The sequence below is a fragment of the Ischnura elegans genome, chromosome X, assembly GCF_921293095.1.
Source record: "Ischnura elegans chromosome X, ioIscEleg1.1, whole genome shotgun sequence".
Classification (NCBI taxonomy): domain Eukaryota; kingdom Metazoa; phylum Arthropoda; class Insecta; order Odonata; family Coenagrionidae; genus Ischnura; species Ischnura elegans.
The window spans coordinates 66,068,769-66,140,857 of NC_060259.1; the positions used below are offsets into that span (position 1 = coordinate 66,068,769).

Here is a 72,089-nt window from a genome sequence, read left to right on the forward strand (position 1 = left end):
GACAGCACAATCTGAAATTGAATGTGAGGAAAGTATCCTGCTCTGAGAGAAATTTTAAATGCAAGGATCATAGGAATTTTTTTATGCATAAAATTCAATTTTACTGAATGTGAACTTGAATTTAAACTAATTATATTTCCTCTTACAGGGTTGAAAACTTTAAGTAATGCTGGCAATAGCAAAAGCCATGTTCTCCTTCTGTAATTCCAGCAAAAGAATAGAAATTTCCTGACCAGTGATAACTATTAAGGCAAGTGTTTATCTACATTGTATGCTACTACATATATAGCTACAGGTATGTAAGTATTTGTGCATGACTCCTTTGCACTACGTCCCCAGGTTTAAGGGTTGCATTTTAAGAGGAAGGATACTTCGGGAGAACTCTACAATAATGCTCGCTGGCATTGAGTTCTGAAAGCGACCGCTGCAGTTTGAATTCGAGGGGAAGATGTTTCAGTGAAAGGGGGGCATCGCGAGGGAAGAAAAGCATGGTAGGGGAGGAGGACTGGCATTCATTGTGAGCTCCTCCCTCTATGGTGTCAGATTTCGGTCAGCTGGCAGTCGGGATCTCAGATGGCCTTGGGAGGCCTCAAGAGTTTTTTGTGCAACAAAAATGTGCAGCGTTGGGTGGTCAGCCCTTCGGTCGGTATCTTTTGCTTTGGGTATTTCCTGCATTGATTTCCTCTTGCTTTCTTCAGGGTCCCAAGGTCTTTATTCATTCTGCACTTCAGTGAAAGCATCAGTGTATCTTAAATAAAAGACTGCATTATACAATTACTAAATTAGGATGCATGACGAGGCATATTCCATGTCGGTAAGCAATGCTGCACAACATAATAGATCATAACGAGAACGAGGGAAATCGTGTATAACTTTCGTAAATTGTTGTTTCCTTTTTCTCCCGACCGTTTGTTGTACCAGTCCATCTCAAAATCCATGTTTATATTACTTCATCAATAGGTATTATAGCACACTTCATTTCTAAATTTTTCCCTAAGATGGCAACGACCATATAATTTTTATTGCAGCTGAGAGGAATCCTTAATCATCCCTATTTTGAACGCTTCAACTCCAAAGGTTTTCACACGCCTTGCAAACTCCTTGTTATACTAATAAGTAGGAAAAACGTATTTAAAATTCTAAAATTTTTACAATGAGTGAATTTCATAAGAGACATAAACGTGTTTATAATTACATTCATTAAAATTCTTCTATAGTTATTAAAGCTGAACTCCACTGAGATCCTGCCAACTTCATTTTTTTCTTAACTATGAAGCCTGTGGTGCTGTCTTCCGCACTAAAATCTCAGTAAGCTGAAGAGTCATGGTATCCTCAATTTTTTTATCTCACTCATTTGAAGATACTTGGAGAAAATGAAACTCGTGCCTCAGCATTTTAGCTTTTCTGGGAGAAAAAAATTCAAATCAGTTTATAATTGGTAGAGGGTATTTCAAAGTGGTATTAGTACCTTCGTGTACTGCGATCTCATTACCCTGTTGGAGTCCCATCTCTAAGGCCATGTCCGGAAACACTAGACCCGCATGTACTTGCAAAACACAGTGGCTCGTGCGGCTGTTAGCTAATAATTATTTCAATGCATAGCATATTCTAAGAACTTCCTGTTTTTTGCAAAATATTTTATAAATGGCAGCCAAATTTCAGGGCATTACAGACGGAATGTTGAATTCTAGCAGATGGGTGATTTCTTAAGGAAGCAGCTGTGATCATAAAAAAGGTAGCTAAGCTATTCTTGGTAAAATCACACCCCACGCCATTTTTCTACTCTGAGTTGACCCTATACTTTACCACCCATTTGTATTCATTTCCACCTACTGTATCACTTCTGCCTTTATGGTTTCAATTCATCAATGATTATACATTTTAATCTGAATTCTTTACTGTGAAGAACATTACAGATACTTCTGAGGTGAACACATTTAAGCAATGAGTGGGAGAAAATTCACCATACTCATTTAGAATATTGAAAACTAGTATGTGTACCCGTATATCATACTCACAGAGTTTTATTCATTGTTTGTCATTGCAGCAATATCAACCATACAACACGCGAAGGAGTTCAGAAATCAAGGAACAATTGATGACCCTAATTGCACAAATTAATCATGATAAGGCCACAAAGAATATTAAAAAGTTTTCACGAAGAACCATGACAAAAACTGATGAAACTAGCAAAATGGATGAGGGAATTATAACAGCTTTTGGTAAGTTCTGCAAAGATCACAATAATGTACTTGTTCTTAGGGATTTGTTTTGATCTTGAAAGATGAATCATAAAATTCTCTTTTTGACAAGTCATCATGCTAGATCATTTCTGTTACAGTTAGCTATTCTGGGAAAAGCTTTCTTTAAAAGTATGGTTTTTGGGAAGTCAGGATTTTTAGGTAATCACGTATGACGATGGTATACATATCAGCAAACACTCGAACATGTTTTCCTTGTATTGGACACGGGACCGGCTCTAACCTCCCTCTACAACATTGATCATTGTGTGAGTCCGTGAGTGTGTAGGGCGAAAACATTGAGTGATTGCATATTTCAGTTAAATAGTAGGCACCAAGTCAATTAATAGATAATTGTAGAATCCCTGAAGGTTTTTTTTTCATTGCGTCAACGGGTGTGCCTACCCGGCAGGATGACAGTTGGAGATGAACCTACATACAGTTGAGGACCTCAAATCCGGAAAGCCTGGGACCAAAGGTTTTCTGAATTTCCGGTTTTTCTTGATTTCTTGTCTTCAGGGCCTTCCCAAAGGTATTTCCCATTTTTATTAACTCCTCTTTGATTTAAAGTAGGACAGGTGAATTCTCCATTTTTCTAAGTCATATAATCACGGAGAGTGAAGCTGATGACTTGTTTCATCATTCGTATTTTTACATAGCGAAGGGTGTGCATGCAGTCACTTATGACACATATATATACACCCATGTCTCGTATAGTGCAAGGGATGCATTCCTTGGGGTCTTTGCGCTATACGAATTTGCGTTATACGAGAGCGTTTTAACATTGGGAAGATAGGGATGCGTTCCTGGTAGCATAGGTCTTGGGTATTGAATTTCCTCTAAAACATATATATTCCCATAAATAGCCTTAGAAAACATTATTTATATAAATTTTTATAGTTTAAAACATCTTTAAAGATAGTATGCACGCATTTGAAGACTTTTATTCACGTTAACAAAAATTCTTACGTGCTTTTGAAATTCCCTCCTGTTGTGCGGGTGGGCTAACATCTGCTATCTCAGGGGTTCGTAATGCATTGCCGGCTGTTGACGATTTTTCAAACCAGTCTAAAAACAACTATTGTGTCACCCAGGCCCTTTTGTCGCTCATCGAAATGACAGGCAAATGCTACTTTGAATGCCATTTCATAGCTAGCGGAGTTTATGAATGATAAATCATTTTAATTTGAAGTCCTCCGAGTCATTAGGAGCTACGTGAAACAGTTTTTAAATGCCTTGAAACCTGACCCAGGTTTTCCTTCCCTGAAAATGAATGAACGAGAATGCATTCTTTTCCAAAAGAATATCGTCTCGTCAACACTAAAAACTAGTTGAGGGGGAAAGGAGCCACTTTCAATCACAGCTTGGAGTTCATCAGAAAATGTTGTGGTGACTGCGCTATCAACACTTGCAGATTCACCTGATATCGCCGCACTGAAAATACCTGCTTGCCGTTTAAATTCTGGAACCAACCGGAGCTTTCACTAAATGTCACGGAGCGATTACCACTCTCGTTTTTTTGTACTGATTCACTATGAACTTTCCGTATGTGTAGACCGCTTGGTTGAAGTTGGTGCGGCTGAGGTCACTGATGTTTTAACTTCGTCTTTATTCAGAATAAGGCATCGTGCGTTTAAACTTCCGCGCAATATCGCTTTGATGTTCTCCATTTTCAAAGCAATTGACCTATATCAATTTCTCTTCTAGGTTTATGGTTTTTCTTGATAAATTCTTGATTTTTCTACCCACATTCCTATTTTTTGCCTTTTTCTCTTGGTTTTTACTCTGCATGGCTCTATCGAAATCACCTTCTACTGCTGAACTGTATTCTTGAGACGCAGAGGGCCTACTACTGCGGGGAGGGAACGAAGCTATTGTCTTTGAGACTCTATAGCGGACCCTCTTATATGTTGATGCTATTCATGTGCAACTCGGCCACCGCTCCATTTCTCCCCCGTGAATACTGATGACCTTGAAGGCTTTAACGTAGACCCTCTACCTGGAAGTCAATCGCCCGATAACCTATGGCGGCAAAAATTCCAGCTCAACCAGTATTGCTTAAAAAAAACTCATTTCCACTAGCCCCACGCTTAGTTAATGATCTAAATTAACTCATTCTGTTAAGGGGACGAGATAAATTACTTCGGTAGGCCGGCTATCTGGACCCAATGACGAGTAATACTTTTGGCCATTGCACAGCAATGGATTTCTATTAATATATAAACAAAAAAGAAGATTTGAGGCAAGCAATAATATTAATATGCGTAAAATGATAGAAATTTCGTGTGTACTTAGCGCAAGTTCACGTTTTATCACGAGAGCGTTTAAGATTTTTGATTAGGCTACACTGCATTGCAATGTTTCCCCGAGGAACGAATTTGCGCTATATCGAAATTGCGCTATACCAGACATGGGTGTAGATGATTATGTAGCAAAGTAAGCCATGAGCCGTTCCGGATTTCTGATTTTCTGGGTTTCTGGATTCCGGATTTGATGTCCTCAACTGTATGTACATATTCACTTTGCTTGCAACCCATGCAGCCGTATGAAAATGCATATCAGTCAAACAAACAGAAATCCTATTTAGATTTGTAGATACATTGCCGTGAGATCCACTTTGTAATAAGTGGGAGTCCTTTCAGTATGCTGTCATGAGAGTGGGATATTTCACAGTGCAAGTAAGACTTTTTTATGGGGAGCAGCATTCACTTCCCTAAAAGCAGGACTTGGTTACAAACAGGTATGTAATATGCAGACCATAATGTCCACAAAAAGATCATAGACTCTGCACAGAAAAGGATCCAATTCAATTTATATTAAGGAGGTGAACAAAAATTGTATATAATGACTGGTTATTGTACACAGAGCTAACGCTATTAAATGGACCATAGACATCAAATGATGTAGTATCATTAAAGGAACAAGATTAATACCATTATCAGGCATGAAATCAACATTTAAGTAGATAAAAAACTGAGATTAATTCCCAATGAAGACGGGAAGTTTCACAAAGTTTTAATTAAGTGAGTAGATGTGGGCAAAAAGTTTAAGAAATGTTTAAAAAATTATGTTTTTCTACTAATCTTACTGGCTTAAAAAATTAAATAATTTCCCCATTGGAAAATTAGGATTGCTTAATTCTGATTATTCAACAATTTAATCATAATTATCCCTTAATAATTCCCTGCTTTTATTTTTAAATCAACAATGGACTGAACATGAAGAATGATTAAACTACAGAAATATTCAAACGATGTAAACGTTGATATCCCTTTCTGAGGATTTTGAATGCAATTATTAGATTAATCACATTGATCTGATTTATAAGCTGATGATATATTTTTCTTTCATACAATACCCCCAGCATTGTTGCCTAATCAACAACTATTCCTGAATTTCTGCATGGAGATATCTTAGGAAAATAATCAACAGCTGCCCATGAGGACTATACAAGAAATAAAGGAGTAGGAATTAACTTTCACTGGGGTAAGAAAATATCAATATCCTTACCATTTCATCAATTTTTATTTTTTTTACGAAGGTATTAAAGGCCTTGACTGAGACCCGCCTTAGCGAGACCTTTGGGCCACTTTTTGGCAATTGGCCTTGTTCTCCCGACTCATTTACAATCCTCCCCAATGCAAAAATCCATTATGAAGTGGTGATATTGTCAATTGTGTTTGCAAAGAAGCAATTTATTGCATTCTGCAATTGTTTATATTTAGAACTGAATTCTTTTTTTTTCTTATGTGCCTCAGCAATGTTTAAACAAAATTTTAGCATTACTATTAACAGAATTCTGGAGTTAGAATCTTAGTTCTGATTGATAATTAACTTTGATAAAAAAACACTGTAAATTTTGCAATGCTAAAAAATGTTAGTTATTTTTGTAAAATTGTAAATTATTGAAAAATAATAAAATGCAACATTTTGTTTAAAAAACTGGTAAATCAATTAGGTGACTGTCAAATAGTGCCAATACAGGGTTATAGGGTGTGGGGAATAGCCAAGTGGCCGGTTGATTTAGGTTCCAAATCAAAGGGACAAGAATACCTGGACAACTCCTGCCCAAAAAAGAGCTCCGTGTGGAGAAATTCAAAATATTCTTATGCTGCTCGTAGTGCAAAAACTTTTTCCACTTGTAGGTGCCAGCAGGAAAGGGTAAATTTTCTTCCTGCATTCATTGTTTTTTTCGTCTATTCCCTTCAAAGCGATAGATCGATGTTCCACTGTAAATAGAAGAAGGAAATTTATCAGTTAGAAGTGGGACGTGACAGTGCAGAGTAGAATTCTCCCTGACTTCCGAGTTGTAAACATTGCTCTCCATTCCCCAGTGTTGCAAAATGTAATACGTGGAGATCGCACAGCATTAGTTTCTAACGTTTGTTTAAGATTGAGCTTTCTTTACTTTCATTGGCCAGGAATAATGGTCTACCACAAAGATTTCATAAGAAATGAAAGATTTTTATATGTCATAAATCAGTGCTAAGTAAAAGTATATGACTAAATGTCCTAAAAAATAATGTGCAATTGTTTTCCTAAAAAGTATACTCCAACACCATATCTCGATTTCAAAGTCTTTGATACTGCGTGAACATTGTGTAAAATCTAAGTTTTACTGTAATTGGGGTCAACAGCTTTTAGGAGCAACTACGTATTGAGCTTTGTCATGCAGGACTCTCTCTGACTTCTGTTTAATGTATTTTAAAATTTGCTGGGCATTTAGCATAGACTATCATCGGGACTGATACTTTTCCTTCCCACAATCTAAACTTGATATTACCCTGAAACGTGAAATCGAGAGTTGACTGTATTGAAAAAACATTACCAAAGGAATTCTTTCAATTTACCGTACTTGCACGAATCTAAGACGAGGTTTTTTTCCCTCATAACTCCTGCAGAAAAGAGGGTTGGTCTTACAATCGGATGCAAAATTCTCGACATCAATCGAGTTGCATAATTTACGTCTGAAAAATTATGGACATCTGAGTTTGCCACCTGATAGCTATACAACGAAAAATCAACGTCAAAAATAGCTTAACAGTAATTTAGTATATTTAATTTTGCGTTCAAGTAAAAAAAAATTCCATTTTTGGGCAGCAGGCAAAGATTCGGCACGTGCTGATCAGTCGCCGGGTGCACTTCTGCGTGTCTGCGAGAATGCCTGCTTTACCCTGGGTTCGGCTCCATTCAAGTTAAAGCTCGATCAACTCACAAAATGCTCGTGTGATTGGTTTCAATTTACCTAAATTGTAACGTTAATGCCTCAATGCCGTCGCGGAATAAACTGCTACAAAGTCGTTCCATTTTTCTCAGAGCAACGGTAAGAAGGCAACATGATTTGCCTCTGATTAGAGAGATCGATTCAGTTGTGATTCAGTGCCTTTCAGAGTATTACGATGGTAGAGAAAAGAAGTTATTACACTGCCACTTTCAAAAGAAAAGTTATGCAGTGGAACCCCGATCTATATCGTACCCGTATAGATCATTTTCCCGCATTCATCGTTCGCTGTTTCTGGTCCCAAATAAAGTTCCATATAGACAATGTAATTTTTTCCCGCACCTCCAAAGTATTGTTTTCTCGCATTGATAGTTTGAAGATCGTGGTCCTGACGTATAATTTTCCCGCATCCAACTTTTGACGAAAATGAGACGAAATAAATACATTGTGTCATTATGGCTAATAATGACAGGCACATAGATTAAATCTTCCCCATGAAATGAAACTACCATTGGGATAGGCTCAAAGCCGTGGGGTAGTAACATAAGCGCATTTCCCAAGATCCGCTATCCCCCTCCATTCAGCACTCGCCTCCCCCCTCTGACGCTTTCCTCTTCTCCAAAATCAAAATAAGGTCCCAGCTAGCACAGGGATCGAATTACGAAGACCTTAGCTTCGAAAAAAATATCAAGTTACACGAGAACAATATAAACGCGTTTCACGCCCCCCCTTTTCTCACCCACTGACCTTTTTCAGCCTACCTGCTTCAAAGTTCCCAGTTTCTGGAGGTCAACCGCTGCATGAAACACCTATTAGCTCAAAAGGCGTCTAACAATGAATTTCGGTAATTGGTATCATACTTTTATTAGGCTGGAATATTTGCAATGTGCTCGTAATTAAAGAAAGAACGAGACCAAACACGACGTATTTCTAACGTTATTTAAGCAAGGAACTAGTTGGAAAAATACCATGGTGATTTTTGCCGAAACTCGATATCCTCGTAGCTGAGCTTCTCGGCAGTTAATGCCGCATTTTTTTCCGAAAACAGGATATCAGGTTATTATCAGTTATCAATTTACGGGTTATACCATAAGTCTCACTTGTCAGAGTTACTGACGAAGGGATATCTTCTCAGGATATTTTGTTCCTCCATACTAACAATCCGAATTCATCCGCCCATCTGGCGCTACGCTAATTAGAAAAGAATGGGTAAGTTGCCTTATCTTTGGGACAAAAAATTTTATAGCGCAGTCATATGGTCATGCTTCACCCTCTGCAGTATGCTCTGTGTACGCCGAACGCGATAGCATAGCTCGTGCGAGTGGTTCCCTACTTTCCACGGTGGCTTGCCTTCATACCACCGAGTGTTTTCCGTGTGGGTTAATAAAGTCAGGTTTCATTTTCACTAGTTTAATTTTATTCGTCTTCGGACCATGGCCCCTCCGAAGAAATTATTAGTCGAATCAACAATAAGACCTAAGTGTCTCGATAAAGTACCACTAATCCTGTCATTACGCGCCAAAAATCCTGCGTTTCCTGGGACAAAGGAAACCTAGCCAAACATTCCCGCATTGGGCATTCATTCATTATGAGGATAGTGCCACGAAGTTTTTATAAAGTAAGTGTAAATTTGGAAAAATCTCAGAATTTTTCCAATATGATATTTTTCGACTTATATCAATAATTTCAAGGAAAATAAATGATTTCTGCCTTTTTTCCCATTATTATCAGGTAATCCTACACTCATCTGCATGAGAAGGAACATATTTGCAAAGAAGAGAAGATAATACTAATCATGTAATTATTTGCCATTCAAAGGATTTAATGAAAATAAAACAATGAAAATGCGAACTCAGTTGTGAAGGAGAAAGAATACTTGTAAAAACAGGTGAGGATTGCTGATTATAGATTATTTGACAATTTTAACATAATTACTCCTTCATCATTTCCCATTATTATATTTGACCATCAATAATTCATTGAACGTGATGATTACATAACCTACTGAAACATCATAATGATGTTTAGAACGACTTTCCCTTTCTGAATTCTTTGCATTCCTTGGCTAAATTATTCATACTGATCAATCTTTACAACCTGATGTAATTTTTTCTTTTATACAACATTCCTAGGAATCAAGCCAATTCAGCAAGCATTCCTGGATTTATACTTTGGCATATCTAGGCAAAAAACCAACAGCTGCTCAAGAGGGATGTAAGAGTAATAAAGGCGAAAGAAACTCATTTTATTCAGGTAAGAAAAGTGATAATCACTAAGACCACGGTTTCATCAATTTGTTATTTTTTAATGCAATGATTCACGATCAAGATAATTACTGTATAAGGACTAAACAAAAATATTTACAGTTCACCTATTTCCTAATTCGCTAGGGGTGCTTTTTGACAAACGTAGCAACATTGTACAGTAGACGGAAACCTTCTGAATGAGAGGGATATGGGCTCAGCAGCCTTGAAAACACCGTCACAGCAAGTAAGTAAGGGAGCCCTTGACATTGTGTCCAGCCACCTTGGTGCCTGTTCTGTCTTAAGGTTGGTGCGTGGAGTGATTCAATTTTCTTCATACCCGTGGTTTCAAATCAGTTGAAACTCATCAACAACTTGTTCCTTTGTTTTGAGAGGGTGCAGTGAGTGAGTCAATGGTGAGGAGATGGGTTTGTGAATTTAAGGCGGGAGGACAATCACTTGAGGAGGCAAGTGGAAGGGGCCAACCCTCAGTTGTCACAGACGAACATGCAGTGAAAGTCCACATTGTTGGTTGTGAAGATTGTCGTTCCGGTATGGACGATTGCTATGAGTGTTTCCTTGAGATCTTGCGTTCAATATTTCATGCCATTGCCTCAGAAAAACTCTATTTTCAAAACTTTGGGATCGACGGGTTCCGAGAGAGCTGATGCCCAAACACAAGTCACAACAAGTGGTTGCAGCTTGTGAATTTTTGGGCCACAACAGAATGGATGGGGATACTTTTTTCAAGTCCATAGTCACTGGAGATGAAACCTGGGTGTCACACCCCCGAGAACAAAAGGAATCCATGTACTGAAATCACACCACCTCCCTAAGTGCGAAAAAAATTCAAAGTTGTCCATTCCACCAGGAAGATCATGGCCTCTGTTTTCCGGGACCAAAAAGGGAACCTCCCGATTGATTTCTTGCCTCAAGGAGAAACAATTACAGTGGAACCTCGATTTATCGTTTTTCAGGGGGATGGATGAAAAAAACAATGAATGCGGGAAAATGATCAATGCGGGAATGTTGTCCGGGCTGCCTATGTCCCAGGAAACGCTGGATTTTTGCGAATTATGACATTCATTAATGGATTCAAAAAAGATTTTAGCTGATTACAGGAATATTATTACTTTATCGAAACACTTAGGTCATATTGTTGGTTCAGATTATATATCTTTCAAATATCCTAAAGGAACCTTACCTTGCTAAAAAATGTTTCACTCCACTCGGAATTTTCACTGCTATTTCACTGTAAAAATTCTTATCCATCAAATGCCATTTCAAGTACACGTATTTACGAGAGAAATGTGCGTGTTATGCCTCAAACAACTGATTTCGCCGTCGCAGTGAATGGTTATGAGATGGATCAAGAAGGCCAAAAATAGTTTATTATTTGAAATGTTCCTTTCTTGCAATTTAATTTTTAATATGATTGAGGCAATGCGGCGTTAATCGTCAGCGGCACGCCCACCTGATCCTCGGCTTCATCCCACTTCTTGTTTTCACCAGGGATCTCGCTCTACCCCCACCCCTGCCATCATGTACTAGCGGACATACCGAGCCGTGCTGTAATATTCACGCATTTCTAGCCCGGATTCTTTTCTTCGTCTTCAATTATTTTCAGCCCATCTTTTAAAGTTCTCACTTGTGTCTTCGGAAGGGCCATAGTCCAAAGACGAATAATAATAAAACTTATAAAAATGAAACCGGACTCCATTGAACCCACACGGAAAACACTCGCTGGTTTTAAGTCAACCCACCCCGGAAAGTACGGAACCACTCGTACGAGGTGAAGTTCGGCACTAATGCTATCGCGTAAGGCGTAGGCAGAGCTTACAGCAGAGGGTGAAGCATGACCATATGACTGCGCAGTGAAATTTTTTATCCTATAGAGAAGGCAACTTACCCACTCATTTCTAACAGTAAGTAGCGTAGCTCTAGATGAGCAGATGAATTCAGATTGCTAGTAGGGAGAAACAAAATATCCTGAGAAGACATCGCTTCGTTAGCAACTCAGACAAGTGAGAATTGTAGCATAACTCGTAAATTGTAACCAGATTCCCTGTTTTCGAAAAAAAATCCGCATCAACTGCCGTGAAGCATCTAGCGTGACTATCAGCTGTGAGGATATCGATATTCGCCAGAAATCACCATCGTATTATTCCAACTATTTCCTTGCTTAAAATGGTTAAATAATGTTAGATATACGTCGTGTTTGGTATCATTCTTTTTTGAATTACGTGCACATCACTAATATCTCAATCTAATAAAAGTATAATACCAATGGCCGAAATTCATTGCTAGACACCTTTTGGGCTAATAGGTGATCCATGCAGCAGTCGACCTCCAGAAACTGGGAACTTTGAAGCAGTTAGGCTAAAAAAGGTCAGTGGGTGAGAAAAGGGGGGGGCGCAAAACACGTTTCCATTGTTTCGTGTAACTTGATATTTTTTTCGAAGTTAAGGTCTTCGTAATACAATCCCTGCGCGAGCTGAGACCTTTTTTTTTTTTTCGGAGAAGAGGAAAGCTTCAGACGGGGAGAGACGAGTTCTGAATGGAGGGGGATACCGGATCCTGGGAAATGCGCTAATGTAACTATCCCACGGCACTCAGCTTCTCCCTATTGTATTTCAATCTCCTGGGGATGATTCAAACTATGTCTCTGTCGTCATTAGCCATAAATAACACGTTGTAAACACTTCGTCTTATTTTTGTCAAACAATGGATACGGGAAAATTATACGACGGGACCACGATCTTCAAACGATCAATGTGGGAATACGATACTTCGGGGAACGATTGATGCAGGAAAAAATTACATTGTCTTTATGGAACTTAATTTGGGACCAGGAGCGGCGAACGATGAATGCGGGAAAACGATCAATGCGGGAACGATAGATCGGGGTTCCACTGTAATGCCTCCCTGCATTGTGATACCTTGAAATACCTTCGTTGGGCCATCCAAAACAAGAAAAGAGGAATGCTGACCTATGTGTGAGCCTTCTCCACGTCTACGCACTGCTTCATGTGGCTCGATTCACTACAGAACTTGTGGATCACTTCATTTGGGATGTTTGCACCCATCCACCTTACAGTCCCGACTAGGTCTTTTCAGTATTTCATCCGTTCACCAAAATGAAGGTAGGATTAGCTGGAGAATGTTTCACAAATGATGAGGAAGTAAAAGAAGCAGTCACCAACTGACCAAGGTGGTGGTAGGAAGCTTCTTTGAGGTGGGGATTTCAAAGCTTAATGCTCTGAATACGATGCGCACTGAGGTCTCTGGAGATTATGTGGATAAATAATACATATGGTCAAAACCTTTTCCTGCAAGACTTCCTTGGTTTAAAAAAGAAAAATAGAATGGAATTTTCTAGATGACCCTCGTATGAGAATGAAATTAAATATTCTGACCACGAGGTGGTTGAATACACAGGGAAAATAAAGTGAATGTCTGAAACAATAAAACCATGGTTTTCTGAAGATAGTAGAAAACCAGTTCAAAAGAGGTGTCAAGCCAAAAATACTTCTCAGCTAACACTCCAGACAAAATGCAGAACAATATCTTACACAATAGAGAAGTAGACAGTAGGCATTTAGCTCCAGAGAGAGGACATGTTAAAGACCAGAGCGAAAAGCAGAAGAAGACAGAGCTCAAAAAGATATCAAGGAGTTTTTCTCCAGTCAGAATCCTCAAAGGTTAAACATCAATGAGATTTGGAATAAGGGACAATGAAAGTGATACAACCTCTAACAGAAAAGTGTTTCTACATGTATGTGGAAAATAATTTGAAACCCTTCTAAATGCAGATGGAATGGATAACCGAGTGGAAGCGGAGAAACAACAAAACATACAACAGATACCACCAGAAGTGACAGTACCAACCTTGAAAGAAGTGGAAGATGCATTCAAATCCTTCAACAATAACTCAGCCACAGGAAAAGATGGCTGGTCAAATGGAAAAACGTATAAAAAATCGGTCTGATAATACAACTCTTGCCCGACAACACTGTGCAAGGTAGGATCCTATTTGTTGAATGAGCTTATAGTGACGTGACAAAGGAAAAAATGTCCCTTGACTGACACTTATCGTGATGCAAATATGATTATAATCTCAAAATGTAGCCATTCTATTACAAATGTTGAATTCAAGCAGATGGGTGATTTCGTAAGAAAGCAGCTGTGATCATAAAAAAGGTAGCTAAGCTATTCTTGGTAAAATCAAACCTAACGCCATTTTTCTACTCTGAGTTGACCCTATACTATACCACCCATTTGTATTTATTTCCACCTACTGTATCACTTCCGCCTTTATTGTTTCAATTCATCAATGATTATACATTTTAATCTGAATTCTTTACTGTGAAGAACATTACAGATACTTCTGAGGTGAACACATTTAAGCAATGAGTGGGAGAAAATTCACCATATTCATTTAGAATATTGAAAACTAGTATTTGTACCCGTATATCATACTCACAGAGTTTTATTCATTGTCTGTCATTGCAGCAATATCAACCATACAACATGCGAAGGAGTTCAGAAATCAAGGAACAATTAATGACCCTAATTGCACAAATTAATCATGAGAATGCCACAAAGAATATTAAAAAGTTTTCACGAAGAACCATGACAAAAACTGATGAAACTAGCAAAATGGATGAGGGCATTATTACAGCTTTTGGTAAGTTCTGCTAAGTTCACAATAATGTACTTGTTCTTAGGGATTTGTTTTGATCTTGAAAGATGAATCATAAAATTCTCTTTTTAACAAGTCATCATGCTAGATCATTTCTGTTACAGTTAGCTATTCTTGGAAAAGCTTTCTTTTAAAGAATGGTTTTTGGGAATCAGGATTTTTAGGTAATCACGCATGACGATGGTATAGCAAACACTCAAATATGTTTTCGTTGTATTGGACACGGTACCAGCTTAAACCTCCCTCCACAACCTTGATCATTGTGAGTCCTCGCGTGTGTAGGCCAAAAACTTGTGATTGCATATTTCAGCCAACAAGTTAGGCACCTGGACAATTAATAGGCAAGTGTATAATCCTTTGACTTTTTCTTTTATCCAGTCAAGAGGTGTGCCTACCCGGCAGGATGTTTTATCACAGAAGTAGATGTTCAACCCTCATCCATCCATCATCCAGTAATAGTTCATCCTTCCCAAAGAGATATTAAATTAGCCTTCAGGCTTTTCCACAGTTTTTACTGTGGACAGTCAGAGATTAGTGACGGTCAACTTGAAAATATTTATGCATTAGAGGCAGTTGCAAATAAAATATTTGACAAGGGTTTGGCAACAAAGAAAATTCAAAGATGAAGACCATTTACATTTGTTCTCTATTACCAATCCTTTTCCTTCCTTCCCACACTGATCAAATTTTGCTGTATGTGCCATGTGTTCGAATATTTCATTCATACATGCAATTACATGTAATGCAATTTTTTCATCCAAAATGAGATATTTCATAAAAAAAGAAAGTTTTTTACATGTCCCCCATAAATCAGTGCTCAATAAATTTACAGGAAAAGGTTTTCTAAAAAATATAGCGCAATCGTTATCTTAAAAAGTTTACTCCACCTCAATGCCACATCTTGATTTCGCAGACTTTCATTTTACACAGCGCTCATATTTTGGTCCCCCCAACTACTTAAAATCAAATTTTTCTGTACACTGGCTTAAATGCTGAAAGCACTGGGATGGGATTCACTAGGACGGAGAAGAAAAATGAATAGTTTTTGCCTACTCTAATGTTCACATAAGGGGGAAAAGGCATGGGGGGAAACTGTGAAATAAGATTGAAAATCCCAGCTTTATAGATAGGAAACATCACCAATACAAGTTGAAATACCGGCCTTTAAGGACTTAAGTAAAAAAGTTCTCATACCTCAACAGGAAGATTAATGATTGGAATACACTCCGTGTGGAACAGTTTTAACCCTATCCTAGCGACATGAATATTTTCAAGAAGAGCGGTAAAAACTTATCTTGGAAAATTAATCCCATTGCTATTTTAAATTTTTAATTACACTGATCTAGTTTCATTTGCCCAATTTTCATTAAGTAATAAATGTTACAACCTGGCAAATAGCCAACTTGTTACTTGAATAATGCAATAATTAATAATTTAGCATAGACTATCATGAGGACTGATTGTTTTCCTTTGCATAATTGAATTTTCATAATACTCCGAACTGTGAATTCGAGTTTACTGTAATGAATAAACATTATCCAAGGAATTCTTTCAATTAATAATCATGAGGGAATATCACAAAAAAATCAGATCAATGAAAACAACAAAATAACCGCTCATTTGTCTTCCACATCACATCATATTTTACCTATTTATTTAATTAAATACAGCCAGGTGGAATTTTAACAACTTCAAATATAATATTTCACCCTTTCTTAAAGTTTGCTTTGAGTTAACAATTCATTTCATAAAAAAAGATAGCAAAAATTAACAACCTATAGCCTTTTCACATTCAACTTTTTCCCACTTTTAGAAGTAGTAAATATTTTTCAAAAATTATTTTACTCTACACAACATTTTTTTACAATGGTTCATGCAAATGATGATTCAATCTTTGAATTTTTGCTCACCAACAAGAAAATTCAAATGATATTTTAGTAAGAGTTGATTAAATCATTCACGATGCATGCCTTCCGTGATATTCGACTTGCAAGCTAGGTGATGCTCCAGCTAGGTGATAAACCAGCTCATAAAAGATAACGCCAGCAAATAAAGTGTTCTAAGCAAATCTTAAAAGAAATGAGTAAAGGAAAAATTAATATTATTACCAATTATTTTTTTACCTGCTAGGATAACGCAAAGGACTTGAGGAAACCAGAGATAGCCAAAATCAAATGGAAGGCCATTATAACCAACTATGAGTAAGTTTTTGCAAACACAGTTGTGAGTCAATAGTTATTTCATTATGCCATGAAATGAATCGAATGATGAAAAAAAAGTAATGAAAGACAAATATATGATTAATATTCATCGTGCTGAAGAAATGTTCAACAGTTGTAATATGTGATTCACGATGAAAGATTATTTTAATAAAGTTATGACCTATTTATTGTTTTTACAGAGATGGAACATTTGCATACCTTCGGTAAAGATGAATATTCCTTGAGAATCTTGCTATATCGGCAATCATCCATGGATTTCAACAATGACATAACTGGTGGAAACTGTAAACGGTTGACTAACAGAGTTACAGAAGAAATTGAATAGCAGGAATCACATTTGATTCAGGTAAATTATAATGTGATTTTTTACTTACTGCGTTAAAATATTACTTTGCTCTGATACAATTACATGGGACCTTTTCTTTTTTGGCATTGGAGGAAATTCACATTATTTCTCTTAATACACCATATCATAAAAGGTAACGCCATCAACTAAAGTTTTCTAAGCAAATCTCAAAAGAAATGAGTAAAGGAAAAATTAATATTATTACAAATTATGTTTTTTTAACTGCTAGGATTATGCAGACGACTTCAGGAAACCAGAGATAGCCAAAATCAAATCGAATTCGGCAATCAACCATGGATTTCAACAATGACATAACTGGTGGAAACTGTAAACGGTTGACTAACAGAGTTACAGAAGAAATTGAATAGCAGGAATCACATTTGATTCAGGTAAATTATAATGTGATTTTTTACTTATTGCATTAAAATATTACTTTGCTTTGATACAATTACATGGGACGATTTCATTTTGGCATTGGAGGAAATTTACATTATTTCTTTTAATAAACCAGCTCATAAAAGGTAACGCCATCAACTAAAGTTTTCTAAGCGAATCTCTTAAGAAATGAGTAAAGGAAAAATTAATATTATTACCAATTATTTTTTTACCTGCTAGGATAAGGCAAAGGACTTGAGGAAAACAGAGATAGCCAAAATCAAATGGAAGGCCATTATAACCAACTATAAGTAAGTTTTTGCAAACACAGTTGTGAGTTAATAGTTATTTCATTATGCCATGAAATGAATCGAATGATGAAAAAAAAGTAATGAAAGACAAATATATGATTAATATTGATCGTGCTGAAGAAATGTTCAACAGTTGTAATATGTGATTCACGATGAAAGATTATTTTAATAAAGTTATGACCTATTTATTGTTTTTACAGAGATGGACCATTTGCATACCTTCGGTAAAGATGAATATTCCTTGAGAATATTGCTGAATCGGCAATCCTCCCTGGATTTAAAAATGACATACCTAGTGGAAACTGTAGACGGTTGACTAACAGAGTTACAGAAGAAATTGAATAGCAGGAATCGCACTTGATTCAGGTAAATTATTCTGTGATTTTTTACTTACTGCATTAAAATATTACTTTGCTCTGATACAATTACATGGGACGATTTCATTTTGGCATTGGAGGAAATTCACATTATTTCTTTTAATAAACCAGCTCATAAAAGGTAACGCCATCAACTAAAGTTTTCTAAGCGAATCTCTAAAGAAATGAGTAAAGGAAAAATTAATATTATTACCAATTATTTTTTTACCTGCTAGGATTACGCAAACGACTTGAGGAAACCAGAGATAGCCAAAATCAAATGGAAGGCCATTATAACCAACTATAAGTAAGTTTTTGCAAACACAGTTGTGAGTTAATAGTTATTTCATTATGCCATGAAATGAATCGAATGATGAAAAAAAAGTAATGAAAGACAAATATATGATTAATATTCATCGTGCTGAAGAAATGTTCAACAGTAGTAATATGTGATTCAAGATGAAAGATTATTTTATTAAAGTTATGACCTATTTATTGTTTTTACAGTGATGGACCATTTGCATACCTTCGGTAAAGATGAATATTCCTTTAGCATATTGCTGAATTGGCAATCCTCCCTGGATTTAAAAATGACATAACTTGTGGAAACTATAGACGGTGGACAAACAGAGTTACAGAAGAAATTGAATAGCAGGAATCACTATTGATTCAGGTAAATTATAATGTGAATTTTTACTTAATGCGTTAAAATATTACTTTGCTTTGATACAATTACATGGGACGATTTCATTTTGGCATTGGAGGAAATTCTCATTATTTCTCTTAATACACCATCTCATAAAAGGTAACGCCATCAACTAAAGTTTTCTAAGCAAATCTCAAAAGAAATGAGTAAAGGAAAAATTAATATTATTACCAATTATGTTTTTTACCTGCTAGGATTATGCAGACGACTTCAGGAAACCAGAGATAGCCAAAATCAAATCGAAGGCCTTTATAACCAACTATAAGTAAGTTCCTTCTAACACAGTTGTGAGTTAATAGTTAATTCATAATGTCATGTATTGAATCCTATGATGAAAAAAAGTAATGAACTGCAAGAATATATGATTAAAGTTGGTCTACCTGAAGGAATTTTCAACAGTTGTAATATATGATTCATGATGAAAGATTAATTTGATATAGTTATGACCTATTCATGGTTTTTACAGTGAAGGACCATTTGCCTACATTTGGAAAAGATGAATATTGCTTGAAAATCTTGCTTAATCGGCAATCATCCATGGATTTCAACAATGACATAACTGGTGGAAACTGTAAACGGTTGACTAACAGAGTTGCAGAAGAAATTGAATAGCAGGAATCGCACTTGATTCAGGTAAATTATTCTGTGATTTTTTACTTACTGCATTAAAATATTTCTTTGCTTTGATACAATTACATGGGACGATTTCATTTTGGCATTGGAGGAAATTTACATTATTTCTCTTAATACACCATCTCATAAAAGGTAACGCCATCAACTAAACTTTTCTAAGCAACTCTCAAAAGAAATGAGTAAAGGAAAAATAAATATTATTACCAATTATGTTTATCACCTGCTAGGATTCTGCAGACGACTTCAGGAAACCAGAGATAGCCAAAATCAAATGGAAGGCCATTATAACCAAATATAAGTAAGTTTCTTCTAACACAGTTGTGAGTTAATAGTTACTTCATAATGTCATGTATTGAATCCTATGATGAAAAAAAAGTAATGAACTGCAAGAAAATATGATTAAAGTTGGTATACCTGAAGGAATTTTCAACAGTTGTAATATATAATTCATAATGAAAGATTAATTTGATAAAGTTATGACCTATTTAATGGTTTTTACAGTGAAGGACCATTTGCCTACATTTGGAAAAGATGAATATTGCTTGAAAATCTTGCTTAATCGGCAATCACCCATGGATTTCAACAATGACATACCTAGTTGAAACTGTAGACGGTTGACTAACAGAGTTACAGAAGAAATTGAATGGCAGGAATCGCACTTGATTCATGTAAATTATTCTGTGATTTTTTACTTACTGCGTTAAAATATTACTTTGCTTTGATACAATTACATGGGGCGATTTCATTTTGGCATTGGAGGAAATTTACATTATTTCTTTTAATAAACCAGCTCATAAAAGGTAACGCCATCAACTAAAGTTTTCTAAGCGAATCTCTAAAGAAATGAGTAAAGGAAAAATTAATATTACTACCATTTATTTTTTTACCTGCTAGGATAACGCAAAGGACTTGAGGAAAACAGAGATAGCCAAAATCAAATGGAAGGCCATTATAACCAACTATAAGTAAGTTTTTGCAAACACAGTTGTGAGTTAATAGTTATTTCATTATGCCATGAAATGAGTCGAATGATGAAAAAAAAGTAATGAAAGACAAATATATGATTAATATTGATCGTGCTGAAGAAATGTTCAACAGTTGTAATATGTGATTCACGATGAAAGATTATTTTAATAAAGTTATGACCTATTTATTGTTTTTACAGAGATGGACCATTTGCATACCTTCGCTAAAGATGAATATTCCTTGAGAATATTGCTGAATCGGCAATCCTCCCTGGATTTAAAATTACATAACTTGTGGAAACTGTAGACGGTTGACTAACAGAGTTACAGAAGAAATTGAATAGCAGGAATCGCACTTGATTCAGGTAAATTATTCTGTGATTTTTTACTTACTGCGTTAAAATATTACTTTGCTCTGATACAATTACATGGGACGATTTCATTTTGGCATTGGAGGAAATTCACATTATTTCTTTTAATAAACCAGCTCATAAAAGGTAACGCCATCAACTAAAGTTTTCTAAGCGAATCTCTAAAGAAATGAGTAAAGGAAAAATTAATATTATTACCAATTATTTTTTTACCTGCTAGGATTACGCAAACGACTTGAGGAAACCAGAGATAGCCAAAATCAAATGGAAGGCCATTATAACCAACTATAAGTAAGTTTTTGCAAACACAGTTGTGAGTTAATAGTTAATTCATAATGTCATGTATTGAATCCTATGATGAAAAAAAGTAATGAACTGCAAGAATATATGATTAAAGTTGGTCTACCTGAAGGAATTTTCAACAGTTGTAATATATGATTCATGATGAAAGATTAATTTGATATAGTTATGACCTATTTATGGTTTTTACAGTGAAGGACCATTTGCCTACATTTGGAAAAGATGAATATTGCATGAGAATCTTGCTGAATCGGCAATCATCCATGGATTTCAACAATGACATAACTGGTGGAAACTGTAAACGGTTGACTAACAGAGTTGCAGAAGAAATTGAATAGCAGGAATCGCACTTGATTCAGGTAAATTATTCTGTGATTTTTTACTTACTGCATTAAAATATTTCTTTGCTTTGATACAATTACATGGGACGATTTCATTTTGGCATTGGAGGAAATTTACATTATTTCTTTTAATAAACCAGCTCAAAAAAGGTAACGCCATCAACTAAAGTTTTCTAAGCGAATCTCTAAAGAAATGAGTAAAGGAAAAATTAATATTACTACCATTTATTTTTTTACCTGCTAGGATAACGCAAAGGACTTGAGGAAAACAGAGATAGCCAAAATCAAATGGAAGGCCATTATAACCAACTATAAGTAAGTTTTTGCAAACACAGTTGTGAGTTAATAGTTATTTCATTATGCCATGAAATGAGTCGAATGATGAAAAAAAAGTAATGAAAGACAAATATATGATTAATATTGATCGTGCTGAAGAAATGTTCAACAGTTGTAATATGTGATTCACGATGAAAGATTATTTTAATAAAGTTATGACCTATTTATTGTTTTTACAGAGATGGACCATTTGCATACCTTCGGTAAAGATGAATATTCCTTGAGAATATTGCTGAATCGGCAATCCTCCCTGGATTTAAAATTACATAACTTGTGGAAACTGTAGACGGTTGACTAACAGAGTTACAGAAGAAATTGAATAGCAGGAATCGCACTTGATTCAGGTAAATTATTCTGTGATTTTTTACTTACTGCATTAAAATATTACTTTGCTCTGATACAATTACATGGGACGATTTCATTTTGGCATTGGAGGAAATTCACATTATTTCTTTTAATAAACCAGCTCATAAAAGGTAACGCCATCAACTAAAGTTTTCTAAGCGAATCTCTAAAGAAATGAGTAAAGGAAAAATTAATATTATTACCAATTATTTTTTTACCTGCTAGGATTACGCAAACGACTTGAGGAAACCAGAGATAGCCAAAATCAAATGGAAGGCCATTATAACCAACTATAAGTAAGTTTTTGCAAACACAGTTGTGAGTTAATAGTTATTTCATTATGCCATGAAATGAATCGAATGATGAAAAAAAAGTAATGAAAGACAAATATATGATTAATATTGATCGTGCTGAAGAAATGTTCAACAGTTGTAATATGTGATTCACGATGAAAGATTATTTTAATAAAGTTATGACCTATTTATTGTTTTTACAGAGATGGACCATTTGCATACCTTCGGTAAAGATGAATATTCCTTGAGAATATTGCTGAATCGGCAATCCTCCCTGGATTTAAAAATGACATAACTTGTGGAAACTATAGACGGTGGACAAACAGAGTTACAGAAGAAATTGAATAGCAGGATTCACTATTGATTCAGGTAAATTATAATGTGAATTTTTACTTACTGCGTTAAAATATTACTTTGCTTTGATACAATTACATGGGACGATTACATTTTGGCATTGGAGGAAATTCTCATTATTTCTCTTAATACACCATCTCATAAAAGGTAACGCCATCAACTAAAGTTTTCTAAGCAAATCTCAAAAGAAATGAGTAAAGGAGAAATTAATATTATTACCAATTATGTTTTTTACCTGCTAGGATTATGCAGACGACTTCAGGAAACCAGAGATAGGCAAAATCAAATCGAAGGCCTTTATAACCAACTATAAGTAAGTTCCTTCTAACACAGTTGTGAGTTAATAGTTACTTCATAATGTCATGCATTGAATCCTATGATGAAAAAAAAGTAATGAACTGCAAGAATATATGATTAAAGTTGGTCTACCTGAAGGAATTTTCAACAGTTGTAATATATGATTCATGATGAAAGATTAATTTTATATAGTTATGACCTATTTATGGTTTTTACAGTGAAGGACCATTTGCCTACATTTGGAAAAGATGAATATTGCTTGAGAATCTTGCTTAATCGGCAATCATCGATGGATTTCAACAATGACATAACTGGTGGAAACTGTAAACGGTTGACTAACAGAGTTACAGAAGAAATTGAATAGCAGGAATCGCACTTGATTCAGGTAAATTATTCTGTGATTTTTTACTTACTGCATTAAAATATTTCTTTGCTTTGATACAATTACATGGGACGATTTCATTTTGGCATTGGAGGAAATTTGCATTATTTGTTTTAATAAACCAGCTCATAAAAGGTAACGCCATCAACAAAAGTTTTCTAAGCGAATCTCTAAAGAAATGAGTAAAGGAAAAATTAATATTATTACCAATTATTTTTTTACCTGCTAGGATTACGCAAACGACTTGAGGAAACCAGAGATAGCCGAAATCAAATGGAAGGCCATTATAACCAACAATAAGTAAGTTTTTGCAAACACAGTTGTGAGTTAATAGTTATTTCATTTTGCCATGAAATGAGTCGAATGATGAAAAAAAAGTAATGAAAGACAAATATATGATTAATATTGATCGTACTGAGGAAATGTTCAACAGTTGTAATATGTGATTCACGATGAAAGATTATTTTAATAAAGTTATGACCTATTTATTGTTTTTACAGAGAAGGACCATTTGCATACCTTCGGTAAAGATGAATATTCCTTTAGAATATTGCTGAATTGGCAATCCTCCCTGGATTTAAAAATGACATAACTTGTGGAAACTATAGACGGTGGACAAACAGAGTTACAGAAGAAATTGAATAGCAGGAATCACTATTGATTCAGGTAAATTATTCTGTGATTTTTTACTTACTGCATTAAAATATTACTTTGCTCTGATACAATTACATGGGACGATTTCATTTTGGCATTGGAGGAAATTCACATTATTTCTTTTAATAAACCAGCTCATAAAAGGTAACGCCATCAACTAAAGTTTTCTAAGCGAATCTCTAAAGAAATGAGTAAAGGAAAAATTAATATTATTACCAATTATTTTTTTACCTGCTAGGATTACGCAAACGACTTGAGGAAACCAGAGATAGCCAAAATCAAATGGAAGGCCATTATAACCAACTATAAGTAAGTTTTTGCAAACACAGTTGTGAGTTAATAGTTATTTCATTATGCCATGAAATGAATCGAATGATGAAAAAAAAGTAATGAAAGACAAATATATGATTAATATTCATCGTGCTGAAGAAATGTTCAACAGTAGTAATATGTGATTCAAGATGAAAGATTATTTTATTAAAGTTATGACCTATTTATTGTTTTTACAGTGATGGACCATTTGCATACCTTCGGTAAAGATGAATATTCCTTTAGCATATTGCTGAATTGGCAATCCTCCCTGGATTTAAAAATGACATAACTTGTGGAAACTATAGACGGTGGACAAACAGAGTTACAGAAGAAATTGAATAGCAGGAATCACTATTGATTCAGGTAAATTATAATGTGAATTTTTACTTAATGCGTTAAAATATTACTTTGCTTTGATACAATTACATGGGACGATTTCATTTTGGCATTGGAGGAAATTCTCATTATTTCTCTTAATACACCATCTCATAAAAGGTAACGCCATCAACTAAAGTTTTCTAAGCAAATCTCAAAAGAAATGAGTAAAGGAGAAATTAATATTATTACCAATTATGTTTTTTACCTGCTAGGATTATGCAGACGACTTCAGGAAACCAGAGATAGGCAAAATCAAATCGAAGGCCTTTATAACCAACTATAAGTAAGTTCCTTCTAACACAGTTGTGAGTTAATAGTTACTTCATAATGTCATGCATTGAATCCTATGATGAAAAAAAAGTAATGAACTGCAAGAATATATGATTAAAGTTGGTCTACCTGAAGGAATTTTCAACAGTTGTAATATATGATTCATGATGAAAGATTAATTTTATATAGTTATGACCTATTTATGGTTTTTACAGTGAAGGACCATTTGCCTACATTTGGAAAAGATGAATATTGCTTGAGAATCTTGCTTAATCGGCAATCATCGATGGATTTCAACAATGACATACCTAGTTGAAACTGTAGACGGTTGACTAACAGAGTTACAGAAGAAATTGAATGGCAGGAATCGCACTTGATTCATGTAAATTATTCTGTGATTTTTTACTTACTGCGTTAAAATATTACTTTGCTTTGATACAATTACATGGGGCGATTTCATTTTGGCATTGGAGGAAATTTACATTATTTCTTTTAATAAACCAGCTCATAAAAGGTAACGCCATCAACTAAAGTTTTCTAAGCGAATCTCTAAAGAAATGAGTAAAGGAAAAATTAATATTACTACCATTTATTTTTTTACCTGCTAGGATAACGCAAAGGACTTGAGGAAAACAGAGATAGCCAAAATCAAATGGAAGGCCATTATAACCAACTATAAGTAAGTTTTTGCAAACACAGTTGTGAGTTAATAGTTATTTCATTATGCCATGAAATGAGTCGAATGATGAAAAAAAAGTAATGAAAGACAAATATATGATTAATATTGATCGTGCTGAAGAAATGTTCAACAGTTGTAATATGTGATTCACGATGAAAGATTATTTTAATAAAGTTATGACCTATTTATTGTTTTTACAGAGATGGACCATTTGCATACCTTCGCTAAAGATGAATATTCCTTGAGAATATTGCTGAATCGGCAATCCTCCCTGGATTTAAAATTACATAACTTGTGGAAACTGTAGACGGTTGACTAACAGAGTTACAGAAGAAATTGAATAGCAGGAATCGCACTTGATTCAGGTAAATTATTCTGTGATTTTTTACTTACTGCGTTAAAATATTACTTTGCTCTGATACAATTACATGGGACGATTTCATTTTGGCATTGGAGGAAATTCACATTATTTCTTTTAATAAACCAGCTCATAAAAGGTAACGCCATCAACTAAAGTTTTCTAAGCGAATCTCTAAAGAAATGAGTAAAGGAAAAATTAATATTATTACCAATTATTTTTTTACCTGCTAGGATTACGCAAACGACTTGAGGAAACCAGAGATAGCCAAAATCAAATGGAAGGCCATTATAACCAACTATAAGTAAGTTTTTGCAAACACAGTTGTGAGTTAATAGTTAATTCATAATGTCATGTATTGAATCCTATGATGAAAAAAAGTAATGAACTGCAAGAATATATGATTAAAGTTGGTCTACCTGAAGGAATTTTCAACAGTTGTAATATATGATTCATGATGAAAGATTAATTTGATATAGTTATGACCTATTTATGGTTTTTACAGTGAAGGACCATTTGCCTACATTTGGAAAAGATGAATATTGCATGAGAATCTTGCTGAATCGGCAATCATCCATGGATTTCAACAATGACATAACTGGTGGAAACTGTAAACGGTTGACTAACAGAGTTGCAGAAGAAATTGAATAGCAGGAATCGCACTTGATTCAGGTAAATTATTCTGTGATTTTTTACTTACTGCGTTAAAATATTACTTTGCTTTGATACAATTACATGGGGTGATTTCATTTTGGCATTGGAGGAAATTTACATTATTTCTTTTAATAAACCAGCTCATAAAAGGTAACGCCATCAACTAAAGTTTTCTAAGCGAATCTCTAAAGAAATGAGTAAAGGAAAAATTAATATTACTACCATTTATTTTTTTACCTGCTAGGATAACGCAAAGGACTTGAGGAAAACAGAGATAGCCAAAATCAAATGGAAGGCCATTATAACCAACTATAAGTAAGTTTTTGCAAACACAGTTGTGAGTTAATAGTTATTTCATTATGCCATGAAATGAGTCGAATGATGAAAAAAAAGTAATGAAAGACAAATATATGATTAATATTGATCGTGCTGAAGAAATGTTCAACAGTTGTAATATGTGATTCACGATGAAAGATTATTTTAATAAAGTTATGACCTATTTATTGTTTTTACAGAGATGGACCATTTGCATACCTTCGCTAAAGATGAATATTCCTTGAGAATATTGCTGAATCGGCAATCCTCCCTGGATTTAAAATTACATAACTTGTGGAAACTGTAGACGGTTGACTAACAGAGTTACAGAAGAAATTGAATAGCAGGAATCGCACTTGATTCAGGTAAATTATTCTGTGATTTTTTACTTACTGCGTTAAAATATTACTTTGCTCTGATACAATTACATGGGACGATTTCATTTTGGCATTGGAGGAAATTCACATTATTTCTTTTAATAAACCAGCTCATAAAAGGTAACGCCATCAACTAAAGTTTTCTAAGCGAATCTCTAAAGAAATGAGTAAAGGAAAAATTAATATTATTACCAATTATTTTTTTACCTGCTAGGATTACGCAAACGACTTGAGGAAACCAGAGATAGCCAAAATCAAATGGAAGGCCATTATAACCAACTATAAGTAAGTTTTTGCAAACACAGTTGTGAGTTAATAGTTAATTCATAATGTCATGTATTGAATCCTATGATGAAAAAAAGTAATGAACTGCAAGAATATATGATTAAAGTTGGTCTACCTGAAGGAATTTTCAACAGTTGTAATATATGATTCATGATGAAAGATTAATTTGATATAGTTATGACCTATTTATGGTTTTTACAGTGAAGGACCATTTGCCTACATTTGGAAAAGATGAATATTGCATGAGAATCTTGCTGAATCGGCAATCATCCATGGATTTCAACAATGACATAACTGGTGGAAACTGTAAACGGTTGACTAACAGAGTTGCAGAAGAAATTGAATAGCAGGAATCGCACTTGATTCAGGTAAATTATTCTGTGATTTTTTACTTACTGCATTAAAATATTTCTTTGCTTTGATACAATTACATGGGACGATTTCATTTTGGCATTGGAGGAAATTTACATTATTTCTTTTAATAAACCAGCTCAAAAAAGGTAACGCCATCAACTAAAGTTTTCTAAGCGAATCTCTAAAGAAATGAGTAAAGGAAAAATTAATATTACTACCATTTATTTTTTTACCTGCTAGGATAACGCAAAGGACTTGAGGAAAACAGAGATAGCCAAAATCAAATGGAAGGCCATTATAACCAACTATAAGTAAGTTTTTGCAAACACAGTTGTGAGTTAATAGTTATTTCATTATGCCATGAAATGAGTCGAATGATGAAAAAAAAGTAATGAAAGACAAATATATGATTAATATTGATCGTGCTGAAGAAATGTTCAACAGTTGTAATATGTGATTCACGATGAAAGATTATTTTAATAAAGTTATGACCTATTTATTGTTTTTACAGAGATGGACCATTTGCATACCTTCGGTAAAGATGAATATTCCTTGAGAATATTGCTGAATCGGCAATCCTCCCTGGATTTAAAATTACATAACTTGTGGAAACTGTAGACGGTTGACTAACAGAGTTACAGAAGAAATTGAATAGCAGGAATCGCACTTGATTCAGGTAAATTATTCTGTGATTTTTTACTTACTGCATTAAAATATTACTTTGCTCTGATACAATTACATGGGACGATTTCATTTTGGCATTGGAGGAAATTCACATTATTTCTTTTAATAAACCAGCTCATAAAAGGTAACGCCATCAACTAAAGTTTTCTAAGCGAATCTCTAAAGAAATGAGTAAAGGAAAAATTAATATTATTACCAATTATTTTTTTACCTGCTAGGATTACGCAAACGACTTGAGGAAACCAGAGATAGCCAAAATCAAATGGAAGGCCATTATAACCAACTATAAGTAAGTTTTTGCAAACACAGTTGTGAGTTAATAGTTATTTCATTATGCCATGAAATGAATCGAATGATGAAAAAAAAGTAATGAAAGACAAATATATGATTAATATTGATCGTGCTGAAGAAATGTTCAACAGTTGTAATATGTGATTCACGATGAAAGATTATTTTAATAAAGTTATGACCTATTTATTGTTTTTACAGAGATGGACCATTTGCATACCTTCGGTAAAGATGAATATTCCTTGAGAATATTGCTGAATCGGCAATCCTCCCTGGATTTAAAAATGACATAACTTGTGGAAACTATAGACGGTGGACAAACAGAGTTACAGAAGAAATTGAATAGCAGGATTCACTATTGATTCAGGTAAATTATAATGTGAATTTTTACTTACTGCGTTAAAATATTACTTTGCTTTGATACAATTACATGGGACGATTACATTTTGGCATTGGAGGAAATTCTCATTATTTCTCTTAATACACCATCTCATAAAAGGTAACGCCATCAACTAAAGTTTTCTAAGCAAATCTCAAAAGAAATGAGTAAAGGAGAAATTAATATTATTACCAATTATGTTTTTTACCTGCTAGGATTATGCAGACGACTTCAGGAAACCAGAGATAGGCAAAATCAAATCGAAGGCCTTTATAACCAACTATAAGTAAGTTCCTTCTAACACAGTTGTGAGTTAATAGTTACTTCATAATGTCATGCATTGAATCCTATGATGAAAAAAAAGTAATGAACTGCAAGAATATATGATTAAAGTTGGTCTACCTGAAGGAATTTTCAACAGTTGTAATATATGATTCATGATGAAAGATTAATTTTATATAGTTATGACCTATTTATGGTTTTTACAGTGAAGGACCATTTGCCTACATTTGGAAAAGATGAATATTGCTTGAGAATCTTGCTTAATCGGCAATCATCGATGGATTTCAACAATGACATAACTGGTGGAAACTGTAAACGGTTGACTAACAGAGTTACAGAAGAAATTGAATAGCAGGAATCGCACTTGATTCAGGTAAATTATTCTGTGATTTTTTACTTACTGCATTAAAATATTTCTTTGCTTTGATACAATTACATGGGACGATTTCATTTTGGCATTGGAGGAAATTTGCATTATTTGTTTTAATAAACCAGCTCATAAAAGGTAACGCCATCAACAAAAGTTTTCTAAGCGAATCTCTAAAGAAATGAGTAAAGGAAAAATTAATATTATTACCAATTATTTTTTTACCTGCTAGGATTACGCAAACGACTTGAGGAAACCAGAGATAGCCGAAATCAAATGGAAGGCCATTATAACCAACAATAAGTAAGTTTTTGCAAACACAGTTGTGAGTTAATAGTTATTTCATTTTGCCATGAAATGAGTCGAATGATGAAAAAAAAGTAATGAAAGACAAATATATGATTAATATTGATCGTACTGAGGAAATGTTCAACAGTTGTAATATGTGATTCACGATGAAAGATTATTTTAATAAAGTTATGACCTATTTATTGTTTTTACAGAGAAGGACCATTTGCATACCTTCGGTAAAGATGAATATTCCTTTAGAATATTGCTGAATTGGCAATCCTCCCTGGATTTAAAAATGACATAAATTGTGGAAACTGTAGACGGTTGACTAACAGAGTTACAGAAGAAATTGAATGGCAGGAATCACATTTCATTCAGGTAAATTATGCTGTGGTATTTTACTAATGCATTAAAATATTTCTTTGCTTTGATACAATTACATGATACAGTTTGATTTTGGTATTGGAGGAAATTTTCATTATTTCTCCTAATAATCCAGCTCATAAAAGATAATGCACGTAAATAAAGTTTTCTAAGCGAATCTTAAAAGAAATGAGTAAAGGAAAAACTAATATTATTATTATCAATTAATTTTACCTGCTAGGACTATGCAAACGAGTTGAGGAAACCAGAGATTGCCAAAATTTAAAGAGAAGGCCCAAGTTAACAATATTGGTATGTTTGTACTTATATAATTTTGATATAATAATTCCTCCATGTTTTCATGAATTCATATTGTCATAGTTTACTGGAAGCAAAGCTTTTCTCAAATCATAAATTTTACCTTTAATTAGTTACCTTTAGTAATGCATTCTCATCCTAAAAATATTAGATAAAAACATAAATAAAATAAAGGTGCTAGGATATAAAAGGGAATTCTTTGAAATGGTGTTTTAGAGTTTTTTTTTTTTTTTAAGTATAGTGCAGTGTCAAGGAAGAAATTATCAAAATATGTTACAGAACCGTAATTTATTTTTAAGTATTATTGCCCGTAAAATTCTCATCTTTCTTTGCATTTTTTCTTGCGAAATTACCACTTTTAATTAAATTTTTTTATAGTTTTCGTGAATCAGAATAGAGCCAAAATATATATTTATGGGCATACAAATTACCAAATTTTTTAATACCCCCTGTAACCCCTATTACGAGGGCCATATCATGAGCCCCAGCTGAAGGACTCCAATGAGACCCCCGGTCTGCCCCTGGCCATAATTCAACTATAGGTAAGTTTCTGCTTAGAATGTCGAAGAATATTATAGCCCCTATTTAGATCTATAAATTAGAGAAAATGATGGAAAATATACAAATGAACATCTATTTTTTGATTAATGACTGTCAATCTGACATAATTCCATTTAGCTGTAGTAAACAAAGCACGATGAAATAATATAATAATGAGGATAAATTCTATTCATTATTTTACATTCCTGGACCAGTGGCTTCTACATTTGAAAAATTTACATATTTAGCATCATAAACCGACTGACATGCCAAGTCTACATGGATTTCTGCAAGGTGAATACTCACAGAAATCATCTACCCCAATTATCTCCAACACAGTTACAGAAGAAATTGAAGAGAATCAGCTGCGGACCACCGGAATATGGCCATTTCAGCAAAGTTAACAAAATCGGTACTTATCACCGCAGAAACGCGGTTTCAAAGACATACTTGATTGCTTGATTGGCGGAAGTGCGATGCAAACACACATTTTTTGATGATCGGATTGATTGATTAATTTTCAAATTGCAGGGTCGAAGAGACAGGCCAGCGAGGGTGAGCTTGCCGAGGAAAGGGTTCTGGATTGGCGACCCTTCGGAGGGTGTACCAACCCCATGCTGGGAGTTACTGCTCCATGGCCACACGAAATACATTTTAACAGGTGAAAGTGCTGAGCCCATGGCAGGGAGGAAGTAAAGGTACGTCCACAGCAGCCTGCTTATTGAACGTACCAGGTACGTTCACAGCAGTGAAAGGGTTGAATTTAGAGTGTTTCCGTGCCAGATTGTCCTCCACAATCTTGATGAGCAAAAAAAAAACTTTGGCAACAATGACTGATGACAATGACGTTGGGCAACCAAACCTTGGAAAATAACAACTGTGCATTTGTTGATAAACAATTTTCATTATTGACCATGAAACAAATGTTGTCACAGTGTGATTTCCAATCGGCATATTTATATTTGAAATTATGTTTTTCCTATCCATTCTGCTCTACATTGCTTACATTAGTTAAAGTCTGAAATTTAAGGAAAGCAAATTTGATGCCTGTGAATAGGGTAGTTTCCTTCATCAAAGAAAACGAAAGGCATTGATTGTGATTCGTTATCCACCATTAGTGTACTCATAATATAAAAATTATTTGGTTTTAGAAATACCAGATTAGACGAATGGCAATGGTCAATTTTTATCCTCATTTGAAGAAGGCCAGATTGGTGCCCATGCGATGCCACTCCACGTGACGTCAAAGGGACCTAGTTTCTATACGAGTAGATAGGAGTTTTACATCGTCTGAGATTACCAATGCATGCATGAGGCACAGAGCTCAGGGAAACATTAATTAATAACCACTTATTAAATCTGGCTAAGGTCGGAAAGTTTTCTTCTTTTGGTAAGGTATTAATAATCCTTCTTTAAGCCAAGCACTACCAGCTAGCAGGGTACTCTGCTACCTGCTAGCATCCTGAGTCGTATCAGCGCTCAAAGCCTCGCCCCAAGGTCACCTCACTTGCGGCAGCGGGAACCAGAACGACGTCACACGGAGTTTTCCCATCATTCATACTTAGCCGTCGCGTTTTCGCGCGCTTGAAAATTTTCACTTTTCGTTTAATCGCGAAAAATAGATATCGTCATTTAAAAATCTAAAAGGGTGAAATACGTACTCCAGGAATAATAATCTTTCGATTTAGGCAATAAAAAAATAATAGGAAACCACCCTATTACGAATTTGGCTTATTTAATATTGATAAAAATCCAGGAGAATTCACTTAATTCGTAGTAATGCACACATTAGCAGAAAATAACTGATTACGAAATGATGAAGATAATTTTACATTTCCCAAATAACATGTTTCAGCATCATGATTTACCATGATGATGATATTTTCTGAAATAATTTAATCATTGAAGGTTATTTGTTCATCTGAGGGGAATACATACAAACAATATATTTGATCATCTGTCTTCTTTAGTACTGTTTAAGCATTTGTGGTGGAGAGAATATGAAGATCAATCTGAGAGTAGAGATGCTAAATATTTGTTAACTTAATCAATCCAACATGGCTCGAAAACAACCATATTGTCTTAAATTTCACAGAGTGGTTTCATCATAAGTGCAATCATCTAACATTCAAAACTTATTCACACCAAAACATGACCTTTATGCTCCTTAAATTAGCAATTTTCCTGGAAGTAATGTCTTTTACTCAGATCCAAAGGACAAGTCTACCATGACACAGTAATGTCTAACCATACATACAAGAGTATCACCATTTTGAATTACATTAACTGCATTTAAATTATTGATATCCTTTGGAATTTGTTCTGATCATTCTAATTTCTCATAATTATTTAGATAAGTGCTCAAAATGTTCACATATGCAAAGAAGAATGCAGTTACTCATAGAAATGAAATGTAGATGATAATTACATGTTATCGGAAATCAAATTAGAAAATTATTCCACATTTTTCTAATGGAACCATGATTTGATACTTGACCTTAATGGAAGACTAGTGTACCATAATTTCTATTTCTCACTACATACTTACTATCTGGTGTCCGACAAGAGATGGTAGGGTCCTTCAAGGAGCCACAGCTCCTTTATGTGTCATAACGTCCTCCTGGTGCAGATGCTTTTCACATAGACTGTGGCCATCCTGGAAACACAAGATTAGACGTGAAAAGGGAGAAAAATGGAAATACAAGAATTTGCTCTCTTACATGAAACTTCAAATATGTATGAACCATCAGTGTTTAAGTCAAGTAATATGACCATGGACCGAGTATTCATGAATTTTAATCCTTTGAGTGCCGATGGCATAGCATTGATGCCTAGCGCAGGTCTGGCTGACAGGCGGGTGGCATCACATTGATGCCACACCAGTCTGTCTTTCAATCGCTCCCCACGCTCCTCTGCTCTGTTCTGTTTACTCTAATGGTGGTTTCCTGCACACACACTGGATTACGCTACCTTGACATGCCTTCCGTTTTCGAATTATTGTTTAAATTTTTAGAGTACTTTGATTTCATTTATTTATATTTATAAATATAAACTTTTTGATTTGTTAGATGGTTGGTCGTTTCAAAACAATTAAAATGTGATTTCTTCTTTACTCTTCTATATATTTCTACTAACTGTAATGACATTTGAAAGAAATATCCGTTTTAATCCTATTGATATTTTTGCAATCAACATTTAGTCATAATCTTCCTTCCATTTCATCGAAGAAAAAAATATTCGTGTTACAAAATACGGTCACTACATATATACACGCTAAACACAGTTGAATAATCTCTGTCTTTTTTTATCAATTTTAAACTAAGTATTTACAATACACCGTTATACCTCAGAACATTCTTCCAGAATATGTTTGCAACTTATTTTCTAAACGATCCTTTCCACAGGGGATTGAGTACATTGGTTACAGAAATGGAAATAATTTTTTTCTCATTTTTCTCATTTATTCTGTACGTATTTGTTAATGATACTAGGTTGGAATAATTACGACCACCATTACGTTATTCATGGACAAAAGTGGTGGAGTTTCTCAGGAAACCTTTCAATTTTTCATTTGAATGAGAAAGTGGAATTGGGAAAATCCTTGGCAGAAATTACTACCGGATTTCGAGGCTGTAATTTCTGTGACTTCATTAGTCTTCTTTTTAAATAATGGTTAGTTAGAGAGTACAGTAGACTATTTAGACTCGTGAATAACTAATGCAGCTAATCTTACGAGTTTCAGAGGCACATACTAGGGTTACCAGCTGAACTTGGCATCTTCAGGCATCCTAGGAACTATAAGGATGGTGTGACCACGCCAACCCATTAGTAGGGCGGTGCTTTTGAAAGGGATTTTCCATAGGGCTAAGGGACTGTGGCTATAGGAAACTAATAGGCAGATTTCCACTTTTAGGCACATGCATTTCCGAAATCTCTCCCCATGGCACACGTTCGGACGCAGCTGTTTTATTTCTTCGTCGCCCCCTGTTCCAAGCGATAAGACATGCTAAAAGGGTCGTTATATGACACCGAGGAATAGAATGCGACTCGCTCTGTGTCACCTGTTATCGCTATTTTTGGAAGAATTTTCGCCATTCTTATGAGAAATGCATGCAAGTATTCAGTTGAGTGCGTGCCGTGGAGAAGGACAGCTCTTCCTTCGCAGTTTTTGTGAATCTCCCCCTTGGCATGGTCTCTCCTGTGGACGTCTTTCGATTGCATCTGCATACGTTCCTACTGGTGCTTTATACATCCCCAGATCTTCTGCACAAATCAAAGTAGGTGCTTTCATCAATTTTATATTTTATATTAAAATTTTGAAGTTGCGTGCATTTTCTCTCCTCAATCCCAGCAATGTCAGCCATGCCAGTTATCTAAATAGCTTCAGCTGAGCACATCATGAGGGCATAATTATAAAATATAAATAGGAATTTTAAAAACCGTAGTAACCAGCAAGGAGCTCTCACGCTGTATTTAGCTTGTGATAACATTGACGGGTATGAGTTACACTAATCTATGCACCTCAGTGATTTTAACCTAATCTAGGGTTAACATTTGTCTATGTTTCGGAAAGATACAAAATTTCTATGCTTAAAACTTCAAAATAATAGTGAATAATCGAAATAGCTTTTGTCACTCCCATTCTAGCCACTCCAGCATATTTGTACATCCTAAGTTTCCCATAGAAAAAAACGCCAATTCAAAATCACCGGCATACTGCCACCTTCACGCAGACACACGGCCAGATTTTTCAGCAACGATGCAGCGAGCTGGTGACATGACAATATCAATTGTCAAAGACGGGCTCTAATTGCCTCGCTAGCCACAGCGCCGAACTGTGAAGGCACCATAACATTTTTTGTGCTATGCTTAAGTACTGCCATCTCCAGGGCCTGCGCGATATGAATAACGATAAAATACCTGTGAAATTAGGAATTGCCAAAAATAAAATGGTGAAAGGGATGAATTTTAAGAATTAGAGCAGCCTTTACGCTTTGTATCATTTTATACAATGACAAATACATTGAAACATTAATGGCATCAGTGGGAGAGGGAGAGAGTTGGCGCCTAACATAAAAGAACGTAAAATAGGAGTGTGCGGAGCGTACTCAAGGCCGTAAATCACATAAATGCTTGAGGGTAACTGGCTTTAGGTGTTGTAGATATGACAAACATCTTGTATTGTGTGTTTAGTAAACAGAAAACACAAAGCACAATAGTTAATGGTTGCTCAGCGGTGCATCGCCTACCAGAAATAAGTCGTAAAACTGAGCGTACCCAGTGGAAGGAACTTTTTGACCTCGTTAAATCCAATTTCTTTATACATGTAAAATATAGGCCGTTTGGCAGTACAAAGAATATCACTTGCAAAAATGGGATTCTCATGAAAAGCCAGGGAACTCGCAAAACCGGGCTTCCACTATATTCTGTTTTAACTGCCTTGCATGTAAATGTGATAGAGCTTACTATGCTGGTACAAAAGAAAATATAAAATTTGCCTAGATTTGACTAATACAGTAGATTCCGGTTAATTGGGACATATCAGGACTTGTGCGCTTTGCCCCAATTAAGCGGCTGCCCCGATAAGGCGAACTCTCTTGTATATGGGCATGAAAAACTTTGAAATGATAGAAGGAAGACTGAAGAATGTTTATTATGCAACATAAGTTTATTAAACTATTTATTTGATAAATAAATCAGCGAGTTAAGTTAATTTATTATCATTTCTAGGAATTATAACATTTTTGTTAAAAATATTTTTTCACAGCCACGGGCGACGCTGAATGAATGTCTTCTATCAAGTCCTATTAAAGAAAATCCCTATCCTATTGCGGATACTATAACAACAAGAGCTTTCAAAATAGGGCAAGAAAAGGAACATTTGTGAAAAAAAGAGTAAATCAAAGGAGGAAAATATAAAAAAATAGTATTCTGAAAACAAAAAATTTTAATTTCCTCGCGAGTCTATGTCGCCGACTCATGGCCCAATAAAGCGGCATGCGGTCCCAATTAAGCGGATAATAATCTAGGATATTCCTCTATTGGGTTCTGTTTTTCAAGATCTGCCCCAATTAAGCGGCTGCCCCAAGTAACCGGTGGACCCATTAAACGGAATCTACTGTACTTCCATCATGCTATTATGATTAAAATCTCAAAATGTAGTTATTCTAGTATGTATGTATATTGAAATCAAGCAGATGGGTGAATTTGTAAGAGAGCAGTGATGCTCGTGAAAATAAATGGTTACTACGCTATTCTTACCAAAGATGACCACCATGCTCCTCTAATTTTTCTACTTTCTAAGTTGACATTGTCAATTATACTTCATCTCCCAGATGTATCTTTTATCACATACAATATCATTCATGGTTTCAATTCCTCCATGATGATGGAATGGCCAACTGACTTCATATACAATGAAGAAAAGAGACCCATCTGAGGGGAACAAATTGAAACAATAAGTGTTATATAATTCACCAGATTCAAAAAAAAATATTCACAACTCATAATGTACCCTTATATCATATTTCCAGGATTTGATTCATAGTTTGTTCTTCAAGAAATATTAAAATATACTACCAGAGAAGAAGGTGAGAATTCAAGGAAAACATGATGACCCTGAATGCACAAATAAATTATGAGAAGGTAAAATACACTATCGGTAAGTTTTCAAGGAAGAATCAAATTAACAACAATGAAAAGATAAACCAAGCTCTTTGAAAAAAAACTATGAATGTTTTTTACCAATGTTATCATTGAATAACCGTTTGAATTTGCATTAAATCCATCACAAAATCTTTCTGCTACTCATGATTTGCTACAAAACAAAAACTTGCAAGAAGTTTACCACTCTTTCCTCCACGCATGTCTTATAACACTTATACTTTATACCACTAAAAAGATAGCGGATGGGAAAATAGCCCTTAATTATTAACTTAATTACTTGGATGCTGTGTCATCTCTTGAAAAATTGCATTTCCAGTTTCAAGCACTCCTGCCATACAGAGCTTACATAGAATTTACACCGCATGCCATCAAAGTTACATCTTCCGCTACCGAGTCAAAACTGCTTCTCTTATATACAAGTATTGCCATGAGAAAAAATTCCCCTGGACCGGGAATCGAACCACCGACCTTTGGCTTTCCGGGCCACTGCGCAGACCACTACGCTATCCAGGTTCTTTAATTCCCATGGCAATTATACCGAGACTCCTGGTACTAGGTGTTAGGCCCTCGCGGTCCATCAAGGATGGCAACGCGAGGGAGAAAGGACTTACAAGAAGCCACAACCGGTTGAGAGCCTCATACCTGCGCTAAAGCCTCATACCTGCGCTAAAATATGTATTACACATACCGCTTTGCGCGGCTTTAGCGCAGGTATGAGGCTCTCAACCGGTTGTGGCTTCTTGGAAGTCCTTTCTCCCTCGCGTTGCCATCCTTGATGGACCGCGAGGGCCTAACACCTAGTACCAGGAGTCTCGGTATAATTGCCATGGGAATTAAAGAACCTGGATAGCGTAGTGGTCTGCGCAGTGGCCCGGAAAGCCAAAGGTCCGTGGTTCGATTCCCGGTCCAGGGGAATTTTTTCTCATGGCAATACTTGTATATTTCACCGCCGTTCACGCGGCAGGGTTTGAAATATTACACATGCTTCTCTTATTTCAATCTTATCTCCAAAGACAATAACTTCAATTGCTAATGTATCTGCTCATTACCTTTTATTGGTGATGCCCAAAAACCATTATGAAAACATAGTCCCAAATGTTACCAAGATTTCTAACGGTACCCTTAATTCAATAGCTCTCATGGATTTGATAATGTTACTGAAGATAAAATCCAGAAGAATTCACTTACTTCAAAGTAAAGCACAATAAAGTAGAATATACCTGATTAGGGAATGATGAAGATCATTTTACATTTCTCACATAACGTGCTTCAGTTGCATGGTTTCCCATGATGATGATGAACATTTCTGAATTAACTTAATCATTGAAGATTACTCGTTAATCTGAAGGGAAACCATAAAAAAATGAACCTGAGAAAATGTATCAGTATCTGAACCAATTGTAATGCTCTTATTTCGGCCATTTTTCTCTCACTTACAGGGAGAATTCTACAGTTCAGTCATCACACAATACCCAGTAAATACCATCCCAGAAGTGTTTTCAACCCACGATTTACAGGGAGTAACCAAGCAATATTCGGCCTACTGTATAAATAATAACATTAATGAAAGCATAAAAGAATGGGTAAGTTATCCAAAGTTCAACATATTGTGCTAAAATGAAAGCCTTCAGTTGAAGTATTTTTAGTGATGTTTTTAAACAGAATTCAAGTTAAGAAACCGATTGGAGTGGAAACCTATTGAAACAAGAGCGTTATATAATTCACCAGATATATTTAAGCAGAATACTCAAATATAACTAAAAATTAGGTGTGGATAAGCAAAGCTCTCTTGAAAAAAATAGTAATGATTTTTTTGCCTAGTAATTCATTTATCCTACGGGCAGGCCCGTCGCTAGCTGATCTGGCGCCCGGGGCGAACTGGGATCGTGTGCCCCCCCTCTCCTGCCCCATAACATTGATAATCTGCAATCGGGAGAGTTGAAAATATAATTGAAAACATTTTTTCGTAATAAAGATATTTTATCGATTATGAAAGTAAAAACATACAAGGAAATTTAAAAAAAATTTTTCCTCGGCGAACACGGTGCGCCCCCAACTTGCTGCGCCCAGGGCAAAATGCCCTGGTTGCCCCGCCCTCGCGACGGGCCTGCCTACGGGTACAAAACTTTGTTGCCTGTTTTTTACTAATATGATCTGTTTACAGTACACTCCTGATTATCCGGGCTAATAATGGGGAGAGGCGTCACAAATAATTGGAAAACACGGATAACCCAAACTTTCACTTTAATCCCAGTGAACACAAAAGATATTATGGATGGAATATATCTGGGAAAAATAGGGATATTTTACCCATTGCCATCTTTACCCTTTCTTTACCACTTAATTACTCGCGTGCAGAATTGCCAACGGTGAAGTATAAAAAATATATAGTGAGGCATCTACTTAATTGCATGTTCAAAAGAAAAAGTTTAAGGTCGTAAAATAAAGTTCAATTTATCCACAGATAAATCTGTTCATCATCTGTAATGATATTTCTCAAATTAATTATGTACTTCTTAGTTTCGTGAAGTTGCACATTTCATTATTTAGGCATTCGTATTACACGATATCAATGAAAGTCGGAAATAAAGTACTTAAAATTACCAGATTATTTTCTTAAATATATTAAGAACACTAATTTTCATCGGATATTCAATAAAATAATTATATACGACAGCTGAAAGATCGATAAACTCATGACGATTGGCAACATTGGAATTTGCCATTACGATTTACGAATTGTGTGTTACCAGTTATGGAGAAACATTTATTTTATTTCACAAATCAAGGAAACACAAATTACAAACTCATTTATTTGATTCTGGGCAAAAAATCGGGAGCGACGACGCGTGCAACCAAATGCTATAATTCAATTATACAATGAAATAATAAACCAATTAATTAATAATTATTATTAATTAATAATAATACAATTCATGGCTCGCATTTTTGTTTGTTTTCACATTGTCAACATGAATTGTTGTCCATTACCACGTGACCATTAACAACAAGAAGTCGTCAACAAGAATTGCTGCACACAGGAGAAACATGAACGGACTGCAAGAATTGGAACTACGAGTGAAGCATGGGAGTAAACTAATATACCTGATATAATTTTGAGATTTGTAGAATTTTATTCATATTCAAAGGATTATTTAATAGGGTAGGATGAAAAGAAAAATGACTTTTTCGGGATCAAATTTATCCTGTATGAGGAAGTTGCGACCTTAATCGAAGTCTCACAGTCAGATCCGAATATTTTTAGAAGTCGGATAATATTAACCATTGCCGCCCAAGCCCTAAAGTTTAAAATTTTGCAAAAATTCTGAATGTTATTGGAGGCAAAAACCTTTTGAAAAGAAATTACTGCAACGAAGCCCATATAACGCTTTAAGCTATAATTACTATTAGTTAATTAGGAAATGGGATCAGTTAGAGTAATTTCCCTTCAGTAGGTTTTTCCTTCTAAAAACAGCCTGAATTTTTGCAAAATTTTAAACTTTAGGGCTTGGGCAGCAATGGTTAATATTATCCGACTTTTAAAAATATTCGGATCTGACTGTGAGACTTTGATTAAGGTCGCAACTATATAGGACAAATTTGATCCCAAAAAAGTCACTTTTTGGCCCACTTTGTTATTTAACCAGAGAGTTGCATCACCTTTTGTTGTGGTAGCATGGTGAGGCAGCAATTTTTTATAGCTTTCATAGCTGTAATTTGGTTACCTAAAGCTCTACTAAAGTATTGCACTCTTTATTTGCAGTGATTTCATTGGTTTGCATTCTTGGGGGAAAAAAATTGGCAAAGCACATTTTTTATTGCACTCTCATTTGAGTGACTTGGCCATTATAATTACACCCATGTCTCGTATAGCGCAAGGGATGCGTTCCTTGGGGTCTTTGCGCTATACGAATTTGCGTTATACGAGAGCGTTTTAACATAGGGAAGATAGGGATGCGTTCCTGGTAGCATAGGTCTTTGGTATTGAATTTCCTCTAAAACATCTATATTCCCATAAAAAGCCTTAGAAAACATTATTTCTATAAATATTTATAGTTAAAAACATCTTTAAAGATAGTATTCATGCATTCAAAGACTTTTATTCGCGTTAAAAAAAATTCTTACGTGCTTTCGAAATTCCATCCTGTCGTGCGGGTGGGCTAACATCTGCTATCTCAGGGGATCGTAATGCGTTGCCGGCAGTTGATGATTTTTCAAACTAGTCTAAAAACAACTATTGTGTCACCCAGGCCCTTTTGTCGCTCATCGAAATGACAGGAAAATGCTACTTTAAATGCCATTTCATAGCTAGCGGAGTTTATGAATGATAAATCATTTTAATTTGAAGTCCTCCGAGTCATTAGCAGCTACGTGAAACAGTCTTTAAATGCCTTGAAACCTGACCCAGGTTTTCCTTCCCTGAAAATGAATGAACGAGAATGCATTCTTTTCCAAAAGAATATCGTCTCATCTACACTAAAAACTAGTTGAGGGGGAAAGGAGCCACTTTCAATAACAGCTTGGAGTTCATCAGAAAATGTTGTGGTGGCTGCGCTATCAACACTTGCAGATTCACCTGCTGATATCGCCGCACTGAAAATACCTGCTTGCCGTTTAAATTCTGGAACCAACCGGAGCTTTCACTTAATGTCTCGGAGCGATTACCACTCTCGTCTTTTTGTACTGATTCACCATGAACTTTCCGTATGTGTAGACCGCTTGGTTGAAGTTGGTGCGGCTGAGGTCACTGATATTTTAGCTTCGTCTTTATTCAGAATAAGGCATCGTGAGTTTAAACTTCCGCGCAATATCGCTTTGACGCTCTCCATTTTCAAAGCAATTGACCTCTCTCAAGTCCTCTTCTAGGTTAATGGTTTTTCTTGATAAATTCTTGATTTTTCTACACGCATTCCTATTTTTTGCCATATTCTCTTGGTTTTTACCCTGTATGGCTCTATCTAAATCACCTTCTTCTGCTGAACTGTATTCCTGAGACGCAGAAGGGCTATGACTGCGGGGAGGGAACAAAGCCATTGTGTTTAAGACTCTATAGCGGACCCTTTTATGTGTTGATGCTATTCATGCGCAACTCGGTCACCGCTCCGTGAATACCGATGACCTTGAAGGCTTTAGCGTAGACTCTCTACCTGGAAGTCAATCGCCCGGTAACCTACGACGGCAAAAATACGTCTCAAACCGTATTGCTGAAAAAAAAACTCATTTCCACTAGCCCCACGCTTAATTAACGATCTAAATTATTTATTATCATTCTGTTAAGGAGACGAGATAAATCTTCGGTAGGCCGGCTATCTAGACCCAATGACGAGTAATACTTTTGGCAAATGAGCAGCAATGAATTTCGATTAATATATAAACAAAAAAGAAGATTTGAGGCAAGAAATAATATTAATATGCGTAAATTGATAGAAATTTCGTGTGTACTTAGCGCAAGTTCACGTTTTATCACGAGAGCGTTTAAGATTTTTGATTAGGCTACACTGCGTTGCAATGTTTCCCCGAGGAACGAATTTGCGCTATATCGAAATTGCGCTAATCAAAATTGCGCTATACGAGACATGGGTGTATGCCGAAAGAACGTTATCAACCACTATTGGATGTTTGCAGCAGACAGAGACAATTGCATTTAGATGCAGATAGATGTCAGATACTGAATAGAAATGTTAATGCTGGTGAAGTGAGGCAGCAGAGTTACTGAATGTGTGCTGAATATTTACAGGACTATGTAGAGGAGATGAAGACCTTGAAGTCAGAAGGTTTAATTTATAAGGATAATTTAATAACAGTAAATCAGGGTTACTTCTCAATCTAAATTATAATATTCACAGTTTTCTCCAGGTTTTCACGGTCTAAATGTCTTCAAATTCACGGTTTGTAGATAAACCCATGGTCCTTATATACTGGTTGCTAATCTCCGGACATATTCCGGCTAGGGAGTGTTGCCTGAGATTCCATCTTCACCCCTCAAACGCCTCCCCTCAAACACAACTCTGGGCACAGTGCGCTGTCACTAGGGGAAATATGGAACTAACTGTGCTGTCGAAAGCATATACCGCCGCCGACAGCGCAGTTAGTTCCATATTTCCCATAGGGAAGGCATTGAAATTCCAATAAATGGGCAAGAGGAGCAATATTACATTTCCAAGCTCCTGCATCTTGAGTATTGATGGAAGTAGGGTAATATCTATGAAACAAATTTAATCCTATTTCAGAATTGCATGAACTACGATAAGAATTCTTTCAGAAAAATGCATAATTTGACCGGTATGATTTTAACCCTCAACTTTGGAATGAATGTTTATAAGTGAACATCTGAGCCCTATTTTGAAACAAAAAGTATTAATTTCAACTCTTGAAATTGATTTTTCAGCATGTCTTGGGCTGTAGCAAAATTTCATCCCCATAGGAATTTTAAAACTGCCACAGTATCTACCATCCCCTCATCTTGGCTTAGGACATCTGAAGGAAGAAGCTATGCCTCGTATCCACCAGAGGAAGTCCATGAGGTTGAAGTGAAGAGGCTGATGTATAAGGGAGTTGAACCAAAAGAGGAATGGGATTTGCTACCCTTTCAATATTTGACTCCTTGTTTTGGTTGGTAAGACATTTTCTTAGATATTAGGAGAGAATTTTTACTGTGGAATGTATGAATGATGTTTTATCCTTTCATATCAGACTAGTTTGTAGCAGCTACAGATTTTGAACGTGAAGCTGCTGATTACAGTGGAACAGATTTGGAAACATTTGTTAAGTCCAGCTATAAAAGGAAGAGGATTGCAAAAAATTCCGCTACCCAAATGTGCCTGACAACTCATCTGAAAATTGTGATGAGATGGATAGTATAAGTGACCCACCATCGCCGCAAGGTAAGAATTTGTCAAATAAAATTTTTCTTTTCTTGTGATAGTCATTCCTTTCTCAATAGGGTATTTGCACCTGGGAAGATTAGGATTGAAATGTTGTTAAATTGTTAAATTATATCATTAATAACATTACTTTCGATTAGCTGCATTAAATGTTGCTTTGTTTGAGTCATAATTCAATAATGAATGTTTAATATGCATCATTTTTGCATTAACCCATTTCTTCCCAACGTTGCGTGAACGCAACGCAAACTCTGCGATTTTTTTTCTCTGTATTTGTTGTTGATAAGTAGTTAATATTTTTAACATAGGTAGTTCAATGCTTTCTAAAATGTTATGAATTTTTCTACGGAAGAAATTTAATAACTTTTGTTTTTACAATGACCTTTTCATTAATATGTAAGTCGTTATTCTAGGTTATCTTCTAAGTTTACATATTATGTAAAATCTGAGGCACTCGATGATTATATTTCGCTGCAAATACAATGATGCATTTGTATTTTGGGCCATCGCAACAAGTTGGGTGAATTTTTTTAAGTGCTTTTCAAATTATTGAAGAATAAAGGAAGTGTTGCATTCACGCAACATTGGGAGGACCCCAGTAATCTAGGGAAACGGCGAGCTGCGGCAGTAGTCGCTTATAGTGTTTCTTTTTGAACTGAAAAATGAAAAGCATATCAAGAATACATAACATTTTTATGGTGAAAATTTAGTTTTAGGCAATTGTACAATATTTTAGTCCTACATATGCATCTACATAAGTGTTGAAGGGTCTTTACTAGGATGTTTGGCAGGAGGTGAGTTTTCACCAAGTTGTGACTGTTTGATATTTTTAACTTCACATATCGAGCAAGATCAGCGTTTACTAATGCTATAGTGGGAATTTACTGTGACCTAAACATAAAAGATGCATAAAAACTAATAAGGTAATGATCCAAAAATTTAAAGTACATCATAATTTTCCTGAGCTTCTAATTGACATAGTTATTGGAGTACAATAATTTAAGGCAGCAGTAATTGACAGTTTAATGGCACAGCTCTTAATGGATGACTGGTGTAAGATAAAATGGTAGTTTCCTTCATTAAAGAAAACGAAATGCATTGATTGCGATTCCTTACCCACCATTAGCGTATTCATAATATACAAATTATTTGGTTTTAGATATCCCAGTTTAGACGAATGGCAACGATAAATTTTAACTTTATTTGAAAAAGGCCAGATTGGCGCCCATGCGGTGCCACTCCACGTGGCATCACAGGGACCTAGTTTCTATAGGAGTAGAAAGGAGTTTTACATCGTCTGAGATTACCAATGCATGCATGAGGCACAGAGCTCAGGGAAACATCTCTTAATAATCACACATTACAAATACCTAAGCTTGGAAAGTTTCCTTCGTTTGATAGGCGAATAATAATCCTTATTTAAGCCAAGCGCTACTAGCTAGCATGGTACTCAGCTACCTGCTAGCAGCCTGCGTCGTATCAGCGCTCAAGCCTCACCCCAAGGTCACCTCACTCGGCGCAGGGGGAAGCAGAAATATGTCACACAGACTTTTCCCATCATTCCTACTTAGCCATTGTGTTTTCGCGCACTTGAAGTTTTTCACTTTTCGTTAAATCGCGAAAAATAGATATTGTCATTCAAAAATCTAAGAGCGTGAAATGCACACTCCAGGAGTAATAATCTTTCAATTTGGGCAATAAAAAAATAATAGGAAACCACCCTATTTCTATTTCTTACTACCTGGTGTCTGTCAACAGATGCTAGGGTCCTTAAAAGAGCCACCACCCCTTGATGTGTCATTACGTCCTCCTGGTGCAGATGCTTTCCAAATAGACTGTGGCCATCCTGGAAATGCAAGGTTAGATGTGAGAAGGGACAAAAATTGGAAATTCAAGTATTTGCTCTCTTACATGAAACATAAAATATACATGTATTCAAGTAAATTAATATGACCATAGACCGAGTATTCCCGAATATAAAGACATAAGGAATGTAAGCCTTAGATAAAGGAATGAAAGGGAGGGGCAGTTGACCTGTAAAACAAATGATGATTTCAAAGGACCATTTTCATTGTGAAGTCGTTACTGGCATTAAATTCACAGATAAAACAAAAGCATTGATTAAATTAGACCATTAGAATTAAAAAAATATATTATGATCTTAGATATTTGATGAAAAATCAAAAACCACTATACTCTGTTTTAACTACCTTTACGTGTAAATATGATAGAGTTAACTACATGCTTTGTCTAGATTTGACAAACACTTCCATGATGTTCTTATGATTAAAACCTCAAAATATAGTTATTCTAGTATGAATATTGAAATCAAAAAGATGGGTGAATTTGTAAATGAGCAGTTTTGCACGTTAAAATAAATAGTTACTAAGCTATTCTTCCCAAAAATGACCACCTTGCCCCTCCAAATTTGCTACTCTAAGTTGTCAATTATACTTTATCACCCAGTTGTATCTTTTACCATGCACGATATCATTCATTGTTTCAATTCCTCCATGATGATGGAATGGCCAACTGACTTCATATACAATAAAGAAAAGAGACCCATCTGAGGGGAACAAATTGAAACAATAAGTGTTTAATTCACCAGATTAAAAAATATATATATTCACAACTCATAGTGTACCCTTACATCATACTTTCAGGATGTGATTCAAAATTTGTTCTTGAAGAAATATTAAAATATACTAATTGAGAAGAAGGTGAGATTTCAAGCAACACCCTGAATGCACAAATAAATCTTGAGAAGATGAAATACACTATAGGTAAGTTTTCAAGGAAGAATCAAATTAACAATATCAGAAAAGATAAACAAAGCTCTTTGAAACAAATCGGCAGTGGGAAAATAAGCCTTATTTATTCCTGAAAGCTATTTCAAATAACAGCTTGGAGCATTTATAATTATAACTTGCATACATTTGCAGAAATTATGAAAAATACAAGAAATTAAAATGAAAGTTTAGATTATTCGTTGCTGAAAAGTTTCTCGGGTTTTCCACTGGATGATGTCGTCCATGTCTCCTGACGTTTCGATCATGCGACTTTCTGATCGAAACGTCGGTAGACATGGACGACATCATCCAATGGAAAACCCGAGAAACTTTTCAGCAACTGATATGCCGGGAAAACCTAAGATCTTAGATTATTCATGTTTGCCAATTACTTGTGCAACCTCTTCCCATCATCAGCCCGGATAATCGAGAGTTTGCTGAAATTCAATCCACTTGGTTGCAGGGTCATCTCTTGAAAAATTGCACCTCCAGTTACAAGCACTCCTGCCATACAGAGCTTATATTGAATTTACACCGCAACCCATCAAAGTTACATTTTCAACTACCGAGTCAAAACTGCTTCTCTTATTTCAATCTTATCTCCAAAGACAATAACTTAAATTGCTAATGTATCTGCTCTTTACCTTTTATTGGCGATTGCCTAAAACCATGATGAAACCATAAACCCAAACATTACATAGATTTCTAACAGTACCCTTAATTCAATAGCTCTCATGGATTTGATAACGTTACTGAAGTTAAAATACAGGAGAATTTACTTACTTCAAAGTAATGCACACACAAGCAGAAAATACCTGATTAGGGAATGATGAAGATCATTTTACATTTCTCACATAACCTGCTTCAGTTGCATGGTTTCCCATGATGATGATGAACATTTCTGAATTAACTTAATCATTGAAGATTACTCGTTAATCTGAAGGGAAACCATAAAAAAATGAACCTGAGAAAATGTATCAGTATCTGAACTAATTGTAATGCTCTTATTTTGGCCATTTTTCTCTCACTTACAGGAAGAATTCTACAGTTCAGTCATCACGCAATACCCAGTAAATACCATCCAAGGAGTATTTTCAACCCACAATTTACAGGGAGTAAGCAAGAAAAATGCATACTGCTACGCAAATAAAAACATTAATGAAAGCATAAAAGAATGAGTAAGTTTTCCAAAGTTCAACATATGGTCTATAATGATAGCATTCAGTTGAAGTTCTTCTAGATATATTTAATAAAAAACTCAATTTAAGGGATCCATCTGAGGGGAAACCAAGTGAAACCATGAGCGTTATATAATTCACTAGATTCAAAATAAAAATATTCACGGCTCAAACTGTACCCCTACATCAAATTTTCATGGGTAAATTCATAGTTAGCTTCGCAAGTATGTACTATTAAAAAATATACTTACATTTATATATACTTCATGATAAGATCAAAATGACTATTGGTATGTTTTGCAGGAAGAACCATGATAACAGCTGAAGAAATTGGCCAAATGGATAAAGCAAATACAACAACTGCGGGTAAGTTCCACAAAGTTCATAATACTGTGTATTTTCTTAGGGCTTTGATTCAAGCTACTAAGGAATTAATGCAGTAGAATACCCCAACGTAACTAAAAATGAGGTATAAATAAGCAAAGTTCTCCTAATAAAATAGTAATTATGTTTTTACCTAGCTATCATGAAAAATGTTTTGAATTTGCATCCAATCCATCACAAAATCATTCCGCTGCTCATGGTTTGCCGCACAAAAAACTTGTAAGAAGTACGCTGATCTTTCCTGTACGCATGTCTTGTAACACTTATACGTTATACCACTAGAAAGATCGCCTGTGGGAAAATAGCCCTTACTGATTCCGGAAAGCTATTTAACCCTTTCGCTGCTGTTCAATATCCGAAAACCTACTCCTCACATGCGGGGAAAATGTTAAAATGCGTTTCCTGGGCCCATGGAGCAGGTACTTCCAGGATGGGTTTGGTACACCCTCCGAAGGATCGCTAATCCGCGGCCCTATCCTTGAAGAGCTCACCCACGTAGGACCGTCTCTTCGACCCTACCAGCCTACCTCCTCGGACCTACCTCCCGAAAAGGGACCACTCTGACTGCAATTTGAAAATCAATCACTCAATCCAATCATCAAATTATGATTGTTTTCATCGAAATCCTGCCAATCAAGCATGTCTTTTAACCGTGTTTCTACGATGAAAAATAACGATTCTGTTAACTTTTCTAGAAACGTGGCTGCGGACAACCGGAAAAATGGCCATTTTATCAAAGTTAACAAAACCGTTATTTTTCATCGCAGAAACACGGTTCAAAGACGTACTTGATTGCTTGATTGACAGGAGTGCGATGAAAACAATAAGTTTTTGATGATCGTATTGAGTGATTGATTTTCAAATTGCAGTCAGAGCGGTCACTTTTCGGGAGGTTGTCTGCCTGCTCGTAGGGTCGAGGAGACAGTCCTGCGTGGGTTAGCTGGTCGAGGATAGGGTCGGGGATTAGCGACCCTTCGAAGTGCTTGGGCGAAAGTGCTGACTGCATGGCAGGGAGGAAGAAAAAGTACGTCCACAGCAGTCTGCCGTGCGGACGTACTAGGTACGTCCACAGCAGTGAAAGGGTTAAAAGAACAGCAATGATCATATATAATTATAACTTGCATACATTTGCAGAAATTATGAAAAATACAGGAAATTAAAGTGAAAGTTTACATTAATTGTGTTATCCCATTACCTGCGCCACCTCTCTCTATCATTAGCCCAGATAATCAAGAGTTTGCTGAAATTCAATTCACTTGGTTGCAGCGCCATCACTTGAAAAATTACACCTCCAGTTAGAAGCACTCCTGCCATACAGAGCTTATATTGAATTTACACTGCATGCCATCAAAGTTACACCTTCCACTACTGAGTCAAAACTGCTTCTCTTATTTCAATCTTATCTCCAAAGACAATAACTTAAATTGCTAATGTATCTGCTATTTACCTTTTATTGGTGATTGCCAAAAACCATGATGAAAACCATCCCAAACATTACGAAGATTTCTAACAGTACCCTTAATTCAATAGCTCTCATGGATTTGATAACGTTACTGAAGATTAAATCCAGGAGAATTCACTTACTTCAAAGTAATGCACACACAAGCAGAATATACCTGATTAGGAAATGATGAAGATCATTTTACATTTCTCACATAACGTGCTTCAATTGCATGATTTCCCATGATGATGATGAAAAAATCTGAATTAATTTAATCATTGAAGATTACTCGTTAATCTGAAGGGAAACCATAAAAAAATGAACCTGAGAAAATGTATCACTATCTGAACTAATTATAATGCTCTTATTTCGGCCTTTTTTCTCTCACTTACAGGGAGAATTCTACAGTTCAGTCATCACGCAATACCCAGTAATTACCATCCCAGGAGTATTTTCAACCCACGATTTACAGGGAGTAAGCAAGAAAAATGCATACTGCTACGCAAATAAAAACATTAATGAAACCATAAAAGAATGGGTAAGTTATCCAAAGTTCACCATATTGTAATAAAATGATAGCCTTCACATGAAGTCCTTCCAGAGATATTTTTAATCATAATTCAATATAAGAGATCCATCCAAGGGGAAACCAATTGAAACAATGAGCGTTTTATAATTCACCAGATTCAAAATAAAAATATTCACGGCTCAAACTGTACCCCTACATTAAATTTTCATGGGTAAATTCATAGTTAGCTTCGCAAGTACTATTAAAAAATATACTTCATGATAAGATCAAAATGACTATTGGTATGTTTTCCAGGAAGAACCATGATAACAGCTGATGAAATTGGCCAAATGGATAAAACAAATACAACAACAGCTGGTAAGTTCCACAAAGTTCATAATACTGTGCATTTTCTTAGGGATTTGATTCAAGCTATTAAGGAATTAATGCAGTAGAATACCCCAAAGTAACTAAAAATGAGTAATAAATAGGCAGAGCTCTCTTGAAAAAAATTGAAATTATGTTTGTACCTAGTTATCATGAAAAATGTTTTGAATTTGAATCCAATCCATCACAAAATCATTCAGCTACTCATGCTTGCCACACAAATAACCTGTAAGAAGTATGCTGCTCTTTCCTGTACACATGTCTAGTAACACTTACATGTTATTTTTTTTATTTGTTTTTTTATTTTATTATCAAACCACCGGATACAGCTCTCATTGGCCATTTTACACCGGGGTGTTCAACAAATGTAACAAGTAAACGTACACAAACGACCATGCCCTGGACCGGGGAAACCTACCCAGGCGGGACTCGAACCCGCGACCTCTTGTTTGGCAGGCGAGAACGTTACCCCGCCGCCACCGAGGCCGGCAACCGGTTATACCACTAGTAAGATCGCCTGTGGGAAAATAGCCCTTACTGATTCCGGAAAGCTATTTAAAAAAGCAGCAAATGAGCATAAATCATTATAACTTGCATACATTTGCAGAAACTATGAAAAACACAAGATATTAAACGAAGGTTTGGATTCTTTGCGTTTTCCGATTATTTGTGCCACCTCTCCCCATCATTAGCCCAGATAATCGGGAGTTTCCTGCAATTCAATTCATTTGTTTGCAGCGCCATCACTTGAAAATGTTATCATTGAATAACCGTTTGAATTTGCATTAAATCCATCACAAAATCTTTCTGCTACTCATGATTTGCTACAAAACAAAAACTTGCAAGAAGTTTACCACTTTCCTCCACGCATGTCTTATAACACTTATACTTTATACCACTAAAAAGATAGCGGATGGGAAAATAGCCCTTAATTATTAACTTAATTACTTGGATGCTGTGTCATCTCTTGAAAAATTGCATTTCCAGTTACATGCACTCCTACCGTATAGAGCTTATATTGCATTTACACTGCATGCCATCAAAGTTACATCTTCCACTACAGAGTCAAAACTGCTGCTCTTATTTCAGTCTTAACTCAATGATATTATCTTCAATTGCTAATGTATCTGCTCTTTACCTTTTATTGGTGATGCCCAAAACCCATGCTGTAAACTCAGCCCCAAATATTATGAAGATTTCTAACGGTACCCTTAATGCAATAGCTCTCATAAATTTGATAATGTTACTGAAGCTAAAATCCAGGAGAATTCACTTATTGTTGAAATGACACATTGCAATATTTCCACTTATAGATTTATTTTACACTACGCGTTTCGTCGTTACAGCGACATTTTCAAGTGTGAAAAAAGTCTTAAAGATTTTCCTTATATATCATGGTGCTTGAGGGGAGGGTGGGAGTAAGATGGAGAATGGGGTTTTGGGTGACGAGAAGCGAGCATATTGAAGGCTGTGGGGGGGGGGGGGGGGGTTGGAGGGTCGTTTTAGGGTCTCAAACTGAGGCAGGGTGAGGGGGAAGAAAAGAAAGGTTCTAGGATGGGTGAGGGTACCCCACACTCATTCACTGTCTTCTTTCGGGTTGTGGTTGTCGGGATAGCGTCCTCGCCCAGATGATCTTCTCCTCCTGGGTAGTTGACCTCATGTCCTTCTTCTACTGTTCTTCTGCACGCCTTGCACCCCACAGCCTTCAATATGCTCGCTTCTCGTCACCCAAACCCCATTCTCCATCTTACTCCCACCCTCCCCTCAAGCACCATGTTATATAAGGAAAATCTTTAAGACTTTTTTCACACTTGAAAATGTCGCTGTAACGACGAAACGCGTAGTGTAAAATAAATCTATAAGTGGAAATATTGCAATGTGTCATTTCAACAATATTACGAACTTCCACCACATCGTGCCTAATATCATACCAGAATTCACTTACTTCAAAGTAATGCATACACAAGCAGAAAATATCTCATTAGGGAATGATGAAGATCATTTTACATTTCTCACATAACGTGTTTCAGTATCATGATTTCCCATGATGATGATGAAAATTTCTGAATTAATTTAATCATTGAAGATTATTTGTTCATCTGAATGGAACCTATAAAAACAATGAACCTGAGAAAATATATCAGTACTAATTGTAATACTCTCATTATGGCCATTTTTCTCTCACTTACAGGGAGAATTCTACAGTTCAGTCACCACGCAATACCCGGGAAATACAATCCCAGGGGTGTTTTCAACCCATGATTTACAGGGAGTAAGCAAGAAAAAATTATAATACTATGCAAATAAAAACATTAATGAAACCATAAAAGAATGGGTAAGTTCTCCAGAGTTCACCATATTGTACTAAAATGATAGCCTTCACATGAAGTCCTTTCAGAGATATTTTTAAACATAATTCAATTCAAGAGATCCATCCGAGGAGAAACAAATTGAAACAATGAGCGTTATATATTTCTCCAGATTCAAAATAAAAATATTCACGGCTCAAACTGTACCCCTACATTAAATTTTCATGGGTAAATTCATAGTTTGCTTCACAAGTAATGTTAAAAATATTCTTCAGGAGAAGAAAGTGAGAAATTAAGCAACAACTGATGACCCTGGCTGCAAAAATAAATCATGAGAAAATCAAAATGACTACTGGTAAGTTGTCCAGGAAGAATCATGATAACAGCTATCAACTATATTTGCACCAGTCTGAAATCCATCTATAGAATCACCAAGGCATTTGCAGAGTAGCACATGAATGTTAATATGATGTTTCATGTAAATTACTCGCTCGAGGTATATATCGACTCCACAATTTTTTTAAAACCAAGCTTAAAAAATAGGTATAAAAACCTGTTCAATCCACTACTAAACCAGAGATATGTAACAGAAGGAGGGAGTAACAAATTGTTAAAGAGAACATCCAAAAAATATGAAGAATGTTAATCATTCTCCAAAAGGGACACCTCTAAGGAAATTAAAAGATATTGTGTGGCATAAAGAAAAATAAATATCATGTTGAAAGTGGTTATGAATTATTATGAACCAGCATTGAAAGAGAGAAGAAAAGTAGTACGAATTGCACATTGTGTTCTGTGTATTTTTGCATTGACGAAAATCATGCTCCGCAATGAAAGCTATAGAGAGATTGTTACACAGCTTATGGCTCGTGAAAAAAAATTCAGTGTGAATTATGTTTTAACATGTATGTATCAGAATTTTCTATCCCTTCTCATTTAGATGATTCCCTGTCAAATTCATTTTTGTGCTAAGTCATTCATGACACTCATCAGGCATGTTTCTTTTCTATTGCAGGAGCAGCAAAGTTTTATTATTTCACAGAATTATAAACTTTTTGTATCCAAATATGGAAGAATAAGTACATAATTCATTTTTGTAATTTGGTATGGGTTTTTGTTCTGATTGTACAATAAAGAATGAGAATCGAGTCATGCTTCAATAAAAGTGTACCATAAAAATTGTTATCGTCATTGCAGTAAGAACTAGTCTTCCTAACATCACCCATGTATCCCTTATTAAGCATGACAAATTGTAAGAAGAACAGGCAATGTGATCGCACTCTGGACTTTGATGCAGAAGTTGATTATTTAGGGTGTTTCACTGGATTTGACAACGGGATTTCAAGCACCCAGGGCAAGTGAATTTCAGCCTAGCAGGCAAAGGAATTTCAGCAAGGTAGTGACAACTGATTAGGCAGCAGCAGAGTACCAGTCCATGATTTAGACAAGTAGGTGTTCCCTCATTTAATTGCAATGGTGCTGCACTGACATCCTTCCAACCTCCACTGGTTTTCTTTTCACTTCAACGCAGGTAAAGCATAGAAGCAAGGCCGTAAATTTAAAGGTTGTTTCACTTAAGTAAATCTCAGTAGGGACTCAATTATTACAAAAAAGGAGATTTATTAACTCATAAGAGATGCCAATAACAAAATTGGGAATTTCTTCAATGCCACGACTATTTATAATTCCTAGATTAAGAGTGACAGCCTTAAGATTGGTTTCCCTGCAAGATGCAAGAAAAAAGATGTTAATAGAAGATGCTGTTAGAGGAGCAACAGATCTATTAACAGAAGAAGTCTGGATAAAATGATAGTTGATATTAACAGTCAGATCAGAAAGATCATTTCTGGCTGCACCAGAAGTTTCTATCAATTTTAAGGGGGGTCTGTAGACTTACGTTTGAAGTTTTAATAATTTTCCAGGCTTCTTAAATCTTGCCTGGCACTGCCCAACCTGGGCAACTTGAACTTCAATCACTTTATTGTATTCATCATGCCACCCCCCCTCCTAAGTATCGTATTGTTTTTGCATCTGTCAGCCCATAGCCAATAATCTTAGCTATGGCCCTAATCCTAGCTATGGTACATGAAATCCTATGATTAATATAGGAATGCTTAATATGATTGAGAAAGTGCTGGTATTGCTTCTTTATTGCTTTTACTCGAGTGTTTTTGTTTGATGCCATCACTGCATTTTCAAATTTGAGCAAGATTCTTCATATAACAAGAAAATTGACTAACTTCATCAGTAACACACCTCTTTAAGTAATATGTAGTTATAGTTTCTTTTGCTAAAAGAAGGAAGGAGATGCTAAAATAGTCGAGACATTTATGGTAAAAATTATTGAAAAATTTCCCAGCACGCTGAGATATATATAGCTATAGCCCCATTATTTGTAAGCCTATGTCCACAAAGAGCTAAAACCGTAGGATTTATTTTGACCAATTTTGAGATGTAATTAAAAAAACTTCACATGAAGTCACAGATTCCCCGGACTATACAAATGTGAGTCTTTTTCTTCACAACAACTGCTAAACGTACATTTTTAGTTCTGCAACCTGTTGTTGCAAGATTTCATCGTCAACTGTCATGAACAGTGCACCAATGCACTTTCGCAACGACATGTTTAGACGATCGACACGAAAGGCATTTCCAATAAATATCACGCGACTCGTAGAGCTTTGACGAGAAATCATTTTCTCCGTATTTACAATTTCAAAATCCCCACTGAAGCGCTCACTGGAATGTGATCGCTCAGTGAGCAGTGACTTAGCGATCCGCTTTTAATTAAGGGAGCGAGTACTTCCCTTGAATTTGCTCATTTATCCTCTCCGCTTAAAAAAACGGATAAATCCTGATTCATCATGACACCTAGCTAACTGAATTTATGCATATGTGAAAGGAAGAATTCAAGATTGTCTCAATACTTTCAAACAGCCAACTATTTGTGCCGAGTGAATTACGAACACCCATGACATCTAAAACGTCTAAAACAATGAGTTCAACGCTTTAACAAATTCTTCTCCTTACTAAGATATGTTGCATAAATCATGAGTTCGAAGTCACTTAAGTACTTACCAATTCTGAGGAAGAATATTATTTCCAGTGCCTTTGACGTCGCAGCCACCGATTCGTTTTTTTTAATTCTAAACGTCCCCGGGAGCAGTTTCACCACACAAAATGCCACTCTATACCCACCGATACCCACACAATACATATCAACATCTTATTTAAATTTGCAACGCAAAACGCCAGCACGCCAGTAACCGCCAACAACCATGATTCACGTGATTCGCAGAAAAGAAACCGCAAAGAACGAATGGGAGAGAAGAGTTCAGGAAACAATTAAGAAAGTTATGAGCGTTGCAAGACCCTTGAAGATGGTTGGCTGAGATTGAGGTGGAGAAAGGGTGCAGCGGGTGCAGGTCGGTGCAAGTGTACGTGGGGAGAGGCAAAGCGTGATTGGTCGAAGGCTGCGAAAGCAGGAATTTCGGACAGCTCTCATACTATTCCTTCTCCTCTTACCCATACCCTCGCGCACTCGACCTCGATATTCTTTGTCCTCCCACATTACCCCGTCCCATGGCCTTGCTGCTGAGCAGCTTCAACTTCACGGCTCACAGTGGACCGGATGGCGAAAAAATGGGGCAAAAATCAAATATTCGTCCGATTTATTTGAAAATTGCATCTTCTGTGATTTTTGGCTTGCTAATTTCATTTCTGCAGTTATTTTTTTAAGAAAAAACTATTGCTTTAGAAAATGTTGTGCAACTATAACTCATCAACTGGCCATGGGCGGATCCAGGATTTCTTTCTGGGGGGGGGGGGGGGGGGAGCAAGACCGTAACCAGGATTTTGCTCTTGGGGGGCACAAGGATACCTTGTAAAGGCCGTTTTACACGGTACACGGAATTGCGCAGGTTAGCGCTGCATTTATTTCTGAAATGGCGTGGAATTGCGCGAATGCATGAACGAAATTAGAACAGGGGCTATTCTGCCGTCTCGCACATATGCATTCTCGTATGTGTTCTAGCAATTCGCCGCTTTACACGACGTAATTTTCATTGCGCCTTCGCACGTACGTCAGATTGCGCAATTCCGTGTACCGTGTAAAACGGCCTTAATACAAAACGAACGCAATGATAATGGACCTTTTTAAAAAACTTGCATATTTTTAAGGGTCTGGGGGGGGGGGGGGCACGTGCCCCCACTAGATCCGCCTATGCCACTGGCTGACTAAAAGCAGGGTTGTTGGGTGCGTTGATTTACGTTGAAGAGGTGCGATTTCCACAGACTTCGTACTCCTGGATGTAAAAAGTAATTATGAGTAAGTATCCAAATGGTATTTAAGTGACTCTTTTATTCTTATATGAGCATGGTCGATGCCTTACAACTTTACAATTATGTATTATAATTATTCAGCCTCAGATTCTTCTGAATCCACCTCTTCTGAATTCTCCTCCTCTTCGCATTAGCTCGCAGAATTTTGCGACTCTTGCCAGATCAAGAGATCTCCTGAAGTCGAAGATCTTTTTGGCCGCGGAATTTGTTCAATTCAGTCCATAATGTACAAATATAAGGATCAGATGTTAGGATCAGTCTCCGGAAAATATGCTAGTTCGTATGAATTCGAGATATTTTTCTCGCGATTCCTGGGCCTCCTCCAACAGTTCTCCAATAGGGTGGTTTCCTATTTTTTTATTGCCTAATAGAAAGATTATTACTCCTGGAGTGCGTATTTAACGATTTTAGATTTTTAAATGACAATATCTATTTTTTGCAATTAAATGAAAAGTGAAAATTTTCAAGCGCGCGAAAACGCGACGGCTAAGTAAGAATGCTGGGAAAAGCCCGTGTGACGTCATTCTGGTTCCCGCTGCCGCAAGTGAGGTGACCTTGGGGCAAGGATATGTGCGCTGCTGCGATTCAGGCTGCTAGTAGGTAGCGCTTGGCTTAAATAAGGATTATTTATACCCTATCAAACGAAGGAAACTTTCCGATCTTAGGCAATTTTAAAAGGTGATTATTAAGAAATGTTTCCCTGAGCTCTATGTTACATGCATGCATTGGTAATCTCAGACGATGTAAAACTCCTATCTACTCGTATAGAAACTAGGTCCCTGTGACGTCACCTGGAGTGGCATCGCATGGGCGCCAATCTGGCCTTTTTCAAATGAGGATAAAATTGACCATTGAGATTCATTGTAAAGAGAAATGTGAAATGTTTGAATTTTGTGCGAAAATGCATACTAGCGGGGGACCTGAAATAAAACCCGTCCAAAAGGAGGCAGATGAAGGGTAAAGACCTCATCTGTTAACATGTGCAGCTTCACTTGCAGGTCTGACCGCCCCTAGGAAAGCAATAAACTCAAGTTGGGAGGGGCACTAAGTTGAGATAGCAAAATGTCCCCACTAAGGACTCCTTCCCACTTCCCTAAGGTCCAACACGTGTTCGGGTAACGACTAACGGATCTCTTGCCACTTCGGATTGAAAGAAAGGGAATCCGGTGGTGGGTTTTCCCAGTAGCATTGCATGTAGCCTGTCGTATTTACTTCAAACGATTATCAAAACGCGATTGAAGTCGTTCTGAGAAGCGATCGAAGAAAATATTTTTCCTCCTCTCCCAGCGTCAGAACTGCGCTTAGCCTCGAATACCGAAATTATTCTATTGATCCACATATAGATTAAGCTTGGCCGATAACAAAGAGTAAAATAATATTTCAAATTCTAAACTTCTTTTCTTGTGATTCTGGCCCATGAAAAATTGGGAGACAAAATTTAACCATGCAGTGGCGCAGCGAAGGGGGGTTTTGGGGGATAAAGCCCCCTCCCCAGAGCTCAGAGAAATTTTATGTTTAATCCATTTTACTTCATTGGATTGATATTACTAATAGAATAGTGTAAGGATGGATAAAATATCCCTCAGAAAGCTGTAAAACTCACCATTTGAACCATTTATCTTAAAATTCTGCAATTTATTAATCTCGCACCTACCCTGGTGGGTATTCCATACCCCCTCACAGCCCGGTGTGTCTACACTACTAGCTCGTCGACGCTCACGTCTACCACGGCTAGGCACATAAATCGTAGTTTCTTGCTTACTTGCAAAAACATGCAGCTAATTTCTTCACTAATATCTTCTTAATACTGTATTTTACTGTCACCATTATCCATATCCGCGCAAATCGACGTCACTTTTTTATAATTCAACATTTATGCGAATTTTTCCGAAAAAATGACTCCTCTTCAATTAATCCTACACCAATCATTAACATCTTTAAAAGGTTGAAATCTATGCCATATCACAGAGTAATGTATACATTAATATATGTAATGTGAAGTTAATTTATGAATATAATTGGCGACATAAAGCCAAAAATAAATGTAAAATACGTAATTTTTGAAAAAACGGAAAAGGCAAGTTTCTATTAGAAATAGCGCTACTTTGACAGAATATATAGAAACAAATATTTTTTTTATAAAAAGTAAGCATGAAAGGTGATATCCCAGAAATGGCTGCTGGCATCGCGAACATTTAGAAGGTGGATTTAGTGTGAAGAAATATTTTTATGGGCCGTAATATGTAGTACGTGTATAACCTACCATCTAATATAATTATTTTCTCTTACGCTGTTGCATTTGAACTGTAGAGGGTTGTTAATCTTCTATATAATTTATACTGCATAGATACCTTTTTCTTAACTTATACGCAAACAAACTCTACAAATGAGGTACCAAAATGAACAGAATTTATCAGAGAACATGCGACGGCATATCTTACTTCCTAAATATTGCTATTGTCTCCTAAAATTGGTTTTTAAATAATAAAAAAAAACAAAAAAACTGTAAATATTCCTGACGTTAACGGCGCACAAACTGATACATTTGTTCATTTGCAACAATATCTCGCATTCTTTAAATAGCTTTTATCAAAATGCGGCTGATTCCACATTCAAGTCTCCTGTTGATACGTAAGTATGAGTCATCATGTGCGTTTAACAGAGGATAGTGTAATTACTTCCAATGCTGTGTTAAAAGAGGTCCTCTGACCTCAATTTGTACGTGAAAATTCCAATTAAATTTGGACATAAGACCCTGCCTTTTTTTCTACATTTTAAAAATTAGAAACACGCCTATCCCTCTGTGGACCTACATTGAAAAGACCGGGGGAAGCCCGCTGGGAGCGGGCGCATCACGCTCGTATTGTATTTACTATCGTTTTCAATTATATGTTGACGCCAACCTGTCCTATTTTACTTACGAAGCCAGGACGGTGAAAACTTTGAAGGTTAGCACATGTGGCAATACATATTGCTCGGTTTCACGGCACCAAGAGCGGAGGATATTGCAACCAGGCTGGAGAAACGGGCTATAAAAACTATAGCCCTATAAACTAAATTATATCTAACTCCAAGGGCTAGAGCCCTAACGAATGGAATGCACTGAAAGAGTCCACGCACACGTTTGGCTGTCTAAGTGTTTTCTTTCGGGTACCGAGGCGAGGGTGCCGAGGCGAGGGTGCCGAGTTTCACCTCTCTTTATATTCGTATTTGGACGCACTGTTTTGGTGAGAATAAAGATGTGTGCGTGAAGTAGGAAACGACTAATTTTGCTATTTAATTTATTAATATTTATGCATTTAATTGGGTTTACAAAAGTCGCCAGTCGTGTCGCTGACGGATGAAGAGATCCGAGTTTCACTGGGAAATATATTATAATTGGGGGCAAGGGCGGATCGAGGATTTTTTCGGGGGGGCGGGGGGGGGGCTCCAGAGTCTGACCAGCATGGACTAGACTAGGGAAGCACTACAGCTGCCCGTTTCGATCACTATGATTATAGGATAAGGACCTTATTTTAGCAACTGCTTGATTAGGAGAAAAAAATGTGATTTCAATGCACGTTTACAGCACTATTGATAACATCATCTCAGCTATAATGTCCATCATTTATTAATAACATTTTCCTTGCGGGAATAAACTACCTCACGTTTGTATCCTGGCGTTTTATTCTCCCCTCAACCTTGCTGATAAGGGACATGAAAATATCCTCACTCATCGTCAATTAATGTCGATAATTTACGGGAACTTCGGCAACCAACTCCTTCTTCATCATGGTTAGGTTGACTATTCCAACGCTTTCATATCCCTTTCTGCCCAAGGCCAAGTCCAACACTTTCTCCGTTTTCTTTTTTTCGCCTCTTCAATGTTCAAAAGGTCTGCTCAGACAATTTCGACTGCTAAAAATGACAGAATCCCCCACTTCACAAGCTTCCACATTTTTTTACATAAATATCGTCTTTCGTTTGTTTTCCATCTTTTGGTCCAAACGAGATGCATCGTGGGAGACCCCCAACCCGTTGCATACAAATTTTTGTATCAAACTTTTTGGTCCAAAAAGTTGGATCATTTTAAATTCGCTGCAACGGCATCATATACTATTTCTTAACTCTAATTAGCCACATAATACAAAATAGGACAAGTGTTGTGTTATCCTATAAAATGAATGGGTACATTTACAAGGCCTTTCCCTTGGGCTACAACCTTGTCGCGGTGGAAAGGCTTGCGCGTTCCTTTGACCCCTAGAGCTGCACTGGTGGGATTAATTATAAATTATTCCCGGTAGGGCCACCCATGCCAGATAGGTCGAAGGGTAGGAGCCAGACGAAAGGTAGTCCACGTGATGGTGCCACGTGAAAAACACTGTTGGAATGGAAGTGGGAAACCCTACCAACTATCTCTTCCCTGAAAACATGGAGTACAACCAAATGAGCCTCGGAATCTCATCGCCCGGGACCCGTCCGCAAAGGGCGGGTGTCGGGCACGGCAGCGAGGTCAGCAAGGTCCTCGGGGTCGTCAACATGCGAAATCCTTGCAGAGACTTATCATCATCATCATCATTATCATCAGCAGCAGCAATGGAGAAAGAAGAAAGGAAGACCAAGAAGATGGAGAAGGAGAAGTCGGCTATAAATGTAGGGACGTGGAATGTGAGGACAATGATGAGGGCGGGGAAGTTAGAAAATATCAAAAGGGAAATGGATAAAGGGAGGATAGATATCTTAGGATTATGCGAGGTGAGGTGGAGGGATGGGGGGGGACTATTGGAGTGATGGGTATAGGGTTATATATAGTGGTGGGAGGAAAGCCAACGAGGGGTAGCTTTAGTATTAAACGGGAATATGGGTAAGCGTGTGGTAGGCATAGACCAGGTAAGCGATAGGATTCTAGTGGTAGAAATTGAGGCGCGGCCCACAAACCTTGTGGTGATCCAAGTTTACATGCCCACTAGCAATCATAGGGAGGAAGAAGTAGATGAGGTGTATGAACAGCTCGAAGAAATAATTAGCGACACACCGGGTAAGAAAAATCTGGTAGTGATGGGGGACTGGAACGCCTAAGTCGGGGAAGGGAGGGATGGAAACGAAATAGGAGATTTTGGTCTAGGAATACGGAACGACAGGGGAGAGAAAGCAGCAGAATTTTGTAGGAGAAACAAGTTATTCATCACAAACACGTGGTTCAATCATCATAAAGGGCGAAGGTACACATGGTAAAGTCCAGGGGATGTGGGGAGATATCAAATAGACTACATTATGGTAAGACAGAGGTTTAGGAATAGTGTGAAAAACTCGCGCAGCTTCCCTGCAGCGGATGCGGATTCGGACCATAATCTAGTGCTCATGAAATGCAACGTAAGATTCAAAAGACTTATGAAAGTTAGGAAGGCGAAGAAATGGAACGTAGAAGCCCTGAAGGGGAGTATGAGGAGAGAATATCAGGAACTAGTGGACATTAGTATGCGGGACATTGACAGCACCAAGACTGTTGAGGAAACATGGGATAATATTAAAACGGGAATAGTCAAAGCGGCGGAGAAATCAATTGGTTACGTTGACAGTAGAAGGATAAAGAAGCCGTGGATAACGGAGAACATGATAAGGGAAATGGAGGAGAGGAGGATGTGGAAGAACGTGGGCACAGAACAGGGAAAAATAATGTATAGACAAATTAATAATCGATTACGGCGTGAAACAAAGAGAGCAAGGGATGCTTGGTGGAAAAGACAGCGTGAGGAAATGGAAAAGTTTCAGAAGGAAGGAGAGGTAGGCGCGTTGTACGCCAAAGTGAAGTCGCTGTCGGGCGGCAAAAGAGGACAAGCCATGTCTAAAATTAAGGCTAAAGATGGGAGGATACTAACCGAGCGAGAAGAGGTACAGGGTAGGTGGAAGGAATACGTGGAGTACCTGTATGACGGAATGAACAGACCAGAGAGATTAACTCTAGAGGAGGAAAGTGCAGTGGAGGAGGATAATCTTGGGCCGGAGATATTAGATTCGGAAATAGAGAGAGCACTCCGTGATATGAAGGCTAGGAAAGCAGTAGGCGTGGACAATATACCGTGTGAGCTTCTGAAGAATCAAGGGAAGGAAGGTAAGAAAAGGTTTTCGAACTAGTGCGCAGAATCTATGAGGAGGGATGTTGGCCGGAGGATTTCGTGAAGACGGTTTTAATTCCGCTTCCGGAAAGCTGTGGAATGCGGAGATTATAGGACTATCAGCCTAATATCGCATGCGGCGAAAGTGGTGCTGAGGATATTGAACAGACGAATGGAGGCGAGGGCAAACGGGTATTTGGGCGAAGATCAGTTTGGTATAAGAAAAGGGAAGTCAACTCGTGATGCAATAGCAATAATGAGGTCCCTCGTGGAGAGGAACTTAGAATATGACCAGGACGTATATGCGTGTTTCGTGGGTTTTGAGAAAGCGTTTGATAGGGTGAACTGGGTTAAGTTAATGTATATTCTCAAGAAAATAGGTGTAGATTGGAGGGATAAACGACTGATTCGTAATCTGTATATGACCCAGACTGCGCAAGTGAGGGTAGCGGACGGAGAATCTGGGTGGGCGAGCATTGGCCGAGGTGTGAGGCAAGGCTGTCCTTTATCGCCGCTGCTCTTTAACGTGTACGCTGAAGAGATGGTAAGGGAAGCGTGGGATGAGTTAGAAGCTGGAATAAAAGTGGGAGGAATGATGTTCAAATCAGTGAGATTCGCGGATGATCAGGCGTTGATTAGCCAGTCAGCGAGGGGGCTTCAGGCTCTAGTGGATGCGTTATACGAGCGTTGCGAGGAGTATGGGATGAGGATTAATTAGAAGAAAACTAAGGTAATGCGGTTTTGTAAAGCATCACGAGCGAGGAATGTGAGACTCAAGATAAAGGTGGGTGGGGAAAAACTTGAGCAGGTTGAGCAATTCAACTATTTAGGCAGTACGTTAGAGGAAAACGGATACAGTAGTAAGGACATAAGGAAGAGAATTGCATTAGCGAAGGAGGCATTCATGAACAGGAAGGAGCTTCTGAGAGGATCGTTGTGTAAGAGTTTAAAGAAAAGGTTAGTGAAGAGTTTGATTTGGAGTGTAACTCTCTACGGTGCGGAAACGTGGACACTGAGGAAAGATGACGAGAGAAGATTGGAGGCATTCGAGATGTGGGTATGGAAAAGAATGGAGAGGGTGAAATGGACGGAGAGGAAAAGGAATGACGAAGTGCTGGATATGGTTGGCGAGGAGAGGCAGCTTTTAGATGAGATACGGAGGAGACAGAAGGTATGGATGGAGTTAGTGCTTAGCGGTGAGGGGATGTTGAAAATGGTGTTAGAGGGTAGAATGTTAGGGAAACGAGGGAGGGGAAGGAAAAGAATAGGATTTTTAGATAGATTGAAAGAAAGTAGGCCTTACAGTGAATTAAAGAAGGTAGTGCTGGAAGGAAAGGGAGGCTCCCAGCTCACTTCTTGAATACTCCATGAAAACCTACCTTAATCGGTAGAATACTAATAATAATTTACAAGGCAAGATATTCGGAAAAAGAGGGTCAGCCGGTGGTAAAGAGGGGTAAAAAAAGTTGGCGCTAGCATTATTGAACAGTTGCAATGCTAGTGCAAGGAGTCACACATTTCATTGTATTTCTATATACTTATTTTTCTTTTTGATTTAATTGATCTTAATTATTTGCTATAATTCATTTACTTCGCACTCTCCTCGGTTTTCTTGGTTGTACTGTCAGATTTGAAAACTTATTTGCACCTTTAAGGAATGTGTGCTTTTTGTGATCATCGATATTGGTCAGTTTACATTTTTGTGCGTCATTATATGATGTCTCAGTGGAGTTCCATAAAATAGCCTTCATAATCATGGGCGTACCCAGCGGGGGAGGGAGGGGGCAGGAGGGGGCCGCTGGCCCCCTAGAAAAAAAAATCGCGTGAGTCTTTATGGAAAATCAGGACTGGATTGAAAGTTAATTTTAAAAATCATCTTTAAACCCACGGGAAATGATGTAAGTATAAAACATGGTATTAAAATAAATATATTTTTTCAAGCAAATCATTTTTAAAACTAATAAAGCGCAGTTAAAATTTTCTTAAAATGTTGGTTTCATTCACCTTTTCCAAGCCAGAATGTTACAACTTTAGCGACCATGGCTTGGCCCCCTCTAGTTTTGATCCTGGGTACGCCCTTGTTCATAATAATCATTCACGATAAGCCGTTAACAGTGGCGTAACTAGGAATATGCTTTGGGGGCGATGAGGTGCCAAGGGGGCGACTCCACCCATCTGTCCCTCTAATCCCCCCATAGTTACAGGTACTAGGTGACATTTTCCATGTAATTCATTGTATTTGTATACTCAGGTTTACATTAGCTATCTCAGTAGGTTTTCGCAGGGTTTTCACGCCCCCCTTCTTGTGTGGGCGTTTTCCTGCAGTGGCATTTTTCCAATAAGGACGACAGTCAATATCCTTAGGTTTTTCCCACGTTTACTAACATCTTTTTACACTTGGTCAATAGTAACTTTGTTAACTTATAATGCTAATCGTTGATTGAAAATGGAACTTCTACTTATTTTTATGTAATCTCTCTTTCTTAAAAACCAGATAAAAGTTAATGAAAAATAGCAATTTCGTAAGAAAAAATACAACGAAAAGTGAGAATTTCATGGCTTGTAAAATTTAAGAATGCATTATTATTTAGTGAATTTGTTCCTTGAAACTGCACTGGAATAAAAAATGCTTCTATGATAACATTATCGAATGACGCTTTCAAAAAGTATCGGGTTTTCTTTTACATTCTGACGCCCTTATTTTTTTCATTAATTTATATAATCTTTTCACATTTAAAGGAAAAGAATGACTCTTTCCCGCCGGCCTTTCACGAGTACGTTAATGCCGAGGGCAGGTTATTATACAGTCTTTACCACCGGCTAACCCTCTGTGCTCAGACACCCGCCTCACGAGGTGGGTATTCATAACGGAAAATCTTACAAACCTACAGTAATTGAAACCAATTGATAAATTTGCAATCGTAAACTGATGTGAATGACCCTTTTTCGCCAATCTTAAGCAAATAATTATGTTAACAACGACGCTGGATTTTTATGCGCCCATCACCACCGGATTACGGTTACCCTCTTTTGCAAATCCATAACCTTCAAAATGTACTAATGTAAAAAATACAAATTATGCGTCTAACCCTACCCAATTCCTAACTTTTATACGACTTACAATCGTTAAAAAAGGCTCATAAAGCTGTTGCTGCGAATTCAAAATGATATGAAATATAAAAAAAATACAAAGCAAGTGAACGACCTGAAAAAAATATGAGCAATATTTTCGACGAGGGGACTCGATCTTACAATCTCCAGCATCGTTATCGTATGTTTATTTCACAAGGCCACCGCATATGCTTTCAGGAGAAGTTTTATAATACGTACAACACAAATCAAGAGTCAAAACCGGAGCTAGTATGCAGTAAGTGCACACGAAATAATCATTCATATATCGAAACAGAATGATCAATCGGCAAGTAACATCTTCCTCTGAGACAATATATCTTCCTGCGCAAACGGAATATTTTCGGTGAGGGGCAAGGGAAACATAAAGAGTAGGGGTAATTGAAATTTCTCGAGAATCAGAGGTGGCGCCACAAACTTTGTCCTAAAACTTTTGGAAGTGATTGATTGAACATGATGGTGTGTTCTATCAAATTCATAACTTCTTTTCGCCATTCCTCGCAATTGTAAATATTATGCTGAAAAATATTGGAAAAAAGTGGATCGCATTGCACTTATCACCGCACCACGGACATTTTTGAAAACCGATTAAAATGCGACCGAATCGGCAACAGAAATCAGCTTTTTATGGGACGGAAACGGGCCTCCTTTATGCAGTCCCCTTGGTGGGCACATAGGGCAACGCGTATTCCTCGCTAACATGACACCACTCACGAAAAGGGCATCAAAAGAAGAACATATAAAGTGGTTAGGGTAGTAGGCAGAATGAATGCAGTCATTGCTATCCATTTTACATCATATATTTGTATTGGACACAATAAAAAAATTATCAAATTCAAACTAAGCATCCATGCCGTTGTTTAAACAAAAAAAGAGTCACTACAAGGTGCACTGTTTACACGCACCGTCTATGATAACATTCATAGGGTGGCACAGGGTGACTTGTAGATTGGGTGCTTTGGGCACTGGGATGCGGCCGAAGGCGAGGGCCGCCTCCGTATCTTTTCGGTCCCGGAAACGGACGAAGGCGTGCATCCCGGAGCTATTTCCAAAATGCTGCACTTCCAGTGCCTGACCTGCGTATCCCCCTAGGTCGCTCAACCACTCGAAAGCGCCGGCTTCCCAGGATAAATCGCACACCTCTATCCAGTACTCCCCCAAACTTTCAGCTGCCTCCCAGAAACTTTCGGCGTCTGCCATTGTAGTGATTAAATTGTAGTTGAGGTTGACTAAAGACGAAAAGATAGAAGAGAAGGGGATTGAGTACACTATAACAAAATAATGAAATAAAAGAGCAAATACCAAAAAAATGACAACAAAAAAGGATTAAGCGTTTCTTGAAGTTATAGGAGTCGGTTTATTCTTCCGCGCTGGGGAAAAGGGCTACTGGTTCGGGAGGTGTCTTCTGCATATAGTTACTTGTTTCAGGTGTGACTTTATGGAATGTACTTGACATAATCAAAAGTAAAGAAAACTTTGTAATTCCACATCAGTATTTTATGTACGACCTCAGTTTCGAATTGGCACGTCATTATCTATTACAAGTACATCTGTACCACACGATGACGTGCCACGAACTAAACGTAAACATAAAAAAACTAATAAAGAGTTGTTAAAATATTCTTGAAATTTTGGTTTCCTTAACCCTTTCCGTGTTACAAGTTAAACGACCACGGCTTGCCCCCCTCTGGTTTTGATCCTGGGTACGCCCTTGTATATCCATGCTCATTTACGGAAAATAAAGAAAAAATTCGGTTGGTCTTCCATTCGCGTAATAATATTCAGAATAAATGACGAAAGATTAATTTTACATTAAAACTCACCGTATCAAAGCACTCAGATACTGTAGAAATCAAAGGCCATTTCCTTAATCCTTTGTTAAAAGGTGTTGATAGATTGTACTGTATGTTCATGAAATTCGTTCTTATTATAGCTTTTTACTGATCAAAACCCAAATAGCTAGAAACGTGAAAGCGACGACGTATAGCCAGGTAAGCAGCATATACCACAAGGCGCAGCAGTTGATAAGACTTGACTCCAAATTGACAAAAGCGTATCAAATTACCAGATTATTCGCATAAGTGGGCCACAATCACGATAACGAAGAGGTAAGGTCACTAGGATGCAATAATATTAGGAAAGTTTTGACAGTCATCAAAGACTGATTGCGTGAATTTACTCGTGATGAAGCATGGAGAAAATGAACAAGATAAATTCGAAGGGAAAGTATTTCAAATAAAAAGGAGTATCAACGAAAAGAATTTAGCGTTTTCTGTAGGTGACCTGACGAGCAAAATGCGTCACATGCTCGCACTGCATTAGCATTGGTTAATTATCAAAACTAGCTCACTCGGGAAAAGGCGTAAATAAACTGCAAAGTCAATATGGTGAAGGTTTTTGCCCAGATGTTAAGCGAATTAGGCTCGGAGCCGCTAGAAACTCGGAGGCTGCGAGCTTGGCTTATATTGATTGAGCAAATGATAAAAGATATCGTAACGATCACCACGGAGGACATAATATAAGAGCCCCACTATATTTCCAGGTACGACAGAAGCGATAGATTAAAATAAATATTTTACCGAACGAATATATGTGGGAATTCGCTTTCCCCCAAAACGTAGAGGACTTTTCGAAATGCCAGACGTAATGTCATTTGAGGATTTGCTTTGTAAATTTAAGCGGCTGGACTCCTAAATGTAGATGTGGATGAAACACAATTGCAAACTTCGTCAAACAAATCTTGTAACTGTTGACAGCCAGTGGCGTAGCCAGGAGGGGTTCGTGGGGTCCGGACCCCCCCCCCCCACCCCCCGAAATATAAAAACACAATCATTTTCCTTCATGAAAGAAAAAAAATATTGAAAAATCATGAATTTACAAAATGTTTCTTCAACAGATGAAGTTTTTTCGATTATGAAAAGTGTAAAAATTATTTTTAAACCCTCTACTCAGTACCCTGTTTTTCAAAAATTTCCCCCCTGGCTTTGGACCCCTTCCCCCCGAACGAAATTCCTGGCTATGCCAATGTTGGCAGCGATTATGATGTATATTGAGCAAACTCACCTTGATTCTGAAAGATCTCCAACAGTGGTCGACTTGATGCGTACGGCTCACCTCCAGGAGGTCGGCTGAGTTAATGATGAACCACCAGTGTACAGATCGCGCTTATATGGGGCCAGAAGTCACCGTATGCTCTCCAGTAATCCAACAAAGGATATCGCAAGAAGTTATAGCTACATTGTTATTTCCTGCACTATCAGTGGTCGAGTGCTTATTCAATAATAATTTTCGCGTACCTCATCTTTTACGAAAATGTGCATCCGGTGCGATCGATGTTTTTGTTTCACGAGAATGGAATTATCTAACTATAAACTTCCTACAGCAATCTTTGGAGTCATGTCACTGCGTAGGCACGCGCATGACACATCATTTAGCCAAGTAGCGACTCCAGGTGGCGAGAAGTACATTTGAAAGTCAACAACCATTTAAAAAGTTACAGTCAGCGCCAAGACTGGTTTCCTAATAATAGGGTAGTTTCCTTCATCAAAGAAAACGAAAGGCATTGATTGCGATTCGTTACCCACCATTAGTGTATTCATAATATAACAATTATTTGGTTATAGAAATACCGGTTTAGACGAATGGCAATGGTCAAATTTAACCTAATTTGAAAAAGGCCAGATTGGGGCCCACGCGATGCCACTCCACATGACGTCACAGGGACCTAGTTTCTATACGAGTAGATAGGAGTTTTATATCGTCTGAGATTACCAATGCTTGCATGAGGCACAGAGCTCAGGGAAACATGTCTTAATAATCACCTATTAAAACTGCCTAAGGTCGGAAAATTTCCTTCCTTTGATAGGGGATTAATAATCTTTATTTAAGCCAAGCGCTACCAGCTAGCATGGTACTCTGCTACCTGCTAGCATCCTGCGTCGTATCAGCGCTCAGAGCCTCGCCCCAAGGTCACCTCACTTGCGGCAGCGGGAACCAGAACGACGTCACACGAAGTTTTCCCGGCATTCCTACTTACCCGTCGCGTTTTCGCGCGCTTGAAAATTTTCACTTTTCATTTAATCGTGAAAAATAGATATCGTCATTTAAAAATCTAAAAGCGTGAAATACGTACTCCAGGAGTAATTATCTTTCTATTTAGGCAATACAAAAATAATAGGAAACCACCCTATTGCATATTTCAGGCCCTACCATAACGGTCGCGTTATTCCCCTTAGTATCCCTTAATACAGTGGCGGATCTATGGGGGGGATCAGGTGGTTGGATCGCCCCCATTGGATCGAATCGTGCACTAGATCAAATCGAAATTTTTGGTTCCCACTATGTTAAAAATATTTAGTTATATTAATCAATAAATTTACCTATTAATAAGAATTGAATTGCAAATTAGAGTTAAACTTGGGGCGTACTTAATGGTGCTGGGGCGTAGCAAAATATTTGCCTTTTTGCCATAGGATATAACAGCTTTTTATA

At 36.8% G+C, this 72,089-nt stretch overlaps 7 long non-coding RNA genes across 8 annotated transcripts; 5 read left to right on the forward strand and 2 right to left on the reverse strand.

The window, feature by feature from the left end:
• Positions 1 to 5,849: 5,849 nt before the first annotated feature.
• On the reverse strand, positions 5,850 to 57,365 carry LOC124171725. Its single transcript, XR_006867928.1, has 4 exons — positions 57,112 to 57,365; positions 46,779 to 46,883; positions 34,036 to 34,143; positions 5,850 to 6,469 (listed from the first exon to the last, which is right to left on the reverse strand). It is a non-coding gene; the product is annotated as an uncharacterized LOC124171725 (long non-coding RNA).
• LOC124171721 lies at positions 16,876 to 20,320 on the forward strand. The gene is made up of 7 exons (XR_006867923.1): positions 16,876 to 16,974; positions 17,204 to 17,363; positions 18,253 to 18,323; positions 18,524 to 18,689; positions 18,917 to 18,987; positions 19,189 to 19,355; positions 20,250 to 20,320. It is a non-coding gene; the product is annotated as an uncharacterized LOC124171721 (long non-coding RNA).
• On the forward strand, positions 21,190 to 24,648 carry LOC124171722. The gene is made up of 7 exons (XR_006867924.1): positions 21,190 to 21,350; positions 21,577 to 21,647; positions 21,848 to 22,012; positions 22,239 to 22,309; positions 23,176 to 23,342; positions 24,232 to 24,302; positions 24,503 to 24,648. It is a non-coding gene; the product is annotated as an uncharacterized LOC124171722 (long non-coding RNA).
• LOC124171724 lies at positions 26,502 to 27,626 on the forward strand. The gene is made up of 4 exons (XR_006867927.1): positions 26,502 to 26,662; positions 26,889 to 26,959; positions 27,160 to 27,324; positions 27,551 to 27,626. It is a non-coding gene; the product is annotated as an uncharacterized LOC124171724 (long non-coding RNA).
• On the forward strand, positions 27,829 to 30,278 carry LOC124171723. 2 transcript variants are annotated; one of them, XR_006867925.1, is made up of 6 exons: positions 27,829 to 27,989; positions 28,216 to 28,286; positions 28,487 to 28,651; positions 28,878 to 28,948; positions 29,815 to 29,981; positions 30,208 to 30,278. It is a non-coding gene; the product is annotated as an uncharacterized LOC124171723 (long non-coding RNA). The 2 variants fall into 2 exon arrangements; XR_006867926.1 differs by lacking the exons at positions 29,815 to 29,981; positions 30,208 to 30,278 and adding an exon at positions 29,149 to 29,291.
• LOC124171720 lies at positions 32,026 to 55,181 on the forward strand. Its single transcript, XR_006867922.1, has 12 exons — positions 32,026 to 32,185; positions 38,021 to 38,148; positions 39,593 to 39,736; positions 44,542 to 44,769; positions 44,847 to 45,037; positions 47,701 to 47,820; positions 48,861 to 49,004; positions 49,308 to 49,370; positions 51,224 to 51,367; positions 51,653 to 51,715; positions 53,916 to 54,059; positions 55,049 to 55,181. It is a non-coding gene; the product is annotated as an uncharacterized LOC124171720 (long non-coding RNA).
• Positions 57,366 to 68,382: 11,017 nt separating the features above from the next.
• LOC124171783 lies at positions 68,383 to 70,748 on the reverse strand. Its single transcript, XR_006867960.1, has 2 exons — positions 70,662 to 70,748; positions 68,383 to 68,827 (listed from the first exon to the last, which is right to left on the reverse strand). It is a non-coding gene; the product is annotated as an uncharacterized LOC124171783 (long non-coding RNA).
• Positions 70,749 to 72,089: the final 1,341 nt, after the last annotated feature.